Genomic DNA, 72,089 nt, shown 5'->3' on the forward strand with positions numbered 1-72,089 from the left:
TCTCATGTTGTGTCTCTCATGTTGTATCTCATGTTGTCTCTCATGTTGTGTCTCTCACGTTGTGTCTCTCATGTTGTATCTCATGTTGTGTCTCTCATGTTGTGTCTCTCATGTTGTATCTCATGTTGTGTCTCTCATGTTGTGTCTCTCATGTTGTATCTCATGTTGAGTCTCTCGCGTTGTGTCTCTCATGTTGTATCTCATGTTGTGTCTCTCATGTTGTATCTCATGTTGTCTCTCATGTTGTGTCTCTCATGTTGTGTCTCTCATGTTGTATCTCACGTTGTGTCTCTCATGTTGTCTCTCATTTTGTATCTCACGTTGTGTGTCTCATGTTGTGCCTCTCATGTTGTATCTCACGTTGTGTCTCTCATATTGTGTTTCTCATGTTGTATCTCACGTTGTGTCTCACGTTATGTCTCTCATGTTGTATCTCACGTTGTGTCTCTCATGTTGTCTCTCATGTTGTATCTCACGTTGTGTCTCTCATGTTGTGTCTCAAACGTTGTCTCTCATGTTGTGTCTCAAACGTTGTGTCTCAAATATTGTCTCTCAAGATGTGTCTCATATATTGTGTCTCTCACATTGTGTCTCACATATTGTGTCTCACGTATTTTGTCTCTCACATTGTGTCTGTCATGTTGTGTCTCAAACATTGTGTCTCTCACATTGTGTCTCTCACATTGTGTCTCTCACATTGTGTCTCACATTGTGTCTCTCACATTGTGTCTCTCACATTGTGTCTCTCACGTTGTGTCTCACATATTGTGTCTCTCACATTGTGTCTCACGTTGTGTCTCACATATTGTGTCTCTCATGTCGTGTCTCTCACGTTGTGTCTCACATTGTGTCTCTCACATTGTGTCTCTCACATTGTGTCTCACATATTGTGTCTCTCATGTTGTCTGTCACGTTGTGTCTCACATATTGTGTCTCTCACGTTGTGTCTCACATTGTGTCTCTCACATTGTCTCTCACGTTGTGTCTCAGATATTGTGTCTCTCACGTTGTGTCTCACATTGTGTCTCTCACATTGTGTCTCACATTGTGTCTCTCACGTTGTGTCTCACATTGTGTCTCTCACATTGTTTCTCTCACATTGTCTCTCACGTCGTGTCTCACATATTGTGTCTCTCACGTTGTGTCTCACGTATTGTGTTTCTCACATTGTCTCTCACATTGTGTCTCTCACATTGTATCTCACGTCGTGTCTCACGTATTGTGTCTCTCACGTCGTGTCTCACGTATTGTTTCTCTCACGTTGTCTCATGAATTGTGTCTCTCACGTTGTGTCTCACGTATTGTCTCTCACATTGTGTCTCACATATTGTGTCTCTCATGTTGTGTCTCTCACGTTGTCTCTGATGTTGTCTCTCACGTTGTGTCTGACATATTGTCTCTCGCGTTGTGTCTCTCATGTTGTGTCTCTCACGTTGTGTCTCTCATGTTGTATCTCACGTTGTGTCTCTCATGTTGTATCTCACGTTGTCTCTCACGTTGTGTCTCACATATTGTGTCTCTCACGTTGTGTCTCACGTATTGTGTCTCATGTTGTATCTCACGTTGTCTCAAATATTGTGTCTCTCACATTTTGTCTCTCACATTTTGTCTCTCATATTGTGTCTCTCATGTTGTGTCTCACATATTGTGTCTCTCACGTTGTGTCTCACGTTGTCTCTCATGTTGTATCTCACGTTGTGTATCTCATGTTGTGTCTCTGACGTTGTGTCTCTCATGTTGTGTCTCTCATGTTGTGTCTCTCATGTTGTATCTCATGTTGTGTCTCTCATGTTGTGTCTCTCATGTTGTATCTCATGTGTCTCTCGCGTTGTGTGTCTCATGTTGTATCTCATGTTGTGTCTCTCATGTTGTATCTCATGTTGTCTCATGTTGTGTCTCTCACGTTGTGTCTCTCATGTTGTATCTCATGTTGTGTCTCTCATGTTGTGTCTCTCATGTTGTATCTCATGTTGTGTCTCTCATGTTGTGTCTCTCATGTTGTATCTCATGTTGAGTCTCTCGCGTTGTGTCTCTCATGTTGTCTCTCACATTGTGTCTCACATTGTGTCTCTCACGTTGTGTCTCACGTATTGTGTCTCTCATGTTGTATCTCACGTTGTCTCTCATGTTGTGTCTCTCACGTTGTGTCTCACATATTGTCTCTCGCGTTGTGTCTCTCATGTTGTGTCTCTCACGTTGTGTCTCTCATGTTGTATCTCACGTTGTCTCTCACGTTGTGTCTCACATATTGTGTCTCTCACGTTGTGTCTCACGTATTGTGTCTCTCATGTTGTATCTCATGTTGTGTCTCACATATTGTGTCTCTCACATTTTGTCTCTCATATTGTGTCTCTCATGTTGTGTCTCACATATTGTGTCTCTCACGTTGTGTCTCACGTTGTGTCTCTCACGTTGTGTCTCACGTATTGTGTGTCTCAGGTTGTGTCTCACATATTGTGCCTCTCACATTTTGTCTCACATATTGTGTCTCTCACATTTTGTCTCACATATTGTGTCTCTCACGTTGTGTCTCACATATTGTGTCTCTCACATTGTGTCTCTCATATTGTGTCTCTCATGTTGTGTCTCACATATTGTGTCTCTCACGTTGTGTCTCACGTTGTGTCTCTCATGTTGTATCTCTCATGTTGTGTCTCACGTTGTCTCTCACATTGTGTCTCTCATATTGTGTCTCTCATGTTGTGTCTCACATATTGTGTCTCTCACGTTGTGTCTCACGTTGTTTCTCTCATGTTGTCTCTCACGTTGTGTCTCTCATGTTGTGTCTCTCATGTTGTGTCTCTCATGTTGTCTCTCACGTTGTGTCTCTCACATTGTGTCTCTCATATTGTGTCTCTCATGTTGTGTCTCTCATGTTGTGTCTCTCATGTTGTGTCTCACGTATTGTCTCACATATTGTGTCTCTCACGTTGTGTCTCACATATTGTCTGTCACGTTGTGTCTCACATATTGTCACTCGCGTTGTGTCTCTCATGTTGTGTCTCTCACGTTGTGTCTCACGTATTGTCTCTCACATTTTGTCTCACATATTGTCTCTCACGTTGTGTCTCACATATTGTGTCTCTCACGTTGTGTCTCACGTATTGTGTCTCTCACGTTGTCTCTCACGTTGTGTCTCTCATATTGTGTCTCTCATGTTGTGTCTCACATATTGTGTCTCTCACATTTTGTCTCACATATTGTCTCTCACGTTGTGTCTCACATATTGTGTCTCTCAAGTTGTGTCTCACGTATTGTATCTCTCACATTTTGTCTCACATATTGTGTCTCTCACGTTGTGTCTCATGTTGTATCTCACGTTGTGTCTCTCACGTTGTGTCTCACGTATTGTGTGTCTCACTTTGTTTCTCACATATTGTCTCTCACATTTTGTCTGACATATTGTGTCTCTCACGTTGTGTCTCTCATGTTGTATCTCACGTTGTGTCTCTCACGTTGTGTCTCACGTATTGTGTCTCTCACGTTGTGTCTCACATATTGTGTCTCTCACGTTGTGTCTCACGTATTGTGTCTCTCACGTTGTGTCTCACATATTGTGTCTCTCACGTTGTGTCTCACGTATTGTGTCTCTCACGTTGTCTCTCACGTTGTCCCTCACATTGTGTCTCTCATATTGTGTCTCTCATGTTGTGTCTCACATATTGTGTCTCTCACGTTGTGTCTCACGTTGTGTCTCATGTTGTATCCCACGTTGTGTATCTCATGTTGTGTCTCTCACGTTGTGTCTCACGTATTGTGTGTCTCACGTTGTCTCACATATTGTCTCTCACGTTGTGTCTCACATATTGTCTCTCGCGTTGTGTCTCTCATGTTGTGTCTCACATATTGTGTCTCTCACATTTTGTCTCACATATTGTCTCTCACGTTGTGTCTCACATATTGTGTCTCTCAAGTTGTGTCTCACGTATTGTATCTCTCACATTTTGTCTCACATATTGTGTCTCTCACGTTGTGTCTCATGTTGTATCTCACGTTGTGTCTCTCACGTTGTGTCTCACATATTGTGTCTCTCAAGTTGTGTCTCACGTATTGTATCTCTCACATTTTGTCTCACATATTGTGTCTCTCACGTTGTGTCTCATGTTGTATCTCACGTTGTGTCTCTCACGTTGTGTCTCACATATTGTCTCTCACATTTTGTCTGACATATTGTGTCTCTCACGTTGTGTCTCTCATGTTGTATCTCACGTTGTGTCTCTCACGTTGTGTCTCACGTATTGTGTCTCTCACGTTGTGTCTCACATATTGTGTCTCTCACGTTGTGTCTCACGTATTGTGTCTCTCACGTTGTCTCTCACGTTGTCCCTCACATTGTGTCTCTCATATTGTGTCTCTCACGTTGTGTCTCACATTGTGTCTATCACATTGTGTCTCTCACATTGTGTCTCACATATTGTGTCTCTCATGTTGTCTGTCACGTTGTGTCTCACATATTGTGTCTCTCACGTTGTGTCTCACATTGTGTCTCTCACATTGTCTCTCACGTTGTGTCTCAGATATTGTGTCTCTCACGTTGTCTCACATTGTGTCTCTCACATTGTGTCTCACATTGTGTCTCTCACGTTGTGTCTCACATTGTGTCTCTCACATTGTTTCTCTCACATTGTCTCTCACGTCGTGTCTCACATATTGTGTCTCTCACGTTGTGTCTCACGTATTGTGTTTCTCACATTGTCTCTCACATTGTGTCTCTCACATTGTATCTCACGTCGTGTCTCACGTATTGTGTCTCTCACGTCGTGTCTCACGTATTGTTTCTCTCACGTTGTCTCATGTATTGTGTCTCTCACGTTGTGTCTCACGTATTGTGTCTCTCACATTGTGTCTCACATATTGTGTCTCTCATGTTGTGTCTCTCACGTTGTCTCTCATGTTGTGTCTCTCACGTTGTGTCTGACATATTGTCTCTCGCGTTGTGTCTCTCATGTTGTGTCTCTCACGTTGTGTCTCTCATGTTGTATCTCACGTTGTGTCTCTCATGTTGTATCTCACGTTGTCTCTCACGTTGTGTCTCACATATTGTGTCTCTCACGTTGTGTCTCACGTATTGTGTCTCTCATGTTGTATCTCACGTTGTCTCAAATATTGTGTCTCTCACATTTTGTCTCTCACATTTTGTCTCTCATATTGTGTCTCTCATGTTGTGTCTCACATATTGTGTCTCTCACGTTGTGTCTCACGTTGTCTCTCATGTTGTATCTCACGTTGTGTATCTCATGTTGTGTCTCTGACGTTGTGTCTCTCATGTTATGTCTCTCATGTTGTGTCTCTCATGTTGTATCTCATGTTGTGTCTCTCATGTTGTGTCTCTCATGTTGTATCTCATGTGTCTCTCGCGTTGTGTGTCTCATGTTGTATCTCATGTTGTGTCTCTCATGTTGTATCTCATGTTGTCTCATGTTGTGTCTCTCACGTTGTGTCTCTCATGTTGTATCTCATGTTGTGTCTCTCATGTTGTGTCTCTCATGTTGTATCTCATGTTGTGTCTCTCATGTTGTGTCTCTCATGTTGTATCTCATGTTGAGTCTCTCGCGTTGTGTCTCTCATGTTGTCTCTCACATTGTGTCTCACATTGTGTCTCTCACGTTGTGTCTCACGTATTGTGTCTCTCATGTTGTATCTCACGTTGTCTCTCATGTTGTGTCTCTCACGTTGTGTCTCACATATTGTCTCTCGCGTTGTGTCTCTCATGTTGTGTCTCTCACGTTGTGTCTCTCATGTTGTATCTCACGTTGTCTCTCACGTTGTGTCTCACATATTGTGTCTCTCACGTTGTGTCTCACGTATTGTGTCTCTCATGTTGTATCTCATGTTGTGTCTCACATATTGTGTCTCTCATGTTGTGTCTCACATATTGTGTCTCTCACGTTGTGTCTCACGTTGTGTCTCTCACGTTGTGTCTCACGTATTGTGTGTCTCAGGTTGTGTCTCACATATTGTGCCTCTCACATTTTGTCTCACATATTGTGTCTCTCACATTTTGTCTCACATATTGTGTCTCTCACGTTGTGTCTCACATATTGTGTCTCTCACATTGTGTCTCTCATATTGTGTCTCTCATGTTGTGTCTCACATATTGTGTCTCTCACGTTGTGTCTCACGTTGTTTCTCTCATGTTGTCTCTCACGTTGTGTCTCTCATGTTGTGTCTCTCATGTTGTGTCTCTCATGTTGTGTCTCTCATGTTGTGTCTCACGTTGTGTCTCTCACATTGTGTCTCTCATATTGTGTCTCTCATGTTGTGTCTCTCATGTTGTGTCTCTCATGTTGTGTCTCACGTATTGTCTCACATATTGTGTCTCTCACGTTGTGTCTCACATATTGTCTGTCACGTTGTGTCTCACATATTGTCACTCGCGTTGTGTCTCTCATGTTGTGTCTCTCACGTTGTGTCTCACGTATTGTGTCTCTCACATTTTGTCTCACATATTGTCTCTCACGTTGTGTCTCACATATTGTGTCTCTCACGTTGTGTCTCACGTATTGTGTCTCTCACGTTGTCTCTCACGTTGTGTCTCTCATATTGTGTCTCTCATGTTGTGTCTCACATATTGTGTCTCTCACATTTTGTCTCACATATTGTCTCTCACGTTGTGTCTCACATATTGTGTCCCTCAAGTTGTGTCTCACGTATTGTATCTCTCACATTTTGTCTCACATATTGTGTCTCTCACGTTGTGTCTCATGTTGTATCTCACGTTGTGTCTCTCACGTTGTGTCTCACGTATTGTGTGTCTCACGTTGTGTCTCACATATTGTCTCTCACATTTTGTCTGACATATTGTGTCTCTCACGTTGTGTCTCTCATGTTGTATCTCACGTTGTGTCTCTCACGTTGTGTCTCACGTATTGTGTCTCTCACGTTGTGTCTCACATATTGTGTCTCTCACGTTGTGTCTCACGTATTGTGTCTCTCACGTTGTCTCTCACGTTGTCCCTCACATTGTGTCTCTCATATTGTGTCTCTCATGTTGTGTCTCACATATTGTGTCTCTCACGTTGTGTCTCACGTTGTGTCTCATGTTGTATCCCACGTTGTGTATCTCATGTTGTGTCTCTCACGTTGTGTCTCACGTATTGTGTGTCTCACGTTGTCTCACATATTGTCTCTCACGTTGTGTCTCACATATTGTCTCTCGCGTTGTGTCTCTCATGTTGTGTCTCACGTATTGTGTCTCTCACATTTTGTCTCACATATTGTCTCTCACGTTGTGTCTCACATATTGTGTCTCTCAAGTTGTGTCTCACGTATTGTATCTCTCACATTTTGTCTCACATATTGTGTCTCTCACGTTGTGTCTCATGTTGTATCTCACGTTGTGTCTCTCACGTTGTGTCTCACGTATTGTGTGTCTCACGTTGTGTCTCACATATTGTCTCTCACATTTTGTCTGACATATTGTGTCTCTCACGTTGTGTCTCTCACGTTGTGTCTCTCATGTTGTATCTCACGTTGTGTCTCTCACGTTGTGTCTCACGTATTGTGTCTCTCACGTTGTGTCTCACATATTGTGTCTCTCACGTTGTGTCTCACGTATTGTGTCTCTCACGTTGTCTCTCACGTTGTCCCTCACATTGTGTCTGTCATATTGTGTCTCACATATTGTGTCTCTCACGTTGTGTCTCACGTTGTGTCTCATGTTGTATCCCACGTTGTGTATCTCATGTTGTGTCTCTCACGTTGTGTCTCACGTATTGTGTGTCTCACGTTGTCTCACATATTGTCTCTCACGTTGTGTCTCACATATTGTCTCTCGCGTTGTGTCTCTCATGTTGTGTCTCACATATTGTGTCTCTCACATTTTGTCTCACATATTGTCTCTCACGTTGTGTCTCTCACGTTGTGTCTCACGTATTGTGTCTCTCACATTTTGTCTCACATATTGTGTCTCTCACGTTGTGTCTCATGTTGTATCTCACGTTGTGTCTCTCACGTTGTGTCTCACGTATTGTGTGTCTCACATTGTGTCTCACATATTGTGTCTCTCACATTTTGTCTCACATATTGTCTCTCACGTTGTGTCTCACATATTGTGTCTCTCACGTTGTGTCTCACGTATTGTGTCTCTCATATTGTGTCTCTCATGTTGTGTCTCACATATTGTGTCTCTCACGTTGTCTCACGTTGTGTCTCATGTTGTATCCCACGTTGTGTATCTCATGTTGTGTCTCTCACGTTGTGTCTCACGTATTGTGTGTCTCACGTTGTGTCTCACATATTGTCTCTCACATTTTGTCTCTCATATTGTCTCTCACGTTGTGTCTCACATATTGTCTCTCACGTTGTCTCTCACATTGTCTCTCACATATTGTGTCTCTCACGTTGTGTCTCACGTATTGTCTCTCACATATTGTCTCTCACGTTGTCTCTCATGTTGTGTCTGACATATTGTGTCTCTCATGTTGTGTCTCACATATTGTCTCTCACGTTGTGTCTCACGTTGTGTCTCTCATGTTGTGTCTCACGTTGTGTCTCTCATGTTGTCTCACGTTGTGTCTCTCACATTGTGTCTCTCACGTTGTGTCTCACATATTGTCTCACATATTGTGTCTCTCACGTTGTGTCTCACGTATTGTGTCTCTCACGTTGTGTCTCACATATTGTGTCTCTCACGTTGTGTCTCACGTATTGTGTCTCTCACGTTGTGTCTCACGTATTGTGTCTCTCACGTTGTGTCTCTCATGTTGTGTCTCAAACGTTGTGTCTCATATATTGTGTCTCTCAAGTTGTGTCTCATATATTGTGTCTCACATTGTGTCTCTCACGTTGTGTCTCACATTGTGTCTCTCAAGTTGTGTCTCACGTATTGTGTCTCTCATGTTGTGTCTCTCACGTTGTCTCTCATGTTGTGTCTCTCACGTTGTGTCTCACATATTGTCTCTCGCGTTGTGTCTCTCATGTTGTGTCTCTCATGTTGTATCTCACGTTGTGTCTCACATATTGTGTCTCTCACATTTTGTCTCTCATATTGTGTCTCTCATGTTGTGTCTCTCACGTTGTGTCTAACATATTGTCTCTCGCGTTGTGTCTCTCATGTTGTGTCTCTCACGTATTGTGTCTCTCATGTTGTATCTCACGTTGTGTCTCACATATTGTGTCTCTCACATTTTGTCTCTCATATTGTGTCTCTCATGTTGTGTCTCACATATTGTGTCTCTCACGTTGTGTCTCTCATGTTGTGTCTCAAACGTTGTGTCTCATATATTGTGTCTCTCAAGTTGTGTCTCATATATTGTCTCTCACATTGTGTCTCACATTGTGTCTCTCACGTTGTGTCTCACATTGTGTCTCTCAAGTTGTGTCTCACGTATTGTGTCTCTCATGTTGTGTCTCTCACGTTGTCTCTCATGTTGTGTCTCTCACGTTGTGTCTCACATATTGTCTCTCGCGTTGTGTCTCTCATGTTGTGTCTCTCATGTTGTATCTCACGTTGTGTCTCACATATTGTGTCTCTCACATTTTGTCTCTCATATTGTGTCTCTCATGTTGTGTCTCACATATTGTGTCTCTCACGTTGTGTCTCACGTTGTGTCTCTCACGTTGTGTCTCACGTATTGTGTCTCTCACGTTGTGTCTCACGTATTGTGTCTCTCACGTTGTGTCTCACGTTGTCTCTCACATTGTGTCTCTCATATTGTGTCTCTCATGTTGTGTCTCACGTTGTGTCTCTCATGTTGTATCTCACGTTGTGTTTCTCATGTTGTGTCTCTCATGTTGTCTCTCACGTTGTGTCTCTCATGTTGTGTCTCTCATGTTGTGTCTCACGTTGTCTCTCACATTGTGTCTCTCATATTGTGTCTCACATATTGTGTCTCTCATGTTGTGTCTCTCACGTTGTGTCTCACGTATTGTGTCTCACATATTGTGTCTCTCACGTTGTGTCTCACATATTGTCTCTCGCGTTGTGTCTCTCATGTTGTCTCTCACGTTGTGTCTCACGTATTGTGTCTCACATATTGTGTCTCTCACGTTGTGTCTCACGTATTGTGTCTCTCACGTTGTCTCTCACGTTGTCTCTCACGTTGTCTCTCACGTTGTGTCTCACGTTGTGTCTCTCATATTGTCTCTCATGTTGTGTCTCACATATTGTGTCTCTCACATTTTGTCTCACATATTGTGTCTCACGTTGTGTCTCACATATTGTGTCTCTCACGTTGTGTCTCACGTATTGTGTCTCTCACGTTGTCTCTCATGTTGTCCCTCACATTGTGTCTCTCATATTGTGTCTCTCATGTTGTGTCTCACATATTGTGTCTCTCACGTTGTGTCTCACGTTGTGTCTCATGTTGTATCCCACGTTGTGTATCTCATGTTGTGTCTCTCCCGTTGTGTCTCACGTATTGTGTGTCTCACGTTGTGTCTCACATATTGTCTCTCACATTTTGTCTCTCATATTGTCTCTCACGTTGTGTCTCACATATTGTCTCTCACGTTGTCTCTCACATTGTCTCTCACATATTGTGTCTCTCACGTTGTGTCTCACGTATTGTCTCTCACATATTGTCTCTCACGTTGTCTCTCATGTTGTGTCTGACATATTGTGTCTCTCATGTTGTGTCTCACATATTGTCTCTCACGTTGTGTCTCACGTTGTGTCTCTCATGTTGTGTCTCACGTTGTCTCACGTTGTGTCTCACGTTGTGTCTCTCATGTTGTGTCTCTCATGTTGTGTCTCACGTTGTGTCTCTCATATTGTGTTTCTCATGTTGTCTCACATATTGTGTCTCTCACGTTGTGTCTCACGTTATGTCTCTCATGTTGTATCTCACGTTGTGTCTCTCATGTTGTGTCTCTCATGTTGTATCTCACGTTGTGTCTCTCATGTTGTGTCTCAAACGTTGTCTCTCATGTTGTGTCTCAAACGTTGTGTCTCATATATTGTCTCTCAAGATGTGTCTCATATATTGTGTCTCTCACATTGTGTCTCACATATTGTGTCTCACGTATTTTGTCTCTCACATTGTGTCTGTCATGTTGTGTCTCAAACATTGTGTCTCTCACATTGTGTCTCTCACATTGTGTCTCTCACATTGTGTCTCTCACGTTGTGTCTCACATATTGTCTCACATATTGTGTCTCTCACGTTGTGTCTCACATATTGTGTCTCTCACGTTGTGTCTCACGTATTGTCTCTCACGTTGTGTCTCACGTATTGTGTCTCACGTATTTTGTCTCTCACATTGTGTCTGTCATGTTGTGTCTCAAACATTGTGTCTCTCACATTGTGTCTCTCACATTGTGTCTCACATTGTGTCTCTCACATTGTGTCTCTCACGTTGTGTCTCACATATTGTCTCACATATTGTGTCTCTCACGTTGTGTCTCACATATTGTGTCTCTCACGTTGTGTCTCACATATTGTCTCTCACGTTGTGTCTCACGTATTTTGTCTCTCACATTGTGTCTGTCATGTTGTGTCTCAAACATTGTGTCTCTCACATTGTGTCTCTCACATTGTGTCTCACATTGTGTCTCTCACATTGTCTCTCACATTGTGTCTCTCACGTTGTGTCTCACATATTGTCTCACATATTGTGTCTCTCACGTTGTGTCTCACATATTGTGTCTCTCACGTTGTGTCTCACATATTGTCTCTCTCACGTTGTGTCTCACATTGTGTCTCTCACATTGTGTCTCTCACGTTGTGTCTCACATATTGTCTCACATATTGTGTCTCTCACGTTGTGTCTCACATATTGTGTCTCTCACGTTGTGTCTCACATATTGTGTCTCTCACGTTGTGTCTCACATATTGTGTCTCTCACGTTGTGTCTCACGTATTGTGTCTCTCACGTTGTGTCTCACATATTGTGTCTCACATATTGTGTCTCTCATGTTGTGTCTCTCACGTTGTGTCTCACATTGTGTCTCTCACGTTGTGTCTCACATATTGTGTCTCTCATGTTGTGTCTCTCACGTTGTGTCTCACATTGTGTCTCTCACATTGTGTGTCTCACATTGTGTCTCACATATTGTGTCTCTCATGTTGTCTCTCACATTGTGTCTCACATTGTGTCTCTCACGTTGTGTCTCACATTGTGTCTCTCACATTGTTTCTCTCACATTGTCTCTCACGTCGTGTCTCACATATTGTGTCTCTCACGTTGTGTCTCACGTATTGTGTCTGTCACATTGTCTCTCACATTGTGTCTCTCACATTGTATCTCACGTCGTGTCTCACGTATTGTGTCTCTCACGTTGTGTCTCACGTATTGTGTCTCTCACGTTGTCTCATGTATTGTGTCTCTCACGTTGTGTCTCACGTATTGTGTCTCTCACGTTGTGTCTCACATATTGTGTCTCTCATGTTGTGTCTCTCACGTTGTCTCTCATGTTGTGTCTCTCACGTTGTGTCTGACATATTGTCTCTCGCGTTGTGTCTCTCATGTTGTGTCTCTCACGTTGTGTCTCTCATGTTGTATCTCACGTTGTCTCTCACGTTGTGTCTCACATATTGTGTCTCTCACGTTGTGTCTCACGTATTGTGTCTCTCATGTTGTATCTCACGTTGTCTCAAATATTGTGTCTCTCACATTTTGTCTCTCACATTTTGTCTCTCATATTGTGTCTCTCATGTTGTGTCTCACATATTGTGTCTCTCACGTTGTGTCTCACGTTGTGTCTCTCATGTTGTATCTCACGGTGTGTATCTCATGTTGTGTCTCTCACGTTGTGTCTCTCATGTTGTGTCTCTCATGTTGTATCTCATGTTGTGTCTCTCATGTTGTATCTCATGTTGTGTCTCTCGCGTTGTGTCTCTCATGTTGTATCTCATGTTGTGTCTCTCATGTTGTATCTCATGTTGTCTCTCATGTTGTGTCTCTCACGTTGTGTCTCTCATGTTGTATCTCATGTTGTGTCTCTCATGTTGTGTCTCTCATGTTGTATCTCATGTTGTGTCTCTCATGTTGTGTCTCTCATGTTGTATCTCATGTTGTGTCTCTCATGTTGTGTCTCTCATGTTGTATCTCATGTTGTGTCTCTCATGTTGTGTCTCTCATGTTGTATCTCATGTTGAGTCTCTCGCGTTGTGTCTCTCATGTTGTATCTCATGTTGTGTCTCTCATGTTGTATCTCATGTTGTCTCTCATGTTGTGTCTCTCATGTTGTGTCTCTCATGTTGTATCTCACGTTGTGTCTCTCATGTTGTCTCTCATTTTGTATCTCACGTTGTGTGTCTCATGTTGTGCCTCTCATGTTGTATCTCACGTTGTGTCTCTCATATTGTGTTTCTCATGTTGTATCTCACGTTGTGTCTCACGTTATGTCTCTCATGTTGTATCTCACGTTGTGTCTCTCATGTTGTCTCTCATGTTGTATCTCACGTTGTGTCTCTCATGTTGTGTCTCAAACGTTGTCTCTCATGTTGTGTCTCAAACGTTGTGTCTCAAATATTGTCTCTCAAGATGTGTCTCATATATTGTGTCTCTCACATTGTGTCTCACATATTGTGTCTCACGTATTTTGTCTCTCACATTGTGTCTGTCATGTTGTGTCTCAAACATTGTGTCTCTCACATTGTGTCTCTCACATTGTGTCTCTCACATTGTGTCTCACATTGTGTCTCTCACATTGTGTCTCTCACATTGTGTCTCTCACGTTGTGTCTCACATATTGTGTCTCTCACATTGTGTCTCACGTTGTGTCTCACATATTGTGTCTCTCATGTCGTGTCTCTCACGTTGTGTCTCACATTGTGTCTCTCACATTGTGTCTCTCACATTGTGTCTCACATATTGTGTCTCTCATGTTGTCTGTCACGTTGTGTCTCACATATTGTGTCTCTCACGTTGTGTCTCACATTGTGTCTCTCACATTGTCTCTCACGTTGTGTCTCAGATATTGTGTCTCTCACGTTGTGTCTCACATTGTGTCTCTCACATTGTGTCTCACATTGTGTCTCTCACGTTGTGTCTCACATTGTGTCTCTCACATTGTTTCTCTCACATTGTCTCTCACGTCGTGTCTCACATATTGTGTCTCTCACGTTGTGTCTCACGTATTGTGTTTCTCACATTGTCTCTCACATTGTGTCTCTCACATTGTATCTCACGTCGTGTCTCACGTATTGTGTCTCTCACGTCGTGTCTCACGTATTGTTTCTCTCACGTTGTCTCATGAATTGTGTCTCTCACGTTGTGTCTCACGTATTGTCTCTCACATTGTGTCTCACATATTGTGTCTCTCATGTTGTGTCTCTCACGTTGTCTCTGATGTTGTCTCTCACGTTGTGTCTGACATATTGTCTCTCGCGTTGTGTCTCTCACGTTGTGTCTCTCATGTTGTATCTCACGTTGTGTCTCTCATGTTGTATCTCACGTTGTCTCTCACGTTGTGTCTCACATATTGTGTCTCACATATTGTGTCTCTCACGTTGTGTCTCACGTATTGTGTCTCATGTTGTATCTCACGTTGTCTCAAATATTGTGTCTCTCACATTTTGTCTCTCACATTTTGTCTCTCATATTGTGTCTCTCATGTTGTGTCTCACATATTGTGTCTCTCACGTTGTGTCTCACGTTGTCTCTCATGTTGTATCTCACGTTGTGTATCTCATGTTGTGTCTCTGACGTTGTGTCTCTCATGTTGTGTCTCTCATGTTGTGTCTCTCATGTTGTATCTCATGTTGTGTCTCTCATGTTGTGTCTCTCATGTTGTATCTCATGTGTCTCTCGCGTTGTGTGTCTCATGTTGTATCTCATGTTGTGTCTCTCATGTTGTATCTCATGTTGTCTCATGTTGTGTCTCTCACGTTGTGTCTCTCATGTTGTATCTCATGTTGTGTCTCTCATGTTGTGTCTCTCATGTTGTATCTCATGTTGTGTCTCTCATGTTGTGTCTCTCATGTTGTATCTCATGTTGAGTCTCTCGCGTTGTGTCTCTCATGTTGTCTCTCACATTGTGTCTCACATTGTGTCTCTCACGTTGTGTCTCACGTATTGTGTCTCTCATGTTGTATCTCACGTTGTCTCTCATGTTGTGTCTCTCACGTTGTGTCTCACATATTGTCTCTCGCGTTGTGTCTCTCATGTTGTGTCTCTCACGTTGTGTCTCTCATGTTGTATCTCACGTTGTCTCTCACGTTGTGTCTCACATATTGTGTCTCTCACGTTGTGTCTCACGTATTGTGTCTCTCATGTTGTATCTCATGTTGTGTCTCACATATTGTGTCTCTCACATTTTGTCTCTCATATTGTGTCTCTCATGTTGTGTCTCACATATTGTGTCTCTCACGTTGTGTCTCACGTTGTGTCTCTCACGTTGTGTCTCACGTATTGTGTGTCTCAGGTTGTGTCTCACATATTGTGCCTCTCACATTTTGTCTCACATATTGTGTCTCTCACATTTTGTCTCACATATTGTGTCTCTCACGTTGTGTCTCACATATTGTGTCTCTCACATTGTGTCTCTCATATTGTGTCTCTCATGTTGTGTCTCACATATTGTGTCTCTCACGTTGTGTCTCACGTTGTGTCTCTCATGTTGTATCTCTCATGTTGTGTCTCACGTTGTCTCTCACATTGTGTCTCTCATATTGTGTCTCTCATGTTGTGTCTCACATATTGTGTCTCTCACGTTGTGTCTCACGTTGTTTCTCTCATGTTGTCTCTCACGTTGTGTCTCTCATGTTGTGTCTCTCATGTTGTGTCTCTCATGTTGTCTCTCACGTTGTGTCTCTCACATTGTGTCTCTCATATTGTGTCTCTCATGTTGTGTCTCTCATGTTGTGTCTCTCATGTTGTGTCTCACGTATTGTCTCACATATTGTGTCTCTCACGTTGTGTCTCACATATTGTCTGTCACGTTGTGTCTCACATATTGTCACTCGCGTTGTGTCTCTCATGTTGTGTCTCTCACGTTGTGTCTCACGTATTGTCTCTCACATTTTGTCTCACATATTGTCTCTCACGTTGTGTCTCACATATTGTGTCTCTCACGTTGTGTCTCACGTATTGTGTCTCTCACGTTGTCTCTCACGTTGTGTCTCTCATATTGTGTCTCTCATGTTGTGTCTCACATATTGTGTCTCTCACATTTTGTCTCACATATTGTCTCTCACGTTGTGTCTCACATATTGTGTCTCTCAAGTTGTGTCTCACGTATTGTATCTCTCACATTTTGTCTCACATATTGTGTCTCTCACGTTGTGTCTCATGTTGTATCTCACGTTGTGTCTCTCACGTTGTGTCTCACGTATTGTGTGTCTCACTTTGTTTCTCACATATTGTCTCTCACATTTTGTCTGACATATTGTGTCTCTCACGTTGTGTCTCTCATGTTGTATCTCACGTTGTGTCTCTCACGTTGTGTCTCACGTATTGTGTCTCTCACGTTGTGTCTCACATATTGTGTCTCTCACGTTGTGTCTCACGTATTGTGTCTCTCACGTTGTGTCTCACATATTGTGTCTCTCACGTTGTGTCTCACGTATTGTGTCTCTCACGTTGTCTCTCACGTTGTCCCTCACATTGTGTCTCTCATATTGTGTCTCTCATGTTGTGTCTCACATATTGTGTCTCTCACGTTGTGTCTCACGTTGTGTCTCATGTTGTATCCCACGTTGTGTATCTCATGTTGTGTCTCTCACGTTGTGTCTCACGTATTGTGTGTCTCACGTTGTCTCACATATTGTCTCTCACGTTGTGTCTCACATATTGTCTCTCGCGTTGTGTCTCTCATGTTGTGTCTCACATATTGTGTCTCTCACATTTTGTCTCACATATTGTCTCTCACGTTGTGTCTCACATATTGTGTCTCTCAAGTTGTGTCTCACGTATTGTATCTCTCACATTTTGTCTCACATATTGTGTCTCTCACGTTGTGTCTCATGTTGTATCTCACGTTGTGTCTCTCACGTTGTGTCTCACATATTGTGTCTCTCAAGTTGTGTCTCACGTATTGTATCTCTCACATTTTGTCTCACATATTGTGTCTCTCACGTTGTGTCTCATGTTGTATCTCACGTTGTGTCTCTCACGTTGTGTCTCACATATTGTCTCTCACATTTTGTCTGACATATTGTGTCTCTCACGTTGTGTCTCTCATGTTGTATCTCACGTTGTGTCTCTCACGTTGTGTCTCACGTATTGTGTCTCTCACGTTGTGTCTCACATATTGTGTCTCTCACGTTGTGTCTCACGTATTGTGTCTCTCACGTTGTCTCTCACGTTGTCCCTCACATTGTGTCTCTCATATTGTGTCTCTCACGTTGTGTCTCACATTGTGTCTATCACATTGTGTCTCTCACATTGTGTCTCACATATTGTGTCTCTCATGTTGTCTGTCACGTTGTGTCTCACATATTGTGTCTCTCACGTTGTGTCTCACATTGTGTCTCTCACATTGTCTCTCACGTTGTGTCTCAGATATTGTGTCTCTCACGTTGTCTCACATTGTGTCTCTCACATTGTGTCTCACATTGTGTCTCTCACGTTGTGTCTCACATTGTGTCTCTCACATTGTTTCTCTCACATTGTCTCTCACGTCGTGTCTCACATATTGTGTCTCTCACGTTGTGTCTCACGTATTGTGTTTCTCACATTGTCTCTCACATTGTGTCTCTCACATTGTATCTCACGTCGTGTCTCACGTATTGTGTCTCTCACGTCGTGTCTCACGTATTGTTTCTCTCACGTTGTCTCATGTATTGTGTCTCTCACGTTGTGTCTCACGTATTGTGTCTCTCACATTGTGTCTCACATATTGTGTCTCTCATGTTGTGTCTCTCACGTTGTCTCTCATGTTGTGTCTCTCACGTTGTGTCTGACATATTGTCTCTCGCGTTGTGTCTCTCATGTTGTGTCTCTCACGTTGTGTCTCTCATGTTGTATCTCACGTTGTGTCTCTCATGTTGTATCTCACGTTGTCTCTCACGTTGTGTCTCACATATTGTGTCTCTCACGTTGTGTCTCACGTATTGTGTCTCTCATGTTGTATCTCACGTTGTCTCAAATATTGTGTCTCTCACATTTTGTCTCTCACATTTTGTCTCTCATATTGTGTCTCTCATGTTGTGTCTCACATATTGTGTCTCTCACGTTGTGTCTCACGTTGTCTCTCATGTTGTATCTCACGTTGTGTATCTCATGTTGTGTCTCTGACGTTGTGTCTCTCATGTTATGTCTCTCATGTTGTGTCTCTCATGTTGTATCTCATGTTGTGTCTCTCATGTTGTGTCTCTCATGTTGTATCTCATGTGTCTCTCGCGTTGTGTGTCTCATGTTGTATCTCATGTTGTGTCTCTCATGTTGTATCTCATGTTGTCTCATGTTGTGTCTCTCACGTTGTGTCTCTCATGTTGTATCTCATGTTGTGTCTCTCATGTTGTGTCTCTCATGTTGTATCTCATGTTGTGTCTCTCATGTTGTGTCTCTCATGTTGTATCTCATGTTGAGTCTCTCGCGTTGTGTCTCTCATGTTGTCTCTCACATTGTGTCTCACATTGTGTCTCTCACGTTGTGTCTCACGTATTGTGTCTCTCATGTTGTATCTCACGTTGTCTCTCATGTTGTGTCTCTCACGTTGTGTCTCACATATTGTCTCTCGCGTTGTGTCTCTCATGTTGTGTCTCTCACGTTGTGTCTCTCATGTTGTATCTCACGTTGTCTCTCACGTTGTGTCTCACATATTGTGTCTCTCACGTTGTGTCTCACGTATTGTGTCTCTCATGTTGTATCTCATGTTGTGTCTCACATATTGTGTCTCTCATGTTGTGTCTCACATATTGTGTCTCTCACGTTGTGTCTCACGTTGTGTCTCTCACGTTGTGTCTCACGTATTGTGTGTCTCAGGTTGTGTCTCACATATTGTGCCTCTCACATTTTGTCTCACATATTGTGTCTCTCACATTTTGTCTCACATATTGTGTCTCTCACGTTGTGTCTCACATATTGTGTCTCTCACATTGTGTCTCTCATATTGTGTCTCTCATGTTGTGTCTCACATATTGTGTCTCTCACGTTGTGTCTCACGTTGTTTCTCTCATGTTGTCTCTCACGTTGTGTCTCTCATGTTGTGTCTCTCATGTTGTGTCTCTCATGTTGTGTCTCTCATGTTGTGTCTCACGTTGTGTCTCTCACATTGTGTCTCTCATATTGTGTCTCTCATGTTGTGTCTCTCATGTTGTGTCTCTCATGTTGTGTCTCACGTATTGTCTCACATATTGTGTCTCTCACGTTGTGTCTCACATATTGTCTGTCACGTTGTGTCTCACATATTGTCACTCGCGTTGTGTCTCTCATGTTGTGTCTCTCACGTTGTGTCTCACGTATTGTGTCTCTCACATTTTGTCTCACATATTGTCTCTCACGTTGTGTCTCACATATTGTGTCTCTCACGTTGTGTCTCACGTATTGTGTCTCTCACGTTGTCTCTCACGTTGTGTCTCTCATATTGTGTCTCTCATGTTGTGTCTCACATATTGTGTCTCTCACATTTTGTCTCACATATTGTCTCTCACGTTGTGTCTCACATATTGTGTCCCTCAAGTTGTGTCTCACGTATTGTATCTCTCACATTTTGTCTCACATATTGTGTCTCTCACGTTGTGTCTCATGTTGTATCTCACGTTGTGTCTCTCACGTTGTGTCTCACGTATTGTGTGTCTCACGTTGTGTCTCACATATTGTCTCTCACATTTTGTCTGACATATTGTGTCTCTCACGTTGTGTCTCTCATGTTGTATCTCACGTTGTGTCTCTCACGTTGTGTCTCACGTATTGTGTCTCTCACGTTGTGTCTCACATATTGTGTCTCTCACGTTGTGTCTCACGTATTGTGTCTCTCACGTTGTCTCTCACGTTGTCCCTCACATTGTGTCTCTCATATTGTGTCTCTCATGTTGTGTCTCACATATTGTGTCTCTCACGTTGTGTCTCACGTTGTGTCTCATGTTGTATCCCACGTTGTGTATCTCATGTTGTGTCTCTCACGTTGTGTCTCACGTATTGTGTGTCTCACGTTGTCTCACATATTGTCTCTCACGTTGTGTCTCACATATTGTCTCTCGCGTTGTGTCTCTCATGTTGTGTCTCACATATTGTGTCTCTCACATTTTGTCTCACATATTGTCTCTCACGTTGTGTCTCACATATTGTGTCTCTCAAGTTGTGTCTCACGTATTGTATCTCTCACATTTTGTCTCACATATTGTGTCTCTCACGTTGTGTCTCATGTTGTATCTCACGTTGTGTCTCTCACGTTGTGTCTCACGTATTGTGTGTCTCACGTTGTGTCTCACATATTGTCTCTCACATTTTGTCTGACATATTGTGTCTCTCACGTTGTGTCTCTCACGTTGTGTCTCTCATGTTGTATCTCACGTTGTGTCTCTCACGTTGTGTCTCACGTATTGTGTCTCTCACGTTGTGTCTCACATATTGTGTCTCTCACGTTGTGTCTCACGTATTGTGTCTCTCACGTTGTCTCTCACGTTGTCCCTCACATTGTGTCTCTCATATTGTGTCTCACATATTGTGTCTCTCACGTTGTGTCTCACGTTGTGTCTCATGTTGTATCCCACGTTGTGTATCTCATGTTGTGTCTCTCACGTTGTGTCTCACGTATTGTGTGTCTCACGTTGTCTCACATATTGTCTCTCACGTTGTGTCTCACATATTGTCTCTCGCGTTGTGTCTCTCATGTTGTGTCTCACATATTGTGTCTCTCACATTTTGTCTCACATATTGTCTCTCACGTTGTGTCTCTCACGTTGTGTCTCACGTATTGTGTCTCTCACATTTTGTCTCACATATTGTGTCTCTCACGTTGTGTCTCATGTTGTATCTCACGTTGTGTCTCTCACGTTGTGTCTCACGTATTGTGTGTCTCACATTGTGTCTCACATATTGTGTCTCTCACATTTTGTCTCACATATTGTCTCTCACGTTGTGTCTCACATATTGTGTCTCTCACGTTGTGTCTCACGTATTGTGTCTCTCATATTGTGTCTCTCATGTTGTGTCTCACATATTGTGTCTCTCACGTTGTCTCACGTTGTGTCTCATGTTGTATCCCACGTTGTGTATCTCATGTTGTGTCTCTCACGTTGTGTCTCACGTATTGTGTGTCTCACGTTGTGTCTCACATATTGTCTCTCACATTTTGTCTCTCATATTGTCTCTCACGTTGTGTCTCACATATTGTCTCTCACGTTGTCTCTCACATTGTCTCTCACATATTGTGTCTCTCACGTTGTGTCTCACGTATTGTCTCTCACATATTGTCTCTCACGTTGTCTCTCATGTTGTGTCTGACATATTGTGTCTCTCATGTTGTGTCTCACATATTGTCTCTCACGTTGTGTCTCACGTTGTGTCTCTCATGTTGTATCTCACATTGTGTCTCTCATGTTGTGTCTCACGTTGTGTCTCACGTTGTGTCTCTCATGTTGTGTCTCTCATGTTGTGTCTCACGTTGTGTGTCTCATGTTGTGTCTCTCATGTTGTATCTCACGTTGTCTCTCATATTGTGTTTCTCATGTTGTCTCACATATTGTGTCTCTCACGTTGTGTCTCACGTTATGTCTCTCATGTTGGATCTCACGTTGTGTCTCTCATGTTGTGTCTCTCATGTTGTATCTCACGTTGTGTCTCTCATGTTGTGTCTCAAACGTTGTCTCTCATGTTGTGTCTCAAACGTTGTGTCTCATATATTGTGTCTCTCAAGTTGTGTCTCATATATTGTATCTCTCACATTGTGTCTCACATATTGTGTCTCACGTATTTTGTCTCTCACATTGTGTCTGTCATGTTGTGTCTTAAACATTGTGTCTCTCACATTGTGTCTCTCACATTGTGTCTCTCACATTGTGTCTCTCACGTTGTGTCTCACATATTGTCTCACATATTGTGTCTCTCACGTTGTGTCTCACATATTGTCTCTCACGTTGTGTCTCACGTATTGTGTCTCTCACGTTGTGTTTCACATATTGTCTCACATATTGTCTCTCATGTTGTGTCTCTCACGTTGTGTCTCTCACATTGTGTCTCTCACATTGTGTCTCACATATTGTGTCTCTCATGTTGTCTCTCACGTTGTGTCTCACATATTGTGTCTGTCACGTTGTGTCTCACATTGTGTCTCTCACATTGTCTCTCACGTTGTGTCTCACATATTGTGTCTCTCACGTTGTGTCTCACATTGTGTCTATCACATTGTGTCTCTCACATTGTGTCTCACATTGTGTCTCTCACGTTGTGTCTCACATTGTGTCTCTCACATTGTTTCTCTCACATTGTCTCTCACGTCGTGTCTCACATATTGTGTCTCTCACGTTGTGTCTCTCACATTGTGTCTCTCACATTGTATCTCTCGTCGTGTCTCACGTATTGTGTCTCTCACGTCGTGTCTCACGTATTGTTTCTCTCACGTTGTGTCTCACATATTGTGTCTCTCATGTTGTGTCTCACATATTGTCTCTCGCGTTGTGTCTCTCATGTTGTGTCTCTCACGTTGTGTCTCTCATGTTGTATCTCACGTTGTCTCTCACGTTGTGTCTCACATATTGTGTCTCTAACGTTGTGTCTCACGTATTGTGTCTCTCATGTTGTATCTCACGTTGTCTCAAATATTGTGTCTCTCACATTGTCTCTCACATTGTGTCTCTCACATTGTGTCTCTCACATTGTGTCTCTCACGTCGTGTCTCAATTCGTGTATTGTTTCTCTCACGTTATGTCTCACATATTGTGTCTCTCATGTTGTGTCTCACATATTGTCTCTCGCGTTGTGTCTCTCATGTTGTGTCTCTCACGTTGTGTCTCTCATGTTGTATCTCACATATTGTGTCTCTCACGTTGTGTCTCACGTATTGTGTCTCTCATGTTGTATCTCACGTTGTCTCAAATATTGTGTCTCTCACATTTTGTCTCTCACATTTTGTCTCTCATATTGTGTCTCTCATGTTGTATCTCATGTTGTGTCTCTCATGTTGTATCTCATGTTGTCTCTCATGTTATTTCTCTCACGTTGTGTCTCTCATATTGTGTCTCTTATGTTGTGTCTCTCATGTTGTATCTCATGTTGTGTCTCTCATGTTGTATCTCATGTTGTGTCTCTCATGTTGTGTCTCTCATGTTGTGTCTCTCATGTTGTATCTCATGTTGTGTCTCTCATGTTGTGTCTCACGTTGTGTCTCTCATGTTGTGTCTCTCATGTTGTATCTCATGTTGTGTCTCTCGCGTTGTGTCTCACGTATTGTGTGTCTCACGTTGTGTCTCACATATTGTCTCTCACGTTGTGTCTCACGTATTGTGTCTCTCACGTTGTGTCTCACGTATTGTGTCTCACGTTGTCTCACATATTGTGTCTCTCACATTTTGTCTCACATACTGTCTCTCACGTTGTGTCTGACATATTGTGTCTCTCACGTTGTGTCTCACGTATTGTGTCTCTCACGTTGTCTCTCACATTGTGTCTCTCATATTGTGTCTCTCATGTTGTGTCTCATATATTGTCTCTCACGTTGTGTCTCATGTTGTATCTCACGTTGTCTCACATATTGTGTCTCTCATGTTGTATCTCACGTTGTCTCACATATTGTGTCTCTCACATTTTGTCTCTCATATTGTGTCTCTCATGTTGTGTCTCACATATTGTGTCTCTCACGTTGTGTCTCTCCTGTTGTATCTCACGTTGTGTATCTCATGTTGTCTCTCACGTTGTGTCTCACGTATTGTCTCTCACGTTGTCTCTCACGTTGTCTCTCACATTGTGTCTCTCATATTGTGTCTCTCATGTTGTGTCTCTCACATTGTGTCTCTCACATTGTCTCTCACGTCGTGTCTCACATATTGTGTCTCTCACGTTGTCTCACATATTGTGTCTCTCACATTGTCTCTCACATTGTATCTCACGTCATGTCTCACGTATTGTCTCTCACGTCGTGTCTCACGTATTGTGTCTCTCACGTTGTGTCTCACGTATTGTCTCTCACGTTGTGTCTCACATATTGTGTCTCTCATGTTGTGTCTCTCACGTTGTCTCTCATGTTGTCTCTCACGTTGTGTCTCACATATTGTCTCTCACGTTGTCTCTCATGTTGTATCTCACGTTGTCTCTCACGTTGTGTCTCACATATTGTGTCTCTCATGTTGTATCTCACGTTGTCTCACATATTGTGTCTCTCACATTTTGTCTCTCATATTGTGTCTCTCATGTTTCGTCTCACATATTGTGTCTCTCACGTTGTGTCTCACGTTGTGTCTCTCATGTTGTATCTCACGTTGTGTATCTCATGTTGTGTCTCTCACGTTGTGTCTCACGTATTGTGTGTCTCACGTTGTGTCTCAGATATTGTGTCTCATGTTGTGTCTCACATATTGTCTCTCACGTTGTGTCTCACATATTGTGTCTCTCACGTTGTGTCTCACGTATTGTGTCTCTCACGTTGTGTCTCACATTGTCTCTCACATTGTGTCTATCATATTGTGTCTCTCATGTTGTGTCTCACATATTGTGTCTCTCACGTTGTGTCTCACGTTGTGTCTCTCATGTTGTATCTCACGTTGTGTCTCTCATGTTGTGTCTCTCATGTTGTATCTCACGTTGTCTCTCATGTTGTGTCTCACATATTGTCTCTCACGTTGTCTCTCACATATTGTCTGTCACGTTGTGTCTCACGTATTGTCTCTCACATATTGTCTCTCACGTTGTCTCTCACATTGTGTCTCACATTGTGTCTCTCACGTTGTCTCTCACATTGTGTCTCTCACGTTGTCTCTCACGTTGTGTCTCACGTTGTGTCTCTCATGTTGTATCTCACATTGTGTCTCTCATGTTGTGTCTCTCATGTTGTATCTCACGTTGTGTCTCTCATGTTGTGTTTCTCATGTTGTCTCTCACGTTGTCTCTCACATTGTGTCTCTCATATTGTGTCTCTCATGTTGTCTCACATATTGTGTCTCTCACATTGTGTCTCACGTTGTGTCTCTCATATTGTGTCTCTCATGTTGTGTCTCTCATATTGTGTCTCTCATGTTGTATCTCACATTGTGTCTCTCATGTTGTGTCTCTCATGTTGTATCTCACGTTGTGTCTCTCATGTTGTGTCTCTCATGTTGTCTCTCACGTTGTCTCTCACGTTGTGTCTCTCATGTTGTATCTCACATTGTGTCTCTCATGTTGTCTCTCATGTTGTATCTCACGTTGTGTCTCTCATGTTGTGTCTCTCATGTTGTCTCTCACGTTGTCTCTCACATTGTGTCTCTCATATTGTGTCTCTCATGTTGTCTCACATATTGTGTCTCTCACATTGTGTCTCACGTTGTGTCTCACGTTGTGTCTCTCATATTGTCTCTCATGTTGTGTCTCTCATATTGTGTCTCTCACGTTGTGTCTCACATATTGTGTCTCTCACGTTGTGTCTCTCGTTGTGTCTCTCATGTTGTATCTCACGTTGTCTCACATATTGTGTCTCTCACATTTTGTCTCTCATATTGTGTCTCTCATGTTTCGTCTCACATATTGTGTCTCTCACGTTGTGTCTCACGTTGTGTCTCTCATGTTGTATCTCACGTTGTGTATCTCATGTTGTGTCTCTCACGTTGTGTCTCACGTATTGTGTGTCTCACGTTGTGTCTCAGATATTGTGTCTCATGTTGTGTCTCACGTATTGTCTCTCACGTTGTGTCTCACATATTGTGTCTCTCACGTTGTGTCTCACGTATTGTGTCTCTCACGTTGTGTCTCACATTGTCTCTCACATTGTGTCTATCATATTGTGTCTCTCATATTGTGTCTCACATATTGTGTCTCTCACGTTGTGTCTCACGTTGTGTCTCTCATGTTGTGTCTCTCATGTTGTATCTCATGTTGTGTCTCTCATGTTGTATCTCATGTTGTCTCTCATGTTATTTCTCTCACGTTGTGTCTCTCATGTTGTGTCTCTCATGTTGTGTCTCTCATGTTGTATCTCATGTTGTGTCTCTTATGTTGTGTCTCTCATGTTGTATCTCATGTTGTGTCTCTCGCGTTGTGTCTCTCATGTTGTATCTCATGTTGTGTCTCTCATGTTGTGTCTCTCATGTTGTGTCTCTCATGTTGTATCTCATGTTGTGTCTCTCATGTTGTGTCTCTCATGTTGTGTCTCTCATGTTGTATCTCATGTTGTGTCTCTCGCGTTGTGTCTCACGTATTGTGTGTCTCACGTTGTGTCTCACATATTGTCTCTCACGTTGTGTCTCACGTATTGTGTCTCTCACGTTGTCTCTCACATTGTGTCTCTCATATTGTGTCTCTCATGTTGTGTCTCATATATTGTCTCTCACGTTGTGTCTCACGTTGTCTCACATATTGTGTCTCTCATGTTGTATCTCACGTTGTCTCACATATTGTGTCTCTCACATTTTGTCTCTCATATTGTGTCTCTCATGTTGTGTCTCACATATTGTGTCTCTCACGTTGTGTCTCTCATGTTGTATCTCACGTTGTGTATCTCATGTTGTCTCTCACGTTGTGTCTCACGTATTGTCTCTCACGTTGTCTCTCACGTTGTCTCTCATATTGTGTCTCTCATATTGTGTCTCTCATGTTGTGTCTCTCACATTGTGTCTCTCACATTGTCTCTCACGTCGTGTCTCACATATTGTGTCTCTCACGTTGTCTCACGTATTGTGTCTCTCACATTGTCTCTCACATTGTATCTCACGTCATGTCTCACGTATTGTCTCTCACGTCGTGTCTCACGTATTGTGTCTCTCACGTTGTGTCTCACGTATTGTGTCTCTCACGTTGTCTCACATATTGTGTCTCTCATGTTGTGTCTCTCACGTTGTCTCTCATGTTGTCTCTCACGTTGTGTCTCACATATTGTCTCTCACGTTGTCTCTCATGTTGTATCTCACGTTGTCTCTCACGTTGTGTCTCACATATTGTGTCTCTCATGTTGTATCTCACGTTGTCTCACATATTGTGTCTCTCACATTTTGTCTCTCATATTGTGTCTCTCATGTTTCGTCTCACATATTGTGTCTCTCACGTTGTGTCTCACGTTGTGTCTCTCATGTTGTATCTCACGTTGTGTATCTCATGTTGTGTCTCACGTTGTGTCTCTCATGTTGTGTCTCACATATTGTCTCTCACGTTGTGTCTCACATATTGTATCTCTCACGTTGTGTCTCACGTATTGTGTCTCTCACGTTGTGTCTCACATTGTCTCTCACATTGTGTCTATCATATTGTGTCTCTCATGTTGTGTCTCACATATTGTGTCTCTCACGTTGTGTCTCACGTTGTGTCTCTCATGTTGTATCTCACGTTGTGTCTCTCATGTTGTGTCTCTCATGTTGTATCTCACGTTGTGTCTCTCATGTTGTGTCTCACATATTGTCTCTCACGTTGTCTCTCACGTTGTCTCTCACATATTGTCTGTCACGTTGTGTCTCACGTATTGTCTCTCACATATTGTCTCTCACGTTGTCTCTCACATTGTGTCTCACATTGTGTCTCTCACGTTGTCTCTCACATTGTGTCTCACATTGTGTCTCTCACGTTGTCTCTCACGTTGTGTCTCACGTTGTGTCTCTCATGTTGTATCTCACATTGTGTCTCTCATGTTGTGTCTCTCATGTTGTATCTCACGTTGTCTCTCACGTTGTGTCTCTCATGTTGTATCTCACATTGTGTCTCTCATGTTGTCTCTCATGTTGTATCTCACGTTGTGTCTCTCATGTTGTGTCTCTCATGTTGTCTCTCACGTTGTCTCTCACATTGTGTCTCTCATATTGTGTCTCTCATGTTGTCTCACATATTGTGTCTCTCACATTGTGTCTCACGTTGTGTCTCACGTTGTGTCTCTCATATTGTCTCTCATGTTGTGTCTCTCATATTGTGTCTCTCACGTTGTGTCTCACATATTGTGTCTCTCACGTTGTGTCTCTCGTTGTGTCTCTCATGTTGTATCTCACGTTGTCTCACATATTGTGTCTCTCACATTTTGTCTCTCATATTGTGTCTCTCATGTTTCGTCTCACATATTGTGTCTCTCACGTTGTGTCTCACGTTGTGTCTCTCATGTTGTATCTCACGTTGTGTATCTCATGTTGTGTCTCTCACGTTGTGTCTCACGTATTGTGTGTCTCACGTTGTGTCTCAGATATTGTGTCTCATGTTGTGTCTCACATATTGTCTCTCACGTTGTGTCTCACATATTGTGTCTCTCATATTGTGTCTCTCATGTTGTCTCACATATTGTGTCTCTCACATTGTGTCTCACGTTGTGTCTCTCATATTGTGTCTCTCATGTTGTGTCTCTCATATTGTGTCTCTCATGTTGTATCTCACATTGTGTCTCTCATGTTGTGTCTCTCATGTTGTATCTCACGTTGTGTCTCTCATGTTGTGTCTCTCATGTTGTCTCTCACGTTGTCTCTCACGTTGTGTCTCTCATGTTGTATCTCACATTGTGTCTCTCATGTTGTCTCTCATGTTGTATCTCACGTTGTGTCTCTCATGTTGTGTCTCTCATGTTGTCTCTCACGTTGTCTCTCACATTGTGTCTCTCATATTGTGTCTCTCATGTTGTCTCACATATTGTGTCTCTCACATTGTGTCTCACGTTGTGTCTCACGTTGTGTCTCTCATATTGTCTCTCATGTTGTGTCTCTCATATTGTGTCTCTCACGTTGTGTCTCACATATTGTGTCTCTCACGTTGTGTCTCTCGTTGTGTCTCTCATGTTGTATCTCACGTTGTCTCACATATTGTGTCTCTCACATTTTGTCTCTCATATTGTGTCTCTCATGTTTCGTCTCACATATTGTGTCTCTCACGTTGTGTCTCACGTTGTGTCTCTCATGTTGTATCTCACGTTGTGTATCTCATGTTGTGTCTCTCACGTTGTGTCTCACGTATTGTGTGTCTCACGTTGTGTCTCAGATATTGTGTCTCATGTTGTGTCTCACATATTGTCTCTCACGTTGTGTCTCACATATTGTGTCTCTCACGTTGTGTCTCACGTATTGTGTCTCTCACGTTGTGTCTCACATTGTCTCTCACATTGTGTCTATCATATTGTGTCTCTCATGTTGTGTCTCACATATTGTGTCTCTCACGTTGTGTCTCACGTTGTGTCTCTCATGTTGTATCTCACGTTGTGTCTCTCATGTTGTGTCTCTCATGTTGTATCTCATGTTGTGTCTCTCATGTTGTATCTCATGTTGTGTCTCTCATGTTGTATCTCATGTTGTGTCTCTTATGTTGTGTCTCTCATGTTGTATCTCATGTTGTGTCTCTCGCGTTGTGTCTCTCATGTTGTATCTCATGTTGTGTCTCTCATGTTGTGTCTCTCATGTTGTGTCTCTCATGTTGTATCTCATGTTGTGTCTCTCATGTTGTGTCTCACGTTGTGTCTCTCATGTTGTGTCTCTCATGTTGTATCTCATGTTGTCTCTCGCGTTGTGTCTCACGTATTGTGTGTCTCACGTTGTGTCTCACATATTGTCTCTCACGTTGTGTCTCACGTATTGTGTCTCTCACGTTGTGTCTCACGTATTGTGTCTCACGTTGTCTCACATATTGTGTCTCTCACATTTTGTCTCACATACTGTCTCTCACGTTGTGTCTCACATATTGTGTCTCTCACGTTGTGTCTCACGTATTGTGTCTCTCACGTTGTCTCTCACATTGTGTCTCTCATATTGTGTCTCTCATGTTGTGTCTCATATATTGTCTCTCACGTTGTGTCTCACGTTGTCTCACATATTGTGTCTCTCATGTTGTATCTCACGTTGTCTCACATATTGTGTCTCTCACATTTTGTCTCTCATATTGTGTCTCTCATGTTGTGTCTCACATATTGTGTCTCTCACGTTGTGTCTCTCATGTTGTATCTCACGTTGTGTATCTCATGTTGTCTCTCACGTTGTGTCTCACGTATTGTCTCTCACGTTGTCTCTCACGTTGTCTCTCACATTGTGTCTCTCATATTGTGTCTCTCATGTTGTGTCTCTCACATTGTGTCTCTCACATTGTGTCTCTCACATTGTCTCTCACGTCGTGTCTGACATATTGTGTCTCTCACGTTGTCTCACGTATTGTGTCTCTCACATTGTCTCTCACATTGTATCTCACGTCATGTCTCACGTATTGTCTCTCACGTCGTGTCTCACGTATTGTGTCTCTCACGTTGTGTCGCACATATTGTGTCTCTCACGTTGTGTCTCACATATTGTGTCTCTAATGTTGTGTCTCTCACGTTGTCTCTCATGTTGTCTCTCACGTTGTCTCACATATTGTCTCTCACGTTGTCTCTCATGTTGTATCTCACGTTGTCTCTCACGTTGTGTCTCACATATTGTGTCTCTCACATTTTGTCTCTCATATTGTGTCTCTCATGTTTCGTCTCACATATTGTGTCTCTCACGTTGTGTCTCACGTATTGTGTGTCTCACGTTGTGTCTCAGATATTGTGTCTCATGTTGTGTCTCACATATTGTCTCTCACGTTGTCTCTCACGTTGTGTCTCACATATTGTGTCTCTCACGTGTCTCACGTATTGTCTCACGTTGTGTCTCACATATTGTGTCTCTCACATTTTGTCTCACATACTGTCTTTCACGTTGTGTCTCACATATTGTGTCTCTCACGTTGTGTCTCACGTATTGTGTCTGTCACGTTGTCTCTCACATTGTGTCTCTCACATTGTGTCTCTCATGTTGTGTCTCTCATGTTGTGTCTCACATATTGTTTCTCTCATGTTGTATCTCACGTTGTCTCACATATTGTGTCTCTCACATTTTGTCTCATATTGTGTCTCTCATGTTGTGTCTCACATATTGTGTCTCTCACGTTGTGTCTCACGTTGTGTCTCTCATGTTGTATCTCACGTTGTCTCTCACATTGTGTCTCTCATATTGTGTCTCTCATGTTGTGTATCTCACGTTGTGTCTCACATATTGTGTCTCTCACGTTGTGTCTCACGTATTGTCTCTCACGTTGTCTCTCACATTGTGTCTCTCACATTGTGTCTCTCATATTGTGTCTCTCATGTTGTGTCTCTCACATTGTGTCTCTCACATTGTCTCTCACGTCGTGTCTCACATATTGTGTCTCTCACGTTGTCTCACGTATTGTCTCTCACGTTGTGTCTCACGTTGTGTCTCTCATGTTGTATCTCACGTTGTGTATCTTATGTTGTGTCTCTCACGTTGTGTCTCACGTATTGTGTGTCTCACGTTGTGTCTCAGATATTGTGTCTCATGTTGTGTCTCACATATTGTCTCTCACGTTGTCTCTCACGTTGTGTCTCACATATTGTGTCTCTCACGTTGTGTCTCACGTATTGTGTCTCTCACGTTGTGTCTCACGCTGTCTCTCACATTGTGTCTCACATATTGTGTCTCTCACGTTGTGTCTCACGTTGTGTCTCTCATGTTGTATCTCACGTTGTGTCTCTCATGTTGTGTCTCTCACGTTGTGTCTCTCATGTTGTGTCTCACATATTGTCTCTCACGTTGTCTCTCACATATTGTGTCTGTCACGTTGTGTCTCACGTATTGTCTCTCACATATTGTCTCTCACGTTGTCTCTCACGTTGTGTCTCACATTGTGTCTCTCACGTTGTCTCTCACATTGTGTCTCTCACGTTGTGTCTCACGTTGTCTCTCATGTTGTCTCTCACGTTGTCTCTCACATTGTTTCTCTCATATTGTGTCTCTCATGTTGTCTCTCATATTGTGTCTCTCACGTTGTCTCACATATTGTGTCTCTCACGTTGTGTCTCACGTTGTCTCTCACATTGTATCTCACGTTGTGTCTCTCATGTTGTGTCTCACATATTGTGTCTCTCACGTTGTGTCTCTCATGTTGTCTCTCATGTTGTGTCTCTCATGTTGTCTCTCACGTTGTGTCTCTCATGTTGTGTCTCAAACTTTGTCTCATATATTGTCTCTCACGTTGTGTCTCACGTATTGTGTCTCTCACGTTGTGTCTCTCATGTTGTCTCAAACATTGTGTCTCATATATTGTGTCTCTCAAGTTGTGTCTCATATATTGTGTCTCTCACATTGTGTCTCACATTTTGTGTCTCTCAAGTTGTCTCACGTATTGTCTCTCACATTGTGTCTCTCATGTTGTGTCTCAAACGTTGTGTCTCATATATTGTGTCTCTCACGTTGTGTCTCACGTATTGTGTCTCTCACGTTGTGTCTCACATATTGTCTCACATTTTGTCTCACATATTGTCTCTCACGTTGTCTCAAATATTGTCTCTCACGTTGTCTCTCACATATTGTGTCTCTCACGTTGTGTCTCACGTATTGTGTCTCTCACATATTGTCTCTCACGTTGTCTGTCACGTTGTCTCTCACATTGTGTCTCTCACATTGTATCTCACGTCGTGTCTGATGTATTGTGTCTCTCACGTCGTGTCTCACATATTGTGTCTCTCACGTTGTCTCTCACATATTGTGTCTCTCACGTTGTGTCTCACGTATTGTGTCTCTCACATATTGTCTCTCACGTTGTCTCTCACATTGTGTCTCTCACATTGTGTCTCTCACATTGTATCTCACGTCGTGTCTCATGTATTGTCTCTCACGTCGTGTCTCACATATTGTGTCTCTCACGTTGTGTCTCCCGTATTGTGTCTCTCACGTTGTCTCACGTATTGTCTCTCACGTTGTCTCTCACGTTGTCTCTCACGTTTTGTATCTCATGTTGTGTCTCTCACGTTGTGTCTCACGTATTGTGTGTCTCACGTTGTGTCTCACATATTGTCTCTCACATTTTGTCTCACATATTGTCTCTCACATTTTGTCTCACATATTGTCTCTCACATTTTGTCTCACATATTGTCTCTCACATTGTGTCTCACATTGTCTCTCACATTGTCTCACGTTGTGTCTCTCACGTTGTGTCTCACGTTGTGTCTCACATTGTGTCTCTCACATTGTGTCTCACATTGTGTCTCTCATATTGTCTCACATTGTGTCTCACATTGTGTCTCTCACATTGTGTCTCACATTGTGTCTCTCACGTTGTCTCACATTGTGTCTCACATTGTGTCTCTCACGTTGTGTCTCACATTGTGTCTCTCACATTGTGTCTCACATTGTGTCTCACATTGTGTCTCTCACATTGTGTCTCTCACATTGTGTCTCTCATATTGTGTCTCTCATGTTGTCTCTCACGTTGTGTCTCTCATGTTGTATCTCACGTTGTGTCTCTCATGTTGTGTCTCATGTTGTATCTCACGTTGTGTCTCTCATGTTGTGTCTCACATATTGTCTCTCACGTTGTCTCTCACATATTGTGTCTGTCACGTTGTGTCTCACGTATTGTCTCTCACATATTGTCTCTCACGTTGTGTCTCACATTGTGTCTCTCACATTGTGTCTCTCACGTTGTCTCACGTTGTGTCTCTCATGTTGTATCTCACATTGTGTCTCTCATGTTGTGTCTCATGTTGTATCTCACGTTGTCTCTCATGTTGTGTCTCTCATGTTGTCTCTCACGTTGTCTCTCACATTGTGTCTCTCATATTGTGTATCTCATGTTGTGTCTCTCATATTGTCTCTCACGTTGTGTCTCACATATTGTGTCTCTCACGTTGTGTCTCACATATTGTGTCTCTCACGTTGTGTCTCTCATGTTGTATCTCACGTTGTGTCTCTCATGTTGTGTCTCAAACTTTGTCTCATATATTGTGTCTCTCACGTTGTGTCTCACGTATTGTGTCTCTCATGTTGTCTCTCATGTTGTGTCTCAAACGTTGTGTCTCATATATTGTGTCTCTCAAGTTGTGTCTCATATATTGTGTCTCTCACATTGTGTCTCACATATTGTGTCTCAAGTTGTCTCACGTATTGTCTCTCACATTGTGTCTCTCATGTTGTGTCTCAAACGTTGTGTCTCATATATTGTGTCTCTCACGTTGTGTCTCACGTATTGTGTCTCTCACATTGTCTCTCACATTGTGTCTCACATTGTGTCTCTCACATTGTGTCTCACATTGTCTCTCACATTGTGTCTCTCACGTTGTGTCTCACATATTGTCTCACATATTGTGTATCTCACGTTGTGTCTCACGTATTGTGTCTCTCACGTTGTGTCTCACGTATTGTGTCTCTCACGTTGTCTCTCACGTTGTCTCTCATATTGTGTCTCTCATGTTGTGTCTCACGTTGTGTCTCTCATGTTGTATCTCACGTTGTGTATCTCATGTTGTGTCTCTCACGTTGTGTCTCACGTATTGTGTGTCTCACGTTGTGTCTCACATATTGTCTCTCACATTTTGTCTCACATATTGTCTCTCACGTTGTGTCTCAAATATTGTCTCTCACGTTGTCTCTCACGTTGTCTCTCACATATTGTGTCTCTCACGTTGTCTCACGTATTGTGTCTCACGTTGTCTCACATATTGTCTCTCACATTTTGTCTCACATATTGTCTCTCACGTTGTGTCTCAAATATTGTCTCTCACGTTGTCTCTCACATATTGTGTCTCTCACGTTGTGTCTCACGTTGTGTCTCACATTGTGTCTCTCACATTGTATCTCACGCCGTGTCTCACGTCGTGTCTCACATATTGTGTCTCTCACGTTGTGTCTCACGTATTGTGTCTCTCACGTTGTGTCAAATATTGTCTCTCACGTTGTCTCTCACATATTGTGTCTCTCACGTTGTGTCTCACGTATTGTGTCTCTCACATATTGTCTCTCACGTTGTGTCTCTCACATTGTGTCTCTCACATTGTATCTCACGTCGTGTCTCATGTATTGTGTCTCTCACGTCGTGTCTCACATATTGTGTCTCTCACGTTGTGTCTCTCACATATTGTGTCTCTCACGTTGTGTCTCACATATTGTCTCTCACGTTGTGTCTCACGTATTGTGTCTCTCACATATTGTCTCTCACGTTGTCTCTCACATTGTGTCTCTCACATTGTGTCTCTCACATTGTATCTCACGTCGTGTCTCATGTATTGTCTCTCACGTCGTGTCTCACATATTGTGTCTCTCACGTTGTGTCTCCCGTATTGTCTCTCACGTTGTGTCTCACGTATTGTCTCTCACGTTGTCTCTCACGTTGTCTCTCACGTTTTGTATCTCATGTTGTGTCTCTCACGTTGTGTCTCACGTATTGTGTGTCTCACGTTGTGTCTCACATATTGTCTCTCACATTTTGTCTCACATATTATCTCTCACATTTTGTCTCACATATTGTCTCTCACATTTTGTCTCACATACTGTCTCTCACATTGTGTCTCACATTGTCTCTCACATTGTCTCACGTTGTGTCTCTCACGTTGTGTCTCACGTTGTCTCACATTGTGTCTCTCACATTGTGTCTCACATTGTGTCTCTCATATTGTCTCACATTGTGTCTCACATTGTGTCTCTCACATTGTGTCTCACATTGTGTCTCTCACGTTGTCTCACATTGTGTCTCACATTGTGTCTCTCACGTTGTGTCTCACATTGTGTCTCTCACATTGTGTCTCACATTGTGTCTCTCACATTGTGTCTCTCATATTGTGTCTCTCATGTTGTGTCTCTCACGTTGTCTCTCACGTTGTGTATCTCACGTTGTGTCTCTCATGTTGTGTCTCTCATGTTGTATCTCACGTTGTGTCTCTCACGTTGTGTCTCACGTATTGTCTCTCACGTTGTGTCTCACATTGTGTCTCTCACATTGTGTCTCTCACGTTGTCTCACGTTGTCTCTCATGTTGTATCTCACATTGTGTCTCTCATGTTGTGTCTCTCATGTTGTGTCTCTCATGTTGTCTCTCACGTTGTCTCTCACATTGTGTCTCTCATATTGTGTATCTCATGTTGTGTCTCTCATATTGTCTCTCACGTTGTGTCTCACATATTGTGTCTCTCACGTTGTGTCTCACATATTGTGTCTCTCACGTTGTGTCTCTCATGTTGTATCTCACGTTGTGTCTCTCATGTTGTGTCTCAAACTTTGTCTCATATATTGTGTCTCTCACGTTGTGTCTCACGTATTGTGTCTCTCACGTTGTCTCTCATGTTGTGTCTCAAACGTTGTCTCATATATTGTGTCTCTCAAGTTGTGTCTCATATATTGTGTCTCTCACATTGTGTCTCAAGTTGTCTCACGTATTGTCTCTCACATTGTGTCTCTCATGTTGTGTCTCAAACGTTGTGTCTCATATATTGTGTCTCTCACGTTGTGTCTCACGTATTGTCTCTCACATTGTGTCTCTCACATTGTGTCTCACATTGTGTCTCTCACATTGTGTCTCTCACGTTGTCTCACATATTGTGTATCTCACGTTGTGTCTCACGTATTGTCTCTCACGTTGTGTCTCACGTATTGTGTCTCTCACGTTGTCTCTAACGTTGTCTCTCATATTGTGTCTCTCATGTTGTGTCTCACATATTGTGTCTCTCACGTTGTGTCTCTCATGTTGTATCTCACGTTGTGTATCTCATGTTGTGTCTCTCACGTTGTGTCTCACGTATTGTGTGTCTCACGTTGTGTCTCACATATTGTCTCTCACATTTTGTCTCACATATTGTCTCTCACGTTGTCTCAAATATTGTCTCTCACGTTGTCTCTCACATATTGTGTCTCTCACGTTGTGTCTCACGTATTGTCTCACGTCGTGTCTCACATATTGTGTCTCTCACGTTGTGTCTCACGTATTGTCTCTCACGTTGTCTCACATTGTGTCTCTCATATTGTGTCTCTCATATTGTGTCTCACATTGTGTCTCTCATATTGTCTCTCACATTGTGTGTCTCACATTGTGTCTCTCACATTGTGTCTCACATTGTGTCTCTCACATTGTCTCACGTTGTGTCTCTCACATTGTGTCTCTCACATTGTCTCACGTTGTGTCTCACGTTGTGTCTCACGTTGTGTCTCACATTGTGTCTCTCACATTGTCTCTCACATTGTGTCTCTCACGTTGTGTCTCACATTGTGTCTCACGTTGTGTCTCACATTGTGTCTCACATTGTGTGTCTCACATTGTGTCTCTGACATTGTGTCTCACATTGTGTGTCTCACATTGTGTCTCTCGTTGTGTCTCACATTGTGTCTATATAATCATTATGACAGCGAAAGAAGCTGAAATAACACTTATCTAAAATAAAAACAAGAAAACAACATGGGATGTTTGTGTCACATTTCAGTTTCTCTGGAAAACATGCTTGTGTGTGTGTGTGTGTGTGTGTGTGTGTGTGTGTGCGTGTGTGGTTTCCAGCTGAACTGTGTGAGTATGTTGCAGGCTGAAAGAGCTGTGACAGATAGCTGGCTGAACATCAGGCAGTGTTTAGTTCTGCTTCATTGTGTCAGGTAAGAGGGTGTAATGGGAGCTGAGAGACAAAGACGACATGGACACGTCCTGTCTGAGCGCAGATTAAAGGATCAGTCCCTCATTTCCTGGAACTGTTGCGGTGTACGTACACAAATCATTCATTTCTTAAGAGATGGAAAGTCAAAGCCAACTCCTCAGTTCTGGTGCGATGGACAGCATGAATCCTGCTGTCAGTCTTAGACCACCTGAGTCTGGAACAGGGTCCGTCTGGACCCGTCAGACCACCTGAGTCTGGAACAGGGTCCGTCTGGACCCGTCAGACCACCTGAGTCTGGAACAGGGTCCGTCTGGACCCGTCAGACCACATGAGTCTGGAACACGGTGGATCTGGACCCGTCAGACCGCATGAGTCTGGAACACGGTGGATCTGGACCCGTCAGAGCGCGTGGCGGTTCTGGACCCGTCAGACCGCGTGGCGGATCTGGACCCGTCAGACCGCGTGGCGGATCTGGACCCGTCAGACCGCGTGGCGGATCTGGACCCGTAAGACCGCATGAGTCTGGAACACGGTGGATCTGGACCCGTCAGACCGCGTGGTGGATCTGGACCCGTCAGACCGCATGAGTCTGGAACACGGTGGATCTGGACCCGTCAGACCGCGTGGCGGATCTGGACCCGTGAGACCGCATGAGTCTGGAACACGGTGGATCTGGACCCGTCAGACCGCGTGGCGGATCTGGACCCGTCAGACCGCATGAGTCTGGAACACGGTGGATCTGGACCCGTCAGACCGCATGAGTCTGGAACACGGTGGATCTGGACCCGTCAGACCGCATGAGTCTGGAACACGGTGGATCTGGACCCGTCAGACCGCGTGGCGGATCTGGACCCGTCAGACCACATGAGTCTGGAACACGGTGGATCTGGACCCGTCAGACCGCATGAGTCTGGAACACGGTGGATCTGGACCCGTCAGACCGCGTGGCGGATCTGGACCCGTCAGACCACATGAGTCTGGAACACGGTGGATCTGGACCCGTCAGACCGCGTGGCGGTTCTGGACCCGTCAGACCGCGTGGCGGATCTGGACCCGTCAGACCGCGTGGCGGATCTGGACCCGTCAGACCGCGTGGCGGATCTGGACCCGTCAGACCGCGTGGCGGATCTGGACCCGTCAGACCGCGTGGCGGTTCTGGACCCGTCAGACCGCGTGGCGGATCTGGACCCGTCAGACCGCGTGGCGGTTCTGGACCCGTCAGAGCGCGTGGCGGTTCTGGACCCGTCAGACCGCGTGGCGGATCTGGACCCGTCAGACCGCGTGGCGGATCTGGACCCGTCAGACCGCGTGGCGGATCTGGACCCGTCAGACCGCGTGGCGGTTCTGGACCCGTCAGACCGCGTGGCGGATCTGGACCCGTCAGACCGCGTGGCGGTTCTGGACCCGTCAGAGCGCGTGGCGGATCTGGACCCGTCAGACTAATGTGAAATAGACATGGTTCTGCTGAGAAGGCGTGTGTCCGATCGGACCGAGTCCAGCTGGGTTTCCTTAGCAACAGTTCTACTGCTGTCTTCCTTCCATGGGGTTTCGCCTGATGTTTCCTCGGCTTGACGCTGGTGACCCGACCCCGCCCACACAGACTAACGTCGTTTCCATGACAACGGGTTCCGCCTGAAGCTGCTTGTCTTCACCCTGCAGGAACCACGCGACCTTTACTGGGTTTTCTTCTGGAAAGCCTCCAAACCGGCGCTGCAGCCGTTCGCTGACCAGGCGGACGCTGTGTGGAGATATAAAACGTTCCACACGTCAGGTACAGCACGAAACAGGAACATGTGAGGAACATGAGAACTTCATGCTAACGAGTGTGAGATTCAGTTCAGCCACGTTAACCTCCGGACCGGTGATGAAATGGCGAGCTCTGCCTTCGCCTCGCCGCGGATCCAACATCATTAGCTGGGAGAGAGACAGTATGTTCCGCCGCACACTGCCGGTAATGAGCCCTCACCCATCATCCCTCACGCCGTAATTAGCGGCAGGCGCGGCGCTCGCCGCTCTGCTCGCCGCTAATGGAGTGAACAAGGCAGAAAACGAGCGCTATTAAAGCTGGACGTGATTTCCAGCTCTGAAACACTTGGAACATAATCGTCCTCCGGATCATTGCCTCGTGTGGCGGCTGCAGGAGGAGCAGGATGGATTGGGACGTCTGCGCTGAGACACGTCTTCCTGCCTGCAGGTGAGAGACAAGACATCCCGCTGCCTGGAAAACGTCTGACTCCGCCGCTGGAAATAGTCCCAGAGCATGTTGTTCCTGCCAGCTGTTAGCTTGTTCTGGCAGGAGCTGCTGGAAGCTGGTCATGTGACACGGCGGCGAAAACACTGACAGCACGTTTCATCAGGTTTGATCCACCAGCTGGTGTTCAGAGGTCAAAGGTCAAAGCCGTCACAGTGGGACCTTAATGTGCTCATGGGTGTCACCTGCATGTGATGAGTGACAGGTGGGCGGGACAAGGTCAGGTGTGTGATTGGTCACATGATCAGAGCAGGGTGAAGAGGGCGGGGTCAAGGCTACAGCTGATGATCCAGATGAGGGGCGGAGCTTCTGAACACAACATGAAAACAAAGCGACACGTCTGGAAGGAGAAGAAAATGTAGAAATCCATGAAGAAAGAGACGGAAATCCCCCAGCGGGTTCAAACCTGCCAGATCATCACCGCTGCAGGTTTTCACGGAACAAAAGCAGGAAGAACAAGAAATAAACACACAGCTTTACCACAGAACAAGAGCAGCAACAAACACCAGAAGGAGAGATGACAACAATCAGACTGGAAGTGTCGCAGCAGGAACACGAGCGTCGAGAAAACATGGCAGATCAACAACAACCTCCATTCCAGCGAGATGAAAACCAGAAACACAACATGGAGCAGAAAAAACTGCAGGAAAGCTGAAACTGCAGCAGGTTTAACGCAGGTCCTCAGACTTCTGCTCCATCTCAGGGTGGAACACACACCGATTCTCGTCTTCTGCTCCCACGGAAACCAGGAGGCAGAAAATAGTGATGACTTGTCACATTAATGTCACGTGATGGAGAATAGTCCCAGGAAATGTCTTCCTGGTTGTTACGTTGGTCACAAATAAAGACCAGAATGAACTGGACTTTTCCCCCGGTCGGGTCTGAAGAGGTGTTTCAGACGTTTCCTGATTCAGACGGATGGAGGTTGTTGTCCGTGACGTGGAGTTAAACATGCAACGCCGCTTCTAAAAACAGGTAGAAAAACACCTAAAACACTGAAAACAATCGTCTTCGTTAAGAAAATAAAGCAGGAAATACATCAAGAAAACCGGAAACAAAAGTTTTTACATTGTAGAAAATGTTGAAAAACAAAAGAATTGCATCAGAACCTGGAATAAACAAAGCAAGTGGACGATATTTCCCAGAATCCTGCAGACGAGAACCTGTAAATGGCGACGTGACGCAAATCTGCGTTTCCAGCTGCGTCCGTTTGTCCAGCTGGTCATGTGACGTCTGGAGCTTCTGCACTGATTTAGATAAATAAAATTCTTATTCAGATAAATAAAACTCTTATTCAGATAAATAAAACTCTGATTTAGATAAATAAAACTGTGATTTAGATAAATAAAACTCTTATTCAGATAAATAAAACTGTGATTTAGATAAATAAAACTGTGATTTAGATAAATAAAACTCTGATTTAGATAAATAAAACTCTGATTTAGATAAATAAAACTCTTATTTAGATAAATAAAACTGTGATTTAGATAAATAAAACTGTGATTTAGATAAATAAAACTGTGATTTAGATAAATAAAACTCTTATTTAGATAAATAAAACTGTGATTTAGATAAATAAAACTGTGATTTAGATAAATAAAACTGTGATTTAGATAAATAAAACTGTGATTTAGATAAATAAAACTCTTATTCAGATAAATAAAACTCTTATTCAGATAAATAAAACTGTGATTTAGATAAATAAAACTCTGATTTAGATAAATAAAACTGTGATTTAGATAAATAAAACTCTTATTTAGATAAATAAAACTCTTATTTAGATAAATAAAACTCTTATTTAGATAAATAAAACTGTGATTTAGATAAATAAAACTCTTATTTAGATAAATAAAACTCTTATTTAGATAAATAAAACTGTGATTTAGATAAATAAAACTGTGATTTAGATAAATAAAACTCTTATTTAGATAAATAAAACTGTGATTTAGATAAATAAAACTCTTATTTAGATAAATAAAACTCTTATTTAGATAAATAAAACTGATTTAGATAAATAAAACTCTTATTCAGATAAATAAAACTCTTATTTAGATAAATAAAACTGTGATTTAGATAAATAAAACTCTTATTTAGAAAAATAAAACTCTTATTCAGATAAATAAAACTGTGATTTAGATAAATAAAACTCTTATTTAGATAAATAAAACTCTTATTTAGATAAATAAAACTGTGATTCAGATAAATAAAACTCTTATTTAGATAAATAAAACTGTGATTTAGATAAATAAAACTCTTATTCAGATAAATAAAACTCTTATTTAGATAAATAAAACTGTGATTCAGATAAATAAAACTGTGATTTAGATAAATAAAACTGTGATTTAGATAAATAAAACTCTTATTTAGATAAATAAAACTGTGATTTAGATAAATAAAACTCTGATTTAGATAAATAAAACTCATTTTCAGATAAATAAAACTCTGATTTAGATAAATAAAGCTCTTATTTATCTAAATAAGACTCTGATTTAACCACCAGATGAGATTAAAGCCAGTTATTCAACGCTTCCAGGCTTTTCTCTTCTCATGATGGGGATTCGGTTCCTCAAAGCGCTACTTTACAAACTAAATATTAATAATAAGTCAGATGCAGTGATGACATCCCAGCGTCTGAAACGATTAACGTTAACGTGCACCCAGGCTCCTCCTGACCGCGGGTCCCCATCAGCGCAGATGTGGTTCGTTTGGCTGATTTTCAGCATTAAGCTCTGCTTGTTTTGCACAGATTGTCCTTTAAAGGCTTGAACACACACTCGCGCAGACACACACACACACACACACACACTGAAGGTGTCTGGATCAATTAGATTTCTGAGGAGCAGATAACAATTAGCCAGCTGGCTGTTATTAAACAAAGCGATTAATGTTTCGCTAATAAGTCAGATTTCCAGCGATTCCACATCATTTGCTAATCACTGGCTAATTACCATGGCGACTCTTTACTGCATCTGATGATGGGAGATTAATCGGACGGATCTGGATCTTCAGCAAACTGCTCGGAGCTGCTGCAGCATCAACATCTGGAGCGCCAGTTAGCGGCTCTGATGGTTTGGGAGCTGCCTCTGAGGATCAGCTGCCGGACCGGAGTCTAAAACAAGGAGCTGGTGAGCATAAACAGTTTTTAGTCTCTGGGATGAAAACCATCATTGTCATCCGGAGTTACTGCTTCCCTCTGGGGAGCCGCCAGGGTCCATGTTCCGATGAGCCCAGATGTGACAGGTGACCTCCTGCAGGGCCTCCTCCTCCCTGAACTCCACATCATCAAAATCATCCAAACATCCCAGCATCCCATCATCCCATCATCCCATCATCTCATCATCCCATCATCCCATCATCTCATCATCCCATCATCTCATCATCCCATCATCCAATCATCCAATCATCCCATCATCTCATCATCCCATCATCTCATCATCTCATCATCCCATCATCCCATCATCCCATCATCTCATCATCCCATCATCTCATCATCCCATCATCCCATCATCTCATCATCCCATCATCTCATCATCCCATCATCCAATCATCCAATCATCCCATCATCTCATCATCCCATCATCTCATCATCTCATCATCCCATCATCTCATCATCCCATCATCTCATCATCCCATCATCTCATCATCCCATCATCTCATCATCCCATCATCTCATCATCCAATCATCCCATCATCCCATCATCTTTTCCCATCATCCCATCATCTCATCATCCCATCATCTCATCATCCCATCATCCCATCATCCCATCATCTCATCATCCCATCATCCCATCATCCCATCATCTTTTCCCATCATCCCATCATCCCATCATCTCATCATCCCATCATCCAATCATCTCATCATCCCATCATCCCATCATCCCATCATCTCATCATCCCATCATCCCATCATCCAATCATCCAATCATCCCATCGTCCCATCATCTCATCATCCAATCATCTCATCATCCCATCATCTCATCATCCCAACATCCCATCATCCCATCATCCCATCATCTCATCATCTCATCATCCAATCATCCAATCATCCCATCGTCCCATCATCTCATCATCCCATCATCCCATCATCTTTTCCCATCGTCCCATCATCTCATCATCCCATCATCCCATCATCTCATCATCCCATCATCTCATCATCCCATCATCCCATCATCCCATCATCTTTTCCCATCATCCCATCATCTCATCATCCCATCATCCCATCATCCCATCATCTTTTCCCATCATCCCATCATCCCATCATCCCATCATCTCATCATCCCATCATCTCATCATCCCATCATCCCATCATCTTTTCCCATCATCCCATCATCTCATCATCCCATCATCTCATCATCCCATCATCTCATCATCCCATCATCTTTTCCCATCATCTCATCATCCCATCATCTCATCATCCCATCATCCCATCATCTTTTCCCATCATCCCATCATCTCATCATCTCATCATCCCATCATCCCATCATCTTTTCCCATCATCTCATCATCCCATCATCTCATCATCCCATCATCTCATCATCCCATCATCCCATCATCTCATCATCCCATCATCCCATCATCTTTTCCCATCATCTCATCATCCCATCATCCCATCATCTCATCATCCCATCATCCCATCATCTCATCATCCCATCATCCCATCATCTTTTCCCATCATCTCATCATCCCATCATCCCATCATATTTTCCCATCATCTCATCATCCCATCATCCCATCATCTCATCATCCCATCATCCCTTCATCTTTTCCCATCATCCCATCATCCCATCATCTTTTCCCATCATCCCATCATCCCATCATCTTTTCCCATCATCCCATCATCCCATCATCTCATCATCCCATCATCTTTTCCCATCATCTCATCATCTCATCATCCCATTATCTCATCATCCCATCATCCCATCATCTCATCATCCCATCATCCCATCATCCCATCATCACATCATCTCATCCTCCCATCATCTTTTCCCATCATCTCATCATCTCATCATCCCATCATCCCATCATCTCATCATCCCATCATCCCATCATCCCATCATCACATCATCCCATCATCCCATCATCTTTTCCCATCATCTCATCATCTCATCATCCCATCATCTCATCATCCCATCATCCCATCATCTCATCATCTCATCATCCCATCATCTTTTCCCATCATCTCATCATCTCATCATCCCATCATCTCATCATCCCATCATCCCATCATCTCATCATCCCATCATCCCATCATCACATCATCTCATCCTCCCATCATCCCATCATCCCATCATCTCATCATCCCATCATCTCATGATCCCATCATCCCATCATCCCAACATCCCATCATCCCATCATCCCATCATCCCAACATCCCATCATCTCATCATCCCATCATCTCATGATCCCATCATCCCATCATCCCATCATCTTTTCCCATCATCCCATCATCCCATCATCCCATCATCTTTTCCCAACATCCCATCATCTCATCATCCCATCATCTCATGATCCCATCATCCCATCATCCCATCATCTTTTCCCATCATCCCAACATCCCATCATCTCATCATCCCATCATCTCATCCTCCCATCATCCCATCATCTCATCATCTCATCATCCCATCATCCCATCATCTCATCATCCCATCATCCCATCATCTTTTCCCATCATCCCATCATTCCATCATCTTTTCCCATCATCCCATCATCCCATCATCCCAACATCCCATCATCTCATCATCCCATCATCCCATCATCTCATCATCCCATCATCCCATCATCTTTTCCCATCATCCCATCATTCCATCATCTTTTCCCATCATCCCATCATCCCAACATCCCATCATCCCAACATCCCATCATCTCATCATCCCATCATCCCATCATCCCATCATCCCATCATCCCATCATCTCATCATCCCATCATCCCAACATCCCATCATCCCAACATCCCATCATCCCATCATCTCATCATCCCATCATCTTTTCCCATCATCCCATCATCCCATCATCTCATCATCCCATCATCTCATCCTCCCATCATCCCATCATCTCATCATCCCAACATCCCATCATCTCATCATCCCATCATCTCATCATCCCATCATCCCATCATCTCATCATCCCATCATCTTTTCCCATCATCCCATCATCCCAACATCCCATCATCTCATCATCCCATCATCTCATCATCCCATCATCTTTTCCCATCATCCCATCATCTCATCATCTCATAATCCCATCATCCCATCATCCCATCATCCCATCATCTCATCATCCCATCATCTTTTCCCATCATCCCATCATCCCATCATCTCATCATCCCATCATCTTTTCCCATCATCCCATCATCCCATCATCTTTTCCCATCATCCCATCATCCCATCATCTCATCATCCCATCATCTCATCATCCCATCATCTCATCATCTCATCATCCCATCATCTCATCATCCCATCATCTCATCATCTCATCATCCCATCATCCCATCATCTCATCATCCCATCATCCCATCATCCCATCATCTCATCATCCCGTCATCTCATCATCCCATCATCTTTTCCCATCATCCCATCATCTCATCATCCCATCATTCCATCATCCCATCATCTCATCACCACATCATCACATCATCCCATCATCACATCATCTCATCCTCCTATCATCCCATCATCCCATCATCTCATCATCTCATCATCCCATCATCCCATCATCTTTTCCCATCATCCCATCATCCCATCATCTTTTCCCATCATCCCAACATCCCATCATCTCATCCTCCCATCATCCCATCATCTCATCATCTCATCCTCCCATCATCCCATCATCTCATCATCTCATCATCCCATCATCTTTTCCCATCATCCCATCATCCCATCATCTTTCCCATCATCCCAACATCCCATCATCTCATCCTCCCATCATCCCATCATCTCATCATCTCATCCTCCCATCATCCCATCATCTCATCATCCCATCATCCCATCATCTCATCATCTCATCATCTCATCTTTTCCCATCATCCCATCATCCCTTCATCTCATCATCTCATAATCCCATCATCTCATCATCTCATCATCCCATCATCCCATCATCTCATCATCCCATCATCTTTTCCCATCATCCCATCATCTCATCATCTCATAATCCCATCATCCCATCATCTCATCATCCCATCATCCCATCATCCCATCATCCCTTCATCTCATCATCTCATAATCCCATCATCCCATCATCTCATCATCTCATCATCCCATCATCCCATCATCTTTTCCCATCATCCCATCATCTCATCATCTCATAATCCCATCATCCCATCATCTCATCATCCCATCATCCCATCATCTCATCATCCCATCATCTCATCATCCCATCATCTCATCATCTCATCATCCCATCATCTCATCATCTCATCTTTTCCCATCATCCCATCATCCCTTCATCTCATAATCCCATCATCTCATCATCCCATCATCTCATCATCTCATCATCCCATCATCTTTTCCCATCATCCCATCATCTCATTATCTCATAATCCCATCATCCCATCATCCCATCATCTCATCATCCCATCATCCCATCATCCCAACATCTCACCATCTCATCATCCCATCATCCCAACATCCCATCATCTCATCTTCTCATCATCCCATCATCTCATCATCCCATCATCTTTTCCCATCATCCCAACATCCCATCATCTCATCATCCCATCATCCCAACATCTCACCATCTCATCATCCCATCATCCCAACATCCCATCATCTCATCATCCCATCATCTTTTCCCATCATCCCAACATCCCATCATCTCATCATCTCATCATCCCAACATCCCATCATTCCATCATCTCATCATCCCATCATCCCATCATCCCATCATCTCACCATCTCATCATCTCATCATCCCATCATCTCATCATCCCATCATCTTTTCCCATCATCCCATCATCTCATCATCTCATCATCTCATCATCCCATCATCCCATCATCTCATCATCTCATCATCCCATCATCCCATCATCTCATCATCTCATCATCCCATCATCCCATCATCCCATCATCCCATCATCTCATCATCCCATCATCCCATCATCTGATCATCCCATCATCTTTTCCCATCATCCCATCATCTCATCATCCCATCATCTCATCATCCCATCCTCTCTTCCCATCATCTCATCATCCCATCATTCCATCATCCCATCATCTCATCATCACATCATCACATCATCCCATCATCCCATCATCACATCATCTCATCCTCCCATCATCCCATCATCCCATCATCTCATCATCCCATAATCCCATCATCTCATCATCTCATCATCCCATCATCTTTTCTCATCATCCCATCATCCCATCATCTTTTCCCATCATCCCAACATCCCATCATCTCATCCTCCCATCATCTCATCATCTCATCCTCCCATCATCCCATCATCTCATCATCCCATCATCTTTTCCCATCATCCCATCATCCCATCATCTCATCATCCCATCATCTCATCCTCCCATCATCCCATCATCTCATCATCCCAACATCCCATCATCCCGACATCCCATCATCTCATCATCCCATCATCCCATCATCTCATCATCCCATCATCTTTTCCCATCATCCCATCATCCCAACATCCCATCATCTCATCATCCCATCATCTCATCATCCCATCATCTTTTCCCATCATCCCATCATCTCATCATCTCATAATCCCATCATCCCATCATCCCATCATCTCATCATCCCATCATCTTTTCCCATCATCCCATCATCCCATCATCTCATCATCCCATCATCTTTTCCCATCATCCCATCATCCCATCATCTTTTCCCATCATCCCATCATCCCATCATCTCATCATCCCATCATCTCATCATCCCATCATCTCATCATCTCATCATCCCATCATCTCATCATCCCATCATCCCATCATCTCATCATCTCATCATCCCATCATCTCATCATCTCATCATCCCATCATCCCATCATCTCATCATCCCATCATCCCATCATCCCATCATCTCATCATCCCATCATCTCATCATCCCATCATCTTTTCCCATCATCCCATCATCTCATCATCCCATCATTCCATCATCCCATCATCTCATCACCACATCATCACATCATCCCATCATCCCATCATCACATCATCTCATCCTCCTATCATCCCATCATCCCATCATCTCATCATCTCATCATCTCATCATCCCATCATCCCATCATCTTTTCCCATCATCCCATCATCCCATCATCTTTTCCCATCATCCCAACATCCCATCATCTCATCCTCCCATCATCCCATCATCTCATCATCTCATCCTCCCATCATCCCATCATCTCATCATCTCATCATCCCATCATCTTTTCCCATCATCCCATCATCCCATCATCTTTTCCCATCATCCCAACATCCCATCATCTCATCCTCCCATCATCTCATCATCTCATCCTCCCATCATCCCATCATCTCATCATCCCATCATCCCATCATCTCATCATCTCATCATCCCATCATCTCATCATCTCATCATCTCATCTTTTCCCATCATCCCATCATCCCTTCATCTCATCATCTCATAATCCCATCATCTCATCATCTCATCATCCCATCATCCCATCATCTCATCATCCCATCATCTTTTCCCATCATCCCATCATCTCATCATCTCATAATCCCATCATCCCATCATCTCATCATCCCATCATCCCATCATCTCATCATCTCATCATCCCATCATCTCATCATCTCATCATCCCATCATCCCATCATCTCATCATCTCATCATCCCATCATCCCATCATCTTTTCCCATCATCCCATCATCTCATAATCCCATCATCTCATAATCCCATCATCTCATCATCCCATCATTCCATCATCTCATCATCCCATCATCCTATCATCTCATCATCCCATCATCTCATCATCCCATCATCTTTTCCCATCATCCCATCATCCTATCATCTCATCATCTAATCATCCCATAATCCCATCATCCAATCATCCCATCATCTCATCATCTCATCATCCCATCATCTTTTCCCATCATCTCATCAGCCCATCATCCCATCATCTCATCATCCCATCATCTCATCATCCCATCATCCCATCATCTCATCATCCCATCTTCTCATCATCCCATCATCCCATCATCTCATCATCCCATCATCTTTTCCCATCATCCCATCATCTCATCAGCCCATCATCTCATCCCAACATCCCATCATCCCATCATCTTTTCCCATCATCCCATCATCTCATCCCATCATCCCATCATCCCATCATCTCATCAGCCCATCATCTCATCCCAACATCCCATCATCCCATCATCTCATCATCCCATCATCTTTTACCATCAGCCCATCATCTCATCTCATCATCCCATCATCCCATCATCCCATCATCCCATCATCTTTTCCCATCATCTGATCAGCCCATCATCTTTTCCCATCATCCCATCATCCCATCATCTCATCATCCCATCATCTCACCATCTCATCATCCCATCATCCCAACATCCCATCATCTCATCTTCTCATCATCCCATCATCTCATCATCCCATCATCTTTTCCCATCATCCCGTCATCCCAACAACTCATCATCCCATCATCCCATCATCTCATCATCCCATCATCCCAACATCTCACCATCTCATCATCCCATCATCCCAACATCCCATCATCTCATCTTCTCATCATCCCATCATCTCATCATCCCATCATCTTTTCCCATCATCCCATCATCTCACCATCTCATCATCTCATCATCCCATCATCTCATCATCCCATCATCTTTTCCCATCATCCCATCATCCCAACATCCCATCATCTCATCATCCCATCATCCCAACATCTCACCATCTCATCATCCCATCATCTCATCATCCCATCATCCCATCATCCCAACATCTCATCATCTCCTCATCCCAACATCTCATCATCCCATCATCTCATCATCTCATCATCCCATCATCCCATCATCTTTTCCCATCATCCCATCATCTCATCATCCCATCATCCCAACATCTCACCATCTCATCATCCCATCATCCCAACATCCCATCATCTCATCTTCTCATCATCCCATCATCTCATCATCCCATCATCTTTTCCCATCATCCCAACATCCCATCATCTCATCATCCCATCATCCCAACATCTCACCATCTCATCATCCCATCATCCTATCATCCCAACATCTCACCATCCCATCATCTCATCATCCCAACATCCCATCATTCCATCATCTCATCATCCCATCATCCCATCATCCCATCATCTCACCATCTCATCATCTCATCATCCCATCATCTCATCATCCCATCATCTTTTCCCATCATCCCATCATCTTTTCCCATCATCCCATCATCTCATCATCCCATCATCCCATCATCCCATCATCTCATCATCCCATCATCCCATCATCCCATCATCTCATCATCCCATCATCCCATCATCCCATCATCTCATCATCCCATCATCCCATCATCTGATCATCCCATCATCTTTTCCCATCATCCCATCATCCCATCATCTCATCATCCCATCATCTTTTCCCATCATCTCATCATTCCATCATCTCACCATCTCATCACCACATCATCACATCATCCCATCATCCCATCATCACATCATCTCATCCTCCCATCATCCCATCATCTCATCATCTCATAATCCCATCATCCCATCATCTCATCATCTCATCATCCCATCATCCCATCATCTTTTCCCATCATCCCATCATCCCATCATCTTTTCCCATCATCCCAACATCCCATCATCTCATCCTCCCATCATCCCATCATCTCATCATCTCATCCTCCCATCATCCCATCATCTCATCATCTCATCATCCCATCATCTTTTCCCATCATCCCATCATCCCATCATCTTTTCCCATCATCCCAACATCCCATCATCTCATCCTCCCATCATCCCATCATCTCATCATCTCATCATCCCATCATCCCATCATCTCATCATCTCATCATCCCATCATCTCATCATCTCATCTTTTCCCATCATCCCATCATCCCTTCATCTCATAATCCCATCATCTCATCATCCCATCATCCCATCATCTCATCATCCCATCATCTTTTCCCATCATCCCATCATCTCATCATCTCATAATCCCATCATCCCATCATCCCATCATCTCATCATCCCATCATCCCATCATCTTTTCCCATCATCCCATCATCCCATCATCTCATCATCCCATCATCCCATCATCCCAACATCTCACCATCTCATCATCCCATCATCCCAACATCCCATCATCTCATCTTCTCATCATCCCATCATCTCATCATCCCATCATCTTTTCCCATCATCCCAACATCCCATCATCTCATCATCCCATCATCCCAACATCTCACCATCTCATCATCCCATCATCCTATCATCCCAACATCTCACCATCCCATCATCTCATCATCCCAACATCCCATCATTCCATCATCTCATCATCCCATCATCCCATCATCCCATCATCTCACCATCTCATCATCTCATCATCCCATCATCTCATCATCCCATCATCTTTTCCCATCATCCCATCATCTCATCATCTCATCATCTCATCATCCCATCATCTCATCATCTCATCATCCCATCATCTCATCATCTCATCATCTCATCATCCCATCATCCCATCATCTCATCATCCCATCATCCCATCATCTGATCATCCCATCATCTTTTCCCATCATCCCATCATCTCATCATCCCATCATCCCATCATCTCATCATCCCATCATCTCATCATCCCATCCTCTCTTCCCATCATCTCATCATCCCATCATTCCATCATCCCATCATCTCATCACCACATCATCACATCATCCCATCATCCCATCATCACATCATCTCATCCTCCCATCATCCCATCATCCCATAATCCCATCATCCCATCATCTCATCATCTCATCATCCCATCATCTTTTCTCATCATCCCATCATCTTTTCCCATCATCCCAACATCCCATCATCTCATCCTCCCATCATCTCATCATCTCATCATCTCATCATCCCATCATCTTTTCCCATCATCCCATCATCCCATCATCTTTTCCCATCATCCCATCATCTTTTCCCATCATCCCAACATCCCATCATCTCATCCTCCCATCATCCCATCATCTCATCATCTCATCATCCCATCATCCCATCATCTCATCATCCCATCATCCCATCATCTTTTCCCATCATCCCATCATCTCATCATCTCATCATCCCATCATCTTTTCCCATCATCCCATCATCTCATCATCTCATAATCCCATCATCCCATCATCCCATCATCTCATCATCCCATCATCCCATCATCTCATCATCTCATAATCCCATCATCTCATCATCTCATCATCTCATCATCCCATCATCCCATCATCTTTTCCCATCATCCCATCATCTCATAATCCCATCATCTCATAATCCCATCATCTCATCATCCCATCATTCCATCATCTCATCATCCCATCATCCTATCATCTCATCATCCCATCATCTCATCAGCCCATCATCCCATCATCCCATCATCTCATCATCCCATCATCTCATCATCCCATCATCTTTTCCCATCATCCCATCATCTCATCAGCCCATCATCTCATCCCAACATCCCATCATCCCATCATCTTTTCCCATCATCCCATCATCTCATCCCATCATCCCATCATCCCATCATCTCATCAGCCCATCATCTCATCCCAACATCCCATCATCCCATCATCTCATCATCCCATCATCTTTTACCATCAGCCCATCATCTCATCTCATCATCCCATCATCCCATCATCCCATCATCTCATCATCCCATCATCTTTTCCCATCATCCCATCATCTGATCAGCCCATCATCTTTTCCCATCATCCCATCATCCCATCATCTCATCATCCCATCATCCCAACATCTCACCATCTCATCATCCCATCATCCCAACATCCCATCATCTCATCTTCTCATCATCCCATCATCTCATCATCCCATCATCTTTTCCCATCATCCCATCATCCCAACATCTCATCATCCCATCATCCCATCATCCCAACATCTCACCATCTCATCATCCCATCATCCCAACATCCCATCATCTCATCTTCTCATCATCCCATCATCTCATCATCCCATCATCTTTTCCCATCATCCCATCATCTCACCATCTCATCATCTCATCATCCCATCATCTCATCATCCCATCATCTTTTCCCATCATCCCATCATCCCAACATCCCATCATCTCATCATCCCATCATCCCATCATCCCAACATCTCATCATCCCATCATCTCATCATCCCATCATCCCAACATCTCACCATCTCATCATCCCATCATCCTATCATCTCACCATCTCACCATCTCATCATCCCATCATCTCATCATCCCATCCTCCCATCATCCCAACATCTCACCATCTCATCATCCCATCATCTCATCATCCCATCATCACAACATCTCACCATCTCATCATCTCATCATCCCAACATCTCATCATCTCATCATCCCATCATCTCATCATCTCATCATCCCATCATCTTTTCCCATCATCCCAACATCCCATCATCTCATCATCCCATCATCCCAACATCTCATCATCCCATCATCCCAACATCTCACCATCTCATCATCCCATCATCTCATCATCCCATCATCCCATCATCACAACATATCACCATCTCATCATCCCAACATCTCATCATCTCATCATCCATCATCTTAACATCCCATCATCTCATCTTCTCATCATCCCATCATCCCATCATCCCATCATCTTTTCCCATCATCCCATCATCTCATCAGCCCATCATCTCATCCCAGCATCCCATCATCCCATCATCTCATCTCATCATCCCATCATCCCATCATCTCATCAGCCCATCATCTCATCCCAACATCCCATCATCCCATCATCTTTTCCCATCAGCCCATCATCTCATCTCATCATCCCATCATCCCATCATCTCATCATCCCATCATCTTTTCCCATCATCCCATCATCTCATCAGCCCATCATCTTTTCCCATCATCCCATCATCCCATCATCCCATCATCCCATCATCTCATCATCCCATCATCCCAACATCTCACCATCTCATCATCCCAACATCCCATCATCTCATCTTCTCATCATCCCATCATCTCATCATCCCATCATCTTTTCCCATCATCCCATCATCCCATCATCCCAACATCTCATCATCCCATCATCTCACCATCTCATCATCTCATCATCCCATCATCTCATCATCCCATCATCTTTTCCCATCATCCCATCATCTCATCAGCCCATCATCTTTTCCCATCATCCCATCATCCCATCATCTCATCATCCCATCATCTCATCATGCCATCATCCCATCATCCCAACATCTCACCATCTCATCATCCCATCATCTCATCATCCCATCATCCCAACATCTCATCATCTCCTCATCCCAACATCTCATCATCCCATCATCTCATCATCTCATCATCCCATCATCCCATCATCTTTTCCCATCATCCCATCATCCCATCATCTCATCATCCCATCATCCCAACATCTCACCATCTCATCATCCCATCATCCCAACATCCCATCATCTCATTTTCTCATCATCCCATCATCTCATCATCCCATCATCTTTTCCCATCATCCCAACATCCCATCATCTCATCATCCCATCATCCCAACATCTCACCATCTCATCATCCCATCATCCTATCATCCCAACATCTCACCATCCCATCATCTCATCATCCCAACATCCCATCATTCCATCATCTCATCATCCCATCATCCCATCATCCCATCATCTCACCATCTCATCATCTCATCATCCCATCATCTCATCATCCCATCATCTTTTCCCATCATTCCAACATCCCATCATCTCATCATCCCATCCTCCCATCATCCCAACATCTCACCATCTCATCATCCCATCATCTCATCATCACATCATCACAACATCTCACCATCTCATCATCTCATCATCCCATCATCTCATCATCCCATCATCTCATCATCCCATCATCCCATCATCTTTTCCCATCATCCCATCATCCCATCATCCCAACATCCCATCATCTCATCATCCCATCATCCCAACATCTCACCATCTCATCATCCCATCATCTCATCATCTCATCATCCCATCATCCCATCATCACAACATATCACCATCTCATCATCCCAACATCTCATCATCTCATCATCCATCATCCCAACATCCCATCATCTCATCTTCTCATCATCCCATCATCCCATCATCTTTTCCCATCATCCCATCATCTCATCAGCCCATCATCTCATCCCAGCATCCCATCATCCCATCATCTCATCTCATCATCCCATCATCCCATCATCTCATCAGCCCATCATCTCATCCCAACATCCCATCATCCCATCATCTTTTCCCATCAGCCCATCATCTCATCTCATCATCCCATCATCTCATCATCCCATCATCTTTTCCCATCATCCCATCATCTCATCATCCCGTCATCTTTTCCCATCATCCCATCATCTCATCAGCCCATCATCTTTTCCCATCATCCCATCATCCCATCATCTCATCATCCCATCATCCCATCATCCCAACATCTCACCATCTCACCATCCCATCATCCCATCATCCCATCATGCCATCATCCCATCATCCCATCATCCCATCATCACAACATCTCACCATCTCATCATCCCAACATCTCATCATCTCATCATCTCATCATCCCATCATCCCATCATTCCATCATCCCATCATCTTTTCCCATCATCCCATCATCTCATCCCATCATTCCATCATCCCAACATCCCATCATCTCATCATCCCATCATTCCATCATCCCAACATCCCATCATCCCATCATCTCATCCCATCATCTCATCATCTCATCATCCCACCATCTCATCATCCCATCATCCTATCATCCCAACATCTCACCATCCCATCATCCCATCATCCCAACATCCCATCATCCCATCATCCCAACATCTCACCATCTCATCATCCCATCATCTCACCATCTCATCATCTCACCATCTCATCATCCCATCATCCTATCATCCCAACATCTCACCATCCCAACATCTCATCATCCTATCATCTCATCATCCCAACATCTCATCATCTCATCATCCATCATCCCATCATCTTATCATCTCATCATCCCATCATCCCATCATCTTTTCCCATCATCCCATCATCCCAACATCCCATCATCTCATCATCCCAACATCCCATCATTCCATCATCTGATCATCTCATCATCCCATCATCTTTCCCCATCATCCCATCATCTAATCATCCCATCATCTTTTCCCATAATCCCATCATCTCATCATCCCATCATCTCATCATCTCATCATCCCATCATCCCATCATCTCATCATCCCATCATCTTTTCCCATCATCCCATCATTCCATCATCCCATCATCTTTTCCCATCATCCCATCATTCCATCATCCCATAATCTCATCATCCCATCATCCCATCATCTCATCCCATCATTCCATCATCCCAACATCCCATCATCTCATCATCCCATCATTCCATCATCCCAACATCCCATCATCTCATCATCCCATCATTCCATCATCCCATCATTCCATCATCCCAACATCCCATCATCCCATCATTCCATCATCCCATCACCCCATCATCCCAGCATCCTATCATCCTATCATCCCATCATCTCATCATCTCATAATCCCATTATCTCATCATCTCATCATTTCATCATTTCATCATCTCATCATCCCAACATCCCATCATCTCATCATCCCGTCATCTCATCATCCCATCATCCCATCTTCCCATCCTATCATCCTATCTTCCCATCATCCCACCCCATCATCCCATCATCTCATCATCCCATCATCACATCATCCCATCATCCCATCATTCCAACATCCCAACATCTCATCATCCCATCATCACATCATCCCATAATCCTTTCATCACATCATCTCATCATCCCATTCTGTCATCCCACCATCTCATCATCCCATCATCCCAACATCTCATCATCTCATCATCCCATCATCTCATCATCTCATCATCCCTTCATCTCATCATCCCATCATCTTTTCCCATCATCCCATCATCCCAACATCCCATCATCCCATCATCCAAACATCTCACCATCTCACCATCCCATCATCTCATCATCCCAACATCCCATCATTCCATCATCTCATCATCTCATCATCTCATCATCCCATCATCTAATCATCCCATCATCTTTTCCCATAATCCCATCATCTCATCATCTCATCATCCCATCATCTTTTCCCATCATCCCATCATCCCATCATCTCATCCCATCATTCCATCATCCCAACATCCCATCATCTCATCATCCCATCATTCCATCATCCCATCATCCCAACATCCCATCATCTCATCATCCCATCATTCCATCATTCCATCATCCCAACATCCCATCATCTCATCATCCCATCACCCCATCACCCCATCATCCCAGCATCCCATCATCCTATCATCCTATCATCCTATCATCCCATCATCTCATCATCCCATCATCTCATCATCCCATCATCCCATCATCACAACATATCACCATCTCATCATCCCAACATCTCATCATCTCATCATCCATCATCCCAACATCCCATCATCTCATCTTCTCATCATCCCATCATCCCATCATCTTTTCCCATCATCCCATCATCCCATCATCTCATCTCATCATCCCATCATCCCATCATCTCATCAGCCCATCATCTCATCCCAACATCCCATCATCCCATCATCTTTTCCCATCAGCCCATCATCTCATCTCATCATCCCATCATCCCATCATTCCATCATCCCATCATCTTTTCCCATCATCCCATCATCCCATCATCTCATCCCATCATTCCATCATCCCAACATCCCATCATCTCATCATCTCATCATCCCATCATTCCATCATCCCAACATCCCATCATCCCAACATCCCATCATCTCATCATCCCATCATCCCATCACCCCATCATCTTATCATCTTATCATCTCATCATCTCATCATCCCATCATCTCATCATCTCATCATCTCATCATCTCAACATCCCATCATCTTTTCCCATCATCCCATCATCCCATCATCCCATCATCTCATCCCATCATTCCATCATCCCATCATCTCATCATCCCATCATCCCATCATCCCAACATCCCATCATCTCATCATCTCATCATCCCATCACCCCATCATCTTATCATCTTATCATCTTATCATCTCATCATCTCATCATCCCATCATCCCATCATCTCATCATCTCATCATCCCAACATCCCATCATCTTTTCCCATCATCCCATCATCCCATCATCCCATCATCTCATCCCATCATTCCATCATCCCATCATCTCATCATTCCATCATCCCAACATCCCAACATCCCAACATCCCATCATCTCATCATCCCATCATCCCATCATCTCATCCCATCATTCCATCATCCCATCATCTCATCATCCCATCATTCCATCATCCCAACATCCCATCATCTCATCATCTCATCATCCCATCATCCCATCACCCCATCATCTTATCATCTTATCATCTTATCATCTCATCATCTCATCATCTCATCATCCCATCATCTCATCATCTCATCATCCCAACATCCCATCATCTTTTCCCATCATCCCATCATCCCATCATCCCATCATCTCATCCCATCATTCCATCATCCCATCATCTCATCATTCCATCATCCCAACATCCCAACATCCCAACATCCCATCATCTCATCATCCCAACATCCCATCATCTTTTCCCATCATCCCGTCATCCCATCATCCCATCATCTCATCCCATCATTCCATCATCCCATCATCTCATCATCCCATCATTCCATCATCCCAACATCCCATCATCTCATCATCCCAACATCTCATCATCCCATCATCTCATCATCTCATCATCCCATCATCTCATCATCTCATCATCCCATCACCCCATCATCCCAGCATCCTATCATCCTATCATCCCATCATCCCATCATCTCATCATCTCATAATCCCATCATCTCATCATCTCATCATTTCATCATCTCATCATCCCAACATCCCAACATCCCATCTCATCATCCCATCATCCCATCATCTCATCATCTCATCATCCCATCATCCCATCATCTTTTCCCATCATCCCATCATCCCATCATCCCATCATCTCATCCCATCATTCCATCATCCCATCATCCCATCATCTCATCATCCCATCATCTCATCATCACATCATCCCATCATCCCATCATTCCAACATCCCAACATCTCATCATCTAATCATCCCATCTCATCATCCCATCATCCCATCATCTCATCATCCCATCATTCCAACATCTCATCATCCCATCATCCCATCATCCCATCATCTCATCATCCCATCATCACATCATCCCATAATCCTTTCATCCCATCATCACATCATCTCATCATCCCATTCTGTCATCCCACCATCTCATCATCCCATCATCCCATCATCTCATCATCCCATCATCTCATCATCCCATCATCCCATCATCTCATCATCCCATCATCTCATCATCACATCATCACATCATCCCATAATCCTTTCATCCCATCATCACATCATCTCATCATCCCATCATCCCATCATCCCATCATCTCATCATCCCATTCTGTCAACCCACCATCTCATCATCACATTATCCCATCATCCCATAATCCCATAATCCCATCACATCATCACATCCACAAATTCAGCAGCGACTCCAGAAGGAGGTCAGCCTTTTGCCGGAACGGCTAAAAAGCTGTTTGTTTTCCTGAAATAACGTTTCAAAAAACTGACACACCACATCCCTACAGGGAGTCCAAGTCAAACAGAACGATTAATCAAGAACAATAAACATAGATCAATAGATCTATCTATGCCAAATATATTTAAAACTTTTTTTCCACAAATAGCTGAAAAAAGGTGACACGTTCTGCAGCTTCATAAGCACGACTAGATGCACATGAACACATGAACGCATGAACACAAGATGCACATGAACACATGCAACACATGAACACATGAACACAAGATGCACATGAACACATGCAACACATGAATACAAGATGCACATGAACACATGTCTATGGCCTGATGTTTTTGACAAGTGTTGTTGCTTTTTGTATATGTCAATATAGTGTATGTATTTCTTGCATATGTACATGTTGTACATGTACGTGTTGCACATGTACATGTTGTACATGTACGTGTTGCACATGTACGTGTTGCACATGTACGTGTTGTACATGTACGTGTTGCATATGTACATGTTGTACATGTACATGTTGTACATGTACATGTTGTACATGTACGTGTTGCATATGTACGTGTTGCATATGTACGTGTTGCATATGTACGTGTTGTACATGTACGTGTTGTACATGTACGTGTTGCATATGTACATGTTGTACATGTACGTGTTGCATATGTACATGTTGTACATGTACGTGTTGCATATGTACGTGTTGCATATGTACGTGTTGCATATGTACATGTTGTACATGTACGTGTTGCATATGTACATGTTGTACATGTACGTGTTGCATATGTACATGTTGTACATGTACGTGTTGCATATGTACATGTTGTACATGTACGTGTTGCATATGTACATGTTGTACATGTACGTGTTGCATATGTACGTGTTGCATATGTACGTGTTGCATATGTACGTGTTGTACATGTACGTGTTGCATATGTACGTGTTGTACATGTACGTGTTGCATATGTACATGTTGTACATGTACGTGTTGCATATGTACGTGTTGTACATGTACGTGTTGCATATGTACATGTTGTACATGTACGTGTTGCATATGTACGTGTTGTACATGTACGTGTTGCATATGTACATGTTGTACATGTACGTGTTGCATATGTACATGTTGTACATGTACGTGTTGCATATGTACGTGTTGCATATGTACGTGTTGCATATGTACGTGTTGCATATGTACATGTTGTACATGTACGTGTTGCATATGTACATGTTGTACATGTACGTGTTGCATATGTACATGTTGTACATGTACGTGTTGCATATGTACATGTTGTACATGTACGTGTTGCATATGTACATGTTGTACATGTACGTGTTGCATATGTACATGCTGTACATGTACGTGTTGCATATGTACATGCTGTACATGTACGTGTTGCATATGTACATGTTGTACATGTACGTGTTGCATGTGTACATGCTGTACATGTACGTGTTGCATATGTACATGCTGTACATGTACGTGTTGCATGTGTACATGCTGTACATGTACGTGTTGCATATGTACATGTTGTACATGTACGTGTTGCATATGTACATGTTGTACATGTACGTGTTGCATGTGTACATGTTGTACATGTACGTGTTGCATATGTACGTGTTGCATATGTACGTGTTGCATATGTACGTGTTGCATATGTACATGTTGTACATGTACGTGTTGCATATGTACATGTTGTACATGTACGTGTTGCATATGTACATGTTGTACATGTACGTGTTGCATATGTACATGTTGTACATGTACGTGTTGCATATGTACATGTTGTACATGTACGTGTTGCATATGTACATGCTGTACATGTACGTGTTGCATATGTACATGCTGTACATGTACGTGTTGCATGTGTACATGCTGTACATGTACGTGTTGCATATGTACATGCTGTACATGTACGTGTTGCATGTGTACATGCTGTACATGTACGTGTTGCATATGTACATGTTGTACATGTACGTGTTGCATATGTACATGTTGTACATGTACGTGTTGCATGTGTACATGTTGTACATGTACGTGTTGCATATGTACGTGTTGTACATGTACGTGTTGCATGTGTACATGTTGTACATGTACGTGTTGCATGTGTACATGTTGTACATGTACGTGTTGCATGTGTACATGTTGTACATGTACGTGTTGCATGTGTACATGTTGTACATGTACGTGTTGCATATGTACATGCTGTACATGTACGTGTTGTATGTGTACATGTTGAACATGTATCTGTTGCATATGTATTTATTGCACATATAAATGTTGGATGGTGTAAATGTTGTACATGTATGTTGTTGCACTTGTGTTTGCTGCATATGTAGACTTCGTATTTCGCTGCACGTCTTTACCTTCTGATTGGCTAATGTCGTTGCTTTCTGTTGTTGGTCAATGCTGTTGGTTTATGTCGTTGGTCTCTGCCGTTGTTGCCTTTGACTCAAATAAATGCTGAAATAGGCCATGTCTGGTCTAAGTGTTTATTAGACATTACAAAAAATGTTAGAATTTTAAGAAATACATATTTCAAAAAGCTTTCAAAATATTTCCATTATAGCATTTATTTCCCCTTCAGGCAGTAATTCGGACAGCAAAGGGGTCCTAGTGCAAATAGCGCCGGGATAATGATGCTGGCTACTTTTAATTTTAATAACCTAAAACTAAATAACCTAAAAAAATCTAAAATATCTTCTTAGAGTAGAGTTTGGGTTATTTACTGTGTATGATTGTGCGGCTGCATTGGCTAGACTCGGACTACTCTGCATGCTAGCTAGTGTCTGGGCCACCGGATTATTCTGTCGTTGTTCAACTGGTTCAAACTTTAATGGGACAGCAGGGGGCGTTTTTGGTCAATGAACGCTAATCTTTATTTCTTCAGTGAAGGTTATTTTATTAATTTAAATTGAGAATATTAACGTATCCTTGGAAGATATTGTCATGTTTCAAATTATCACAATGCTATTTGTGCCTTTATTCACTGGCTCTGAGGACTCACTGCAAAGTTTTGCATCCCTAAAAGTGGGAATCATTGCCTAAAACATTGGGTTGATCTATCTACTTTAATAACTTTTGATATAAATATTATTTGATATAAATACATATGCAACAGATACATGTTCAACATGCACATATACAACACGTACATGTACAACATGTACATATGCAAGAAATACATACAAAAATACATTTACATACATACAAAAATACAAATACATATACAAAAAGCAACAACACTTGGCAAAAACATCAGGCCACAGACATGTACCAAAGACACATTGGAGCAACATAAACAAACAACATGTACACATATTACAAATACTTTTTTTTGACACAAACGGAACCCCATAGATATTCAGACTCCCGAGGCGTCTAACTGTCCAAACACGTTTTCCATGGGAGGCCCCATGACTGGGCTTTGGGGAACCCCATAAATCACCTCCATGAGGAGCTGTTCCAGCTGTTTCTCAGTAAACACCAGTAACACTTGATGAGCTCATGTTGAGACGTGTAAATGGTTTTCTTTGCTGGTACAACCATAGATCTATATAAGAGATGGGCGGAGCCTCCGTGACGCCATCTTGGCAGGGGCATGCGCATCATCTCACCCGGAAGATAAGCATAGAGGTGGAGCTGAGAGGGGGGCTGTGAAGGTGTTATAGATGATTGACATCTACTGATCTCTGACCTACCTGTAGCTAAGAGCTAACCGAGCTAACTCGGAGCTAACAGTAGCTAACCAGCTAACGGAGGTAAACAGACTAAAGCTAAGTCATGCTGTTAACTGTAAAACAACCGCGGTTGTTCTGCATTCCTCCTTATTTAGGCGGGATATCAGGTACCTGTTAATCAAAAGGGCACGATCTGAAATATTGCAAATTTCGAGATTAAATTCCTTCAAAATAGATGACAAGAAAAAAAAATCACTTCCCCCACAGCTGTCATGAAGGTAAACCTGACCTATTAAACCTAAAATGGTATTTTTTTGTACCAGGCTGTAAACATGTTTATTCCTGCTGTAAACATGTTTATTTCTGCTGTAAACATGTTTATTCCTGCTGTAAACATGTTTATTCCTGCTGTAAAGATGTTTATTCCTGCTGTAAACGTGTTTATTCCTGCTGTAAACATGTTTATTCCTGCTGTAAACATGTTTATTCCTGCTGTAAACGTGTTTATTCCTGCTGTAGAGATGTTTATTCCTGCTGTAAAGATGTTTATTCCTGCTGTAAAGATGTTTATTCCTGCTGTAAACATGTTTATTCCTGCTGTAAAGATGTTTATTCCTGCTGTAAACGTGTTTATTCCTGCTGTAAACATGTTTATTCCTGCTGTAAAGATGTTTATTCCTGCTGTAAACATGTTTATTCCTGCTGTGAAGTTGGTCTTTTTAACATGGGAGTCTATGGGGATTTGCTCTGTTTTGCAGCCCCTAGTGGATGAAGGTGGAACTGCAGTTTTTGTAACTTCTGCATAGGTTAACTATTAACTGCCGGAGGTTGCTGCTTGGGTACAACGCAAACACGACTTTACAGCAGAGGTCGGCCACTCCGGTCCTCCAGTGCCACAATCCTGCAAATGTTTCCCTGCTGCAACACACCTGATTCAAATCGATGGCTACTTAGCAGACTTGTGCAGAGTTTGATGTCAAGCTCTGCACAAGTCTGCTGATTAGATCTGCTGTTGCCAGGTGTGTTGCAGCAAAGAAACATTTGCAAGACTGTGGCACTAGGGGACCAGAGTAGCCTCCCCCTGGTCGACATTTTCACCCAGTTTCAGGCATCTGGAATTTTAAGGAGCTGGACTCGGTAAAAGAACCTTTTTTCTACTTTCTCCGTGAACATTCACCTCCATTTGTTAGAAAGTAAAAACAATGATTAAACAGTAAGCAGAGACCAAGAAGATGGTTCAGCTCCTGAAAATACCAGTTTGAACATCCCTGGTCTTACTGGACTGGAGAAGGAGATTTAAACCCTGTCAAACACCTCCTTAGCTTCAGGTGGTCTGAAGAGCAAATCCTGCTCCAAACAGGTGAAGGTGTCGTTAAAAGGCAGCTGTTGCCCTCTTCAATTACAGCGCGCTGAGCGAGGGGTTGTCCTGAACAGCCAAGGTCAGGGCAAACGGGGGCTAATCACAGGAGGGCGAGTGTGTTTACGACTCCCCTCTGAAACAGACGCCTGGATCGTTACTCTGACAGTTACCTTTATTCGTCCCAGCAGAACCAGACCCTGGGATGATCAGGACCGGACAGCAGAACCGGTCCCTGAACTGAAGCCCCTGCTGGATCTACTCCCATATTCACACGTTAAACAAACTACAAGTGCAGCATGTGGGAAGTTGTCTCCTGCAGGTTTCATCATCACGGTGCATTCAGGGAGCTGTGATGTGTTCAGTAAGACACCAGGACATTCCTCTCACATGTCAACAGACCCAGCAGAGTGAGAAGCAGCGACTGTAGCGCCACGCCCACAGGTTCATCACATCATTAGCACATAGTAAACCACAGCAGCTGAAATATGAGGGCCAAAAGGAGGACTAGAGCAGCACTGCAGGCTTTCTAGTTCAAGATTATCAGGTACTAACAGATCAATACGCTCTGCAGGCGGTACAACAGTAGGACTTTTGAGGGTACCAGAGACAGCCCTGAAGGTACCTCATTTTCTGTATGACGTTGCAACAGATTGTTTTGTCAGCGGAATGACCGAAACCTACCAGACTGTTGGCTGCTGGGAACTCATGTTGACTGAAAAAACTGGTGAACAGTCTGTTAGAGGTTTACCGTGCAGGATTAAACTCTACGAAAACAGAGCACATGTCATTTAGTTCCATAAATAATACAGGAAGACTAAAGTAAAGTACAGTAAAGTCTCTCTTGATGTTTGTACTGTAAAGGACCTCATTTACTGTAGACGTAGTGTTCGTGACTGCAGGTCTACCAACAGTAACTGCAGGTTTACCAGCAATAACTGCAGGTTTACCAGCAATAACTGCAGGTTTACCAGCAATAACTGCAGGTCTACCAACAGTAACTGCAGGTTTACCAGCAATAACTGCAGGTCTACCAACAGTAACTGCAGGTTTACCAGCAATAACTGCAGGTTTACCAGCAATAACTGCAGGTCTACCAGCAGTAACTGCAGGTCTACCAGTGGTAACTGCAGGTTTACCAGCATTAACTGCAGGTCTACCACTGGTAACTGCAGGTTTACCAGCAATAACTGCAGGTCTACCAGTGGTAACTGCAGGTTTACCAGTGGTAACTGCAGGTCTACCAGCAATAACTGCAGGTTTACTAGTGGTAACTGCAGGTCTACCAGTGGTAACTGCAGGTTTACCAGTGGTAACTGCAGGTCTACCAGTGGTAACTGCAGATTTACCAGCAATAACTGCCGGTCTACCAGTGGTAACTGCAGGTTTACCAGCAATAACTGCCGGTCTACCAGTGGTAACTGCAGGTCTACCAGTGGTAACTGCAGGTTTACCAGCAATAACTGCAGGTCTACCAGTGGTAACTGCAGGTTTACCAGCAATAACTGCAGGTCTACCAGTGGTAACTGCAGGTTTACCAGCAATAACTGCAGGTCTACCAGCAATAACTGCAGGTCTAGCAGCGGTAACTGCAGATTTACCAGCAATAACTGCAGGTCTAGCAGTGGTAACTGCAGGTTTACCAGCAATAACTGCAGGTCTACCAGTGGTAACTGCAGATTTACCAGCAATAACTGCCGGCCTACCAGTGGTAACTGCAGGTTTACCACTGGTAACTGCAGGTCTATCAGTGGTAACTGCAGATTTACCAGCAATAACTGCCGGTCTACCAGTGGTAACTGCAGGTTTACCAGCAATAACTGCAGGTCTACCAGCAATAACTGCAGGTCTACCAGTGGTAACTGCAGATTTACCAGCAATAACTGCCGGTCTACCAGTGGTAACTGCAGGTTTACCAGCAATAACTGCAGCTCTACCAGCAATAACTGCAGGTCTACCAGTGGTAACTGCAGATTTACCAGCAATAACTGCAGGTCTAGCAGTGGTAACTGCAGATTTACCAGCAATAACTGCCGGTCTACCAGTGGTAACTGCAGGTCTACCAGCGGTAACTGCAGGTCTACCAGTGGTAACTGCAGGTTTACCAGTGGTAACTGCAGGTCTACCGGTGGTAACTGCAGATTTACCAGCAATAACTGCCGGTCTACCAGTGGGAACTGCAGGTCTACCAGTGGGAACTGCAGGTCTACCAGCGGTAACTGGAGGTCTAACAGCGATAACTGCAGGTCTACCAATGGTAACTGCAAGTTTACCAGTGGTACCTGCAGGTTTACCAGCAATAACTGCAGGTCTACTAGCGATAACTGCAGGTCTACCAGCGATAACTGCAGGTCAATTAGCGATAACTGCAGGTTTACCAGCAATAACTGCCGGTCTACCAGTGGTAACTGCAGGTCTACCAGGGATAACTGCAGGTCTCCCAGCAATAACTGCAGGTCTACCAGCGGTAACTGCAGGTATACCAGCGGTAACTGCTGGTCTACCAGCGGTAACTGCAGGTCTACCAGCGGTAACTGCAAGTCTACCAGTGGCAACTGCTGGTCTACCAGTGGCAACTGCAGGTCTACCAGTGATAACTGCAGGTCTACCAGCGGTAACTGCAGGTCTACCAGAGGTAACTGCCGGTCTACCAGTGGTAACTGCCTGTCTACCAGTGGTAACTGCAGGTTTACCAGTGTTAACTGCAGGTTTACCAGCAATAACTGCAGGTCTACCAGCAATAACTGCAGGTCTACCAGCGATAACTGCAAGTCTACCAGCGGTAACTGCAGGTCTACCAGTGGTAACTGCAGGTCTACCAGCGGTAACTGCAGGTCTACCAGTGGTAACTGCAGGTTTACCAGCAATAACTGCAGGTCTACCAGCAATAACTGCAGGTCTAGCAGTGGTAACTGCAGGTTTACCAGCAATAACTGCAGGTCTACCAGTGGTAACTGCAGGTCTAGCAGCGGTAACTGCAGGTTTACCAGCAATAACTGCAGGTCTACCAGTGGTAACTGCAGGTCTACCAGTGGTAACTGCAGATTTACCAGCAATAACTGCCGGCCTACCAGTGGTAACTGCAGGTTTACCAGTGGTAACTGCAGGTCTATCAGTGGTAACTGCAGATTTACCAGCAATAACTGCCGGTCTACCAGTGGTAACTGCAGGTTTACCAGCAATAACTGCAGGTCTACCAGCAATAACTGCAGGTCTACCAGCAATAACTGCCGGTCTACCAGTGGTAACTGCAGGTTTACCAGCAATAACTGCAGCTCTACCAGCAATAACTGCAGCTCTACCAGCAATAACTGCAGGTCTACCAGTGGTAACTGCAGATTTACCAGCAATAACTGCAGGTCTAGCAGTGGTAACTGCAGATTTACCAGCAATAACTGCCGGTCTACCAGTGGTAACTGCAGGTCTACCAGCGGTAACTGCAGGTCTACCAGTGGTAACTGCAGGTTTACCAGTGGTAACTGCAGGTCTACTGGTGGTAACTGCAGATTTACCAGCAATAACTGCCGGTCTACCAGTGGTAACTGCAGGTCTACCAGCGGTAACTGGAGGTCTACCAGTGGTAACTGGAGGTCTAACAGCGATAACTGCAGGTCTACCAATGGTAACTGCAAGTTTACCAGTGGTACCTGCAGGTTTACCAGCAATAACTGCAGGTCTACTAGCGATAACTGCAGGTCTACCAGCGATAACTGCAGGTCTATTAGCGATAACTGCAGGTTTACCAGCAATAACTGCCGGTCTACCAGTGGTAACTGCAGGTCTCCCAGCAATAACTGCAGGTCTACCAGCGGTAACTGCAGGTCTACCAGCGGTAACTGCTGGTCCCGCAGCAGGTAACTGCACGTCTACCAGCGGTAACTGCTGGTCTACCAGTGGCAACTGCAGGTCTACCAGTGATAACTGCAGGTCTACCAGCAATAACTACCGGTCTACCAGTGGTAACTGCAGGTTTACCAGCAATAACTGCCGGTCTACCAGTGGTAACTGCAGGTCTACAAGCGGTAACTGCAGGTCTACCAGAGGTAACTGCCGGTCTACCAGTGGTAACTGCCGGTCTACCAGCGGTAACTGCAGGTTTACCAGTGTTAACTGCAGGTTTACCAGCAATAACTGCAGGTCTACCAGCAATAACTGCAGGTCTACCAGCGATAACTGCAAGTCTACCAGCCGTAACTGCAGGTCTACCAGTGATAACTGCAGGTCTACCAGCGGTAACTGCAGGTCTACCAGTGGTAACTGCAGGTTTACCAGTGTTAACTGCAGGTTTACCAGCAATAACTGCCGGTCTACCAGTGGTAACTGCAGGTTTACCAGCAATAACTGCCGGTCTACCAGTGGTAACTGCAGGTCTACCATCAATAAGTGCAGGTCTAGCAGTGGTAACTGCAGGTTTACCAGCAATAACTGCAGGTCTACCAGTGGTAACTGCAGGTTTACCAGCAATAACTGCTGGTCTACCAGTGGTAACTGCAGGTTTGCCAGCAATGACTGCCGGTCTACCAGTGGTAACTGCAGGTTTACCAGCAATAACTGCAGGTCTACCAGTGGTAACTGCAGATTTACCAGCAATAACTGCCGGTCTACCAGTGGTAACTGCAGGTTTACCAGTAGTAACTGCAGGTCTATCAGTGGTAACTGCAGATTTACCAGCAATAACTGCCGGTCTACCAGTGGTAACTGCAGGTCTACCAGTGGTAACTGCAGGTTTACCAGCAATAACTGCAGGTCTACCAGTGGTAACTGCAGGTCTAGCAGCAATAACTGCAGATTTACCAGCAATAACTGCAGGTCTACCAGTGGTAACTGCAGGTTTACCAGCAATAACTGACGGTCTACCAGTGGTAACTGCAGGTCTACCAGCGGTAACTGCAGGTCTACCAGTGGTAACTGCAGGTTTACCAGTGGTAACTGCAGGTCTACCGGTGGTAACTGCAGATTTACCAGCAATAACTGCAGGTCTACCAGTGGTAACTGCAGGTTTACCAGTGGTAACTGCAGGTCTACCAGTGGCAACTGCAGATTTACCAGCAATAACTGCAGGTCAACCAGTGGTAACTGCAGGTCTACCAGTGGTAACTGCAGGTTTACCAGTGGTAACTGCAGGTCTACCAGTGGTAACTGCAGGTCTACCAGTGGTAACTGCAGGTTTACCAGTTGTAACTGCAGATTTACCAGTTGTAACTGCAGATTTACCAGCAATAACTGCAGGTCTACCAGTGGTAACTGCAGGTCTACCAGTGGTAACTGCAGGTTTACCAGCATTAACTGCAGGTCTACCAGTGGTAACTGCAGGTTTACCAGTTGTACCTGCAGGTCTAACAGTGGTAACTGCAGGTCTACCAGTCATAACTGCAGGTCTACCAACGGTAACTGCAGGTTTACCAGTGGTAACTGCAGGTCTACCAGTGGTAACTGCAGGTCTACCAGTCACAACTGCAGGTCTTCCAACGGTAACTGCAGGTTTACCAGTGGTACCTGCAGGTCTACCAGTGGTAACTGCAGGTCTACCAGCGGTAACTGCCGGTATACCAGTGGTAACTGCAGGTCTACCAGTTGTAACTGCAGGTTTACCAGCAATAACTGCAGGTCTACTAGCGATAACTGCAGGTCTACCAGTGGTAACTGCAGGTTTACCAGCAATAACTGCATGTCTACTAGCGATAACTGCAGGTCTACCAGTGGGAACTGCAGGTCTACCAGCGGTAACTGGAGGTCTAACAGCGATAACTGCAGGTCTACCAGTGGTAACTGGAGGTCTAACAGCGATAACTGCAGGTCTACCAGTGGGAACTGCAGGTCTACCAGTGGGAACTGCAGGTTTACCAGCAATAACTGCAGGTCTACTAGCGATAACTGCAGGTCTACCAGCGATAACTGCAGGTCAATTAGCGATAACTGCAGGTTTACCAGCAATAACTGCCGGTCTACCAGTGGTAACTGCAGGTCTACCAGGGATAACTGCAGGTCTCCCAGCAATAACTGCAGGTCTACCAGCGGTAACTGCAGGTATACCAGCGGTAACTGCTGGTCTACCAGCGGTAACTGCAGGTCTACCAGCGGTAACTGCAAGTCTACCAGTGGCAACTGCTGGTCTACCAGTGGCAACTGCAGGTCTACCAGTGATAACTGCAGGTTTACCAGTGTTAACTGCAGGTTTACCAGCAATAACTGCAGGTCTACCAGCAATAACTGCAGGTCTACCAGCGATAACTGCAAGTCTACCAGCGGTAACTGCAGGTCTACCAGTGGTAACTGCAGGTCTACCAGCGGTAACTGCAGGTCTACCAGTGGTAACTGCAGGTTTACCAGCAATAACTGCAGGTCTACCAGCAATAACTGCAGGTCTAGCAGTGGTAACTGCAGGTTTACCAGCAATAACTGCAGGTCTACCAGTGGTAACTGCAGGTCTAGCAGCGGTAACTGCAGGTTTACCAGCAATAACTGCAGGTCTACCAGTGGTAACTGCAGGTCTACCAGTGGTAACTGCAGATTTACCAGCAATAACTGCCGGCCTACCAGTGGTAACTGCAGGTTTACCAGTGGTAACTGCAGGTCTATCAGTGGTAACTGCAGATTTACCAGCAATAACTGCCGGTCTACCAGTGGTAACTGCAGGTTTACCAGCAATAACTGCAGGTCTACCAGCAATAACTGCAGGTCTACCAGCAATAACTGCCGGTCTACCAGTGGTAACTGCAGGTTTACCAGCAA

The sequence above is a fragment of the Telmatherina bonti genome (genome assembly GCF_933228915.1).
Source record: "Telmatherina bonti genome assembly, chromosome: 24".
NCBI classification, from domain to species: Eukaryota; Metazoa; Chordata; class Actinopteri; order Atheriniformes; family Telmatherinidae; genus Telmatherina; species Telmatherina bonti.